This window comes from Marmota marmota, unplaced genomic scaffold (assembly GCF_001458135.2).
Source record: "Marmota marmota marmota unplaced genomic scaffold, marMar, whole genome shotgun sequence".
Taxonomy (NCBI): Eukaryota; Metazoa; Chordata; class Mammalia; order Rodentia; family Sciuridae; genus Marmota; species Marmota marmota.
In genome coordinates, this window is record NW_026000222.1 from 11,681,681 (window position 1) to 11,749,571 (window position 67,891).

Consider the following 67,891-nt stretch of genomic DNA (forward strand, 5'->3'; position numbering starts at 1 on the left):
GTGTGTGTGTGTGTGTGTGTGTTACCAGGGATTGAACCCAGGGGTGCTTAACCACTGAGTCACATCCACAGCCCTTTTTCATATTTTATTTAGAGACAGGATCTTGCTGAGTTGTTTAGGGCCTTGCTAAATTTCTGAGGCTTACTTTGAACTCAGGATCCTTTGCCTCAGCCGCCTGAGTTCTTGGGATTACAGACATGCCCCACCGCACCTGGCCCATCCTCAGCCTTTTACAATTTTTATTTACTATTATTAGTAGTAGTACCAGGGGTGCTTAACCACTGTGCCACATCTAACATCCTTTTTTATTTTTATTTATTTATTTGTTTGAGATAGGGTCAGGCTAAGTTGCTTAGGGCCTTGCTAAGGTACTGAGGCTAGCCTTGAACTTGCTGTCCTTCTGCCTGAGTCTCCTGAGTTGCTGGGATTGTAGGCACACCTGAAAAGCCATATATAACTTTTTAATGTTTAAATTGCATGTTTTTTCTCCAGCCACCTTTATTGTTGTGGGAGAATTATCAGTTTATCAGCAGGTATTTGAAATGGAGTAAGCCCAGTGGAGTATAGGAAGCATCTTCATCGTCTAGAATGAGGGAAATGATGTGAAAGTGCCAAGGATAATATGATAAATGAGCTCTGAGCAATAAGAGGGCATTATGAGTAGGAAAATCAGGTATGATTTGGTGAGCTAGATATTAGAAAATAAATCAGATTTGACGGAGGTGGAGGTAAAAGGCATTTTAGGCTGGGCATAGTATCGCACACCTATGATCCCAGTGACTCAGGAGGCTGAGGCAGGAGGATCGTGAGTTCAAAGCCAGCCTCAGCAATTTAGCGAGGCCCCAAGCAACTCAGTGAAAACCCTGTCTCTAATAAAACATAAAAAACGACTGGAGATGTGGCTTGGTGGTTAAGTGCCCCTGGTTTCAATCCCTGGTACCAAAAAAAGGGGGGGGGGCATTTTAGGAGGAGAAAATGCACCAAAGTGTTGGATTCCCTTACAGAACAAGAATCAGAACTCATTTTTGCTGTAGCTTAGGTTATTAGATAGGGGTAGGGGCTTGGACTTTAATGAAGAATTTGAAGAGGAAAAAAAGCTTTATTTGGTAGATTTGGGGATGTTTTACAAGGGATATTGACAAATTATATCTGAAGGTTGGCGAGATATATTGGATTGCAGGGAACAGAATGTGGTAGAAGGAATGATGTGTAAAGGAAAGGAGATCAGTGGGGAAGTTATTCTGTTATCTTACAAGTAGAGGGCATATGTTGAGCAATGGAAATGAAGATGAGGTGATGGAATCAAGAAATACCGTTGAGGTGAGTTAAGCAGGATATGCTAACATAATAGAAAAAAAAAGAGAGAGAGAGAGAGAAGGGAAATAATACCAAAGCTTACTATGTTCAAGCTGGATCTGATAGGCATTGTTAATAAAGTGCTAGTAACAGGAATGGGGAAGTAGGAGGAAGGATAATTTTGATATGGAGAGTGGTGAATTCATATTTGGATGTTCTGAATTTGAGAAAAGGCAACATCTTGGTAAACATCTCTTAAGACTTTCTTGAAGTTTACAGGTTTGATGATTTGTTAGGATGACTCATAGAGACTCAGTATATACTTGTGCTCACAGCTATGATTTATTATAGTGAAAAGATAGAAAGCAAAATTAGCAAAAGGAAAAGGTTCCAGAGGCAAAGTTCAGAGGAAATCAGGTACAACCTTCTAAGAGTGCTCTGCCAGTGAAGTCTGTAGGATGTGCCTAATTCCTCCAGCAACAAATAGTAACAACACAGATGAAGTGGTGTCATGCATGCCTGTTGTAGACTCAGTGCTTAAGGTTTTCTTTTTAATTTTTTTCTTTCCTTTTCCTTTCTATGTTTATTCTTTATCGCGGTCCTAGGGAATGGACCCAGATACTCACGCATACTAGGCAAGTGTTCTACCACTGACCTACATCACCAGCCCTTTTATTTTTTATTTTGAGCCAGGGTCTCACTAAGTTACCCAGGTTGGCCTTGAACTAATGATCCTCCTGCCTCAGCCTCTCAAGTTTCTAGGAATATTTGCATGCACCACCATGCCCAGCTATCATTCCTTTTCTTAGGTTGTTGAAGATACAGGAAACATTTTTGCTCATGCTTTTAGCACTTCTGCTTTGAGCAGAACAGACCAGCTCTCTGAATATAGTTCTGCAGTACTTCTTGTCAGACTTTCACTAGGGAGCTTCTGTTTTGCTCAGAGGCCTTCCTTTGCTTAGGTCATTTGCTTACACTGTTTCTTTTTATTCCTATTCAGATGAGCAGTTTGCAGATCAAGGAAGAGAAGGTCAAACCAGATACCAATGGTGAGTCACTAGAAACCACAGGCTAGGTACAAATGACACATGTGTGTCTGCTTTGCACTCACAGCTGCAGCAAGCCATGACTCTTTTCTTCAGTGTAATATTTGGCAAATGCCAGAGCTGGAATTGAGAGTCCTAAATTAGAATTCATTACTAAAGGGGAATATATCAGTTTTTAACTTTTTGAAAGTATGTCTAGGTTTAAAACTCAAAATATATAAAAATATACAAGGCTTCCTTCCCATGTTGCTCCAATGTTTACCCTGTTCCTACTGCCACGTGTGTTTATTTGCTGGGCCTGCTCTAACAAGGTATCACAGAGCTGGGTGGCTTAAACCACAGCAGTTTATTGTCTCACACTTTGGGAAGCTGGAATTCCAATATCAAGGTATCAGCAGGGTTGGTCTCTGCTGCGGATTATGAGGAAGACTCTATTCTGTTGCCTCTCCCCAGCATTCTTGTGGTGTGCTTGTAGTCTTTGATGTTCCAGCATCACCCCATCTCTCCTTTTATCTTTACCTGGCATTCTCTTTGTGTCTGATGTCCAAGTGCCATCCCCCCTCCTTTTTTTCCTCTTTTGGCAGTGCTGAAGATTGAATCCAGAACCACAAGCAGGCTCAGCAAGTGCTCTGTCACTGAGCTGTGTCCCTAAGTTTCTCTTTTATAAGGACTCATTCTTATTGGAGCAGGGCACACTCTGATCTTAGCTTAAATTTTTATATTCTCAGTGACCCCCATCTCCAAATAAAGTTACTTTATGAGGCACTAGGGGTTAGGACCTGAACATATGAATTTTGAGAGGACACGATTGTACCCATAACATATACCATCCCATAAGTAACCACTGTTCCTGGATTTTCAGTAGTCTTCACCGGTTTTTTGAGCAAAGCAAATACAAATATAAATTCTCCCTTTTTTCTCCTGTCACCATCATGGTGTTTAATCAAACTTAGAATTTTTTTTAGTTTATTTTTTAGTTTTAGGTGGACACAATATCTTTATTTTATTTTTATGTAGTACTGAGGATCAAACCCAGTGCCTCACACATGCCAGATGCGCATGCTACCACCTGAGCCACATCCTCAGCTCCAAACTTTTAGAATTTTGCCAGTCTAAAAGGTAAAAATTGTTGGATTGTGTTTGCTAACATAATGCTGTATTTTAATTTAGGATAATTCAGAAGTGATATACTCTGGTCACTAAGTTAGCTTGAATTTCTATACACAAAGAATTGCTAGATATAAAATCCATTAAACATAAAGAAATGCCAACTATTTATATTTGGGTCACTTAAATAAGTTTTAGTGTTTCTGTTGTTCTACTTTTTTTTTTTTTTGGCAGGGGATGGGGTACCGGGGATTAAACTCGGGCTCTCAAGCACTGAGCCACATCCCTATCCCTATTTTGTATTTTATTTTATTTAGAGACAGGTCTCACTGAGTTGTTTAGCGCCCAGCTGTTGCTGAGGCTGGCTTTGAACTTATGATCTTCCTGTCTTAGCCTCCCTAGCCACTGGGGATTATAGGTGTGTGCCACTTTGCCCAGCTATTGTCCCACCTTTTTTTTTTTTTTAAACAGCAACTCTTAATTTTTTTTTTTTTTTTTTGAGAGAGAGAATTTTAATATTTATTTTTTAGTTCTTGGCAGACACAACATCTTTGTTCGTATGTGGTGCTGAGGATCGAACCCGGGCCACATGCCAGGCGAGCGCACTACTGCTTGAGCCACATCCCCGGCCCATATTGTCCCACCTTTTAAGTTTAATATTTGCCTGTTTAGTGACATGTGTTTTCTTGTGTAGGTGTTATCAAAACCAGTACCACTGCAGAGAAGACAGATGAAGAAGAGAAAGGTAACTACTTTTTGAAGCCCCATGGCAAGAGATGGAATATGACCTGGCGCTTGCCTTCCTGGACCCAGAGGCTGAGTTATGAGATCAAGTTGAAGAGGAAGACTCAGCAAAGGAGATTGAGAAGTAGCAGTCAGTGAGATAGAGTGAAAATCAAGAGCATGATGTCCTAGAAGCCAGAGGAAGTATTACAAAAGTAGGGTGTCGGCTATGGGTAAAAAGTTGATTAAGAGAAGAACTGGAGCTGGCTGTGGTAGTACTTTTCTATAGTCCCAGCTACTAGGGAGGCTGAGACAGAAGGATCACTTGAGCCTGGGAGTTTGAGGACAGCCTGGGCCATATGGTGAGACCCTGTCTCAAAAAAGAGAAACTAGAAATTGACCATTAAACTGATTTTGTGGTGTGGAAATCATTGTTGAGCTTTCCAGGGACTATTGAGGTCAAATGGCGAGGTTTAAAAAAAAGAAAAAAGCTCATTCATTGTACAATAGAAAGGAGGGAAAGAAAGCAAAATGAATATAGACAGCTCTTTTATGGAATGTTCCAGAAACTGGAGTAGTGAACTCTAACAGTAGCGGAATGGGGATTGTGAGGTAAAGGAGGAAACACATTTATGAACACAGATGTTAAAACAGGCTCACATGCTCCTAGGAATGGTCCAGTAAAGGGGGAAAGTGAAATGCATGAGAAAATGAGGAGACATACCCTTGTGGGCAGGAAAGAATGAGAACTTTCAGATAAGCAGAGGCTTAGCCTTAAGAGCACAAGCTGTTTATCTAGGTACTAGATGGGAGGTGGAGGATAGTTATGCAGATGTGGGTAGATGTGTAGTTGTGGTCATGAATGGGAATGTGGAGAAGTTAAAAAGTTGAGAAAAGAGGAGTTATAGCTGGAGGTTTGAGAAGAAGGATAAACGAGTAGACTATGAAGACAAAGACTTGCTGGGCAACTCAGCCCATTTGAATCTAGTGGTGAAGAATTTAAAGGGAGAGCGGGGCATGGTGTTGCACACCTGTGATCCAGCAACTCAAGAGGCTGAGGCAGGAAGATCACAAGTTCAAAGCCAGGCTTAGCAATTTAACAAGACCCTAAACAACTTAGCGAGACCTTGTCTCAAAATAAAAAAGGACTGGGGATGTGGCTCAGTGATTAAGTGCCTTTGTGTTCAATCCCTAGTACTAAAAACAAAAAAAAAAGGAGGCTTGTCAGTGTGATCACGTTTTTCTCCAGCCATGCTTGGTTGCCCAGGTGCTGGTGCAGAGGTGCAGAGGGGAAGAGTGGGCTCTTACAAGGGTGGGGTTTGCCTGGTGAGTATGGAGAAAATCTGCTAGTTTCTTCCTGACAGAGGACAGAGCTGCCCAGTCTTTACTCAACAAGCTGATCCGAAGCAACCTTGTGGATAACACTAACCAAGTGGAAGTCCTGCAGCGGGATCCGAACTCCCCGCTCTACTCAGTGAAGTCTTTTGAAGAGCTTCGACTGTGAGTATCCATGGCTTTGAACAACTTTTTTCTTCCCAACTATGCCCCTATAAAACTAGTACCTAAGGAATTCTTGTGGGGATTTTACTTTTTAATTTGCTTTAAATTTTTTAATGTATTTACTTCTCTGAGTAGGTAATAATGCACAATTCAGAAGTCAAAACGAATGAACAAGTTTACAGTGATGGTCTCCTACCCCTTTCTTGGCTATCCAGTTCTCCTGGTTGAGATTTTTTTGAGACTCCTTCTCTCTTTGTGGCCCAGGCTGGCCTCTAACTCCTGGGCTCAAGGGAGCTTCCCATCTCAGCCTCCTGGGAAACTGGTATTAAAGGTGTGCACCTCTGGGCCTGACTTTCTTGGTAGAGATTTTTAATGCCACAGATTTATTCATCATAGCTGAAAGTCTCTTTTCTTTTATGCTCTTAGAACTTTCAATAAAATATTGGCTGACAGGTGATTTCTGGATATCAGGAACATTTCTTATTAGGTAAGCCCTTTTGTTAGATTGTAGGGTATACAGTCTTAAGAACAGTTTATCTGTGTATAGAAAGTCTGTGAAAAGAGCCTGGATTCTCAGTATTAGAGTGGAAAGCAAATTTTATTGTTTCTAAATTTTAAGAAAAACCCAGAATCAAGCCTTAGGTAGCCTCTTCCTGGTGTGCTAAGAAAGCCTTTTAATATTATTTTAAAAGGTAGAGAATTAGGGCTGGGGATGTGGCTCAAGCAGTAGCACGCTCGCCTGGCATGCGTGCTGCCTGAGTTCGATCCTCAGCACCACATACAAACAAAGATATTGTGTCCGCCAAAAACTGAAAAAAAAAAAAAATTAAAATTCTCTCTCTCTCCCTCTATCTTTAAAAAAAAAAAAAGGTAGAAAATTATGAGTCATTCCACATGCTTTGTTTTCTTCAGTAAATTAGTAGAATGGTATTTATGGATGATTGCTTCATGTATAAGCCGCTGTGCAGGTTTTTTCTAGGAGTACATCACATACCTACCATTCTTGCTGTCTGCCAGGATCCAAATCATAGACAGAAGATAGCTGGTGAATAAGAATGTGGTGGAATAAATGGATTATTTGCCTTTGTTTAGAAAAATCTAGTGTGCCCCTCTGGGCAAATAGAGGCTAAATTCCTGGTGCCTAATACCACTGAGTAAGACACATTGAAAATAAGAGCTAACTAGTTGTTAGTGAAATGTGTTTGTCTGTTTTTTGTCACTGTGACAAATATCTGAGAAAAATAACCTAGAGGAAGAAAATTTTTACTTTGGCTTACATTTTCAGAGATTTTAGTCCATGTTTGGCTGGCTTCATTGCTTTGGGCCTGCGTAAGACAGAGCCTCATGGTAAAAGGGTGTGGAGGAGGAAACCTGCTCAGCTCAGGGCAGCCAGGAAGCAGAGAGAAGGGGAGAATGGAAGGAATCACTGATAAAATATATTTCCCAAGGACATGCCCCTCAGTGAGTTACTCCTTCCCACCATGTCCCACCTGCCAACAGTTTCCATCACCTCCCAATAGTTCATTCACATAGTTAATCCATCAAATGTACTAATCCCCCAATGAGGTTAGAGCCCTCTTGATTCAACAGTTTCTTAAAATAGCCCTATCCCTGGATTTTGCTGCATTTGAGACCAAGCTTTCAAAATACAAGACTCAGGACATTTCAGATCTAGATCATAACACAAAGTAATTGTGAAGAACATGTTTTTTTTTAAAGTGTAACTTTTAAGGTTTTCAAGAAATAAACTTTTCCTAGCCTCAGCAAGTTCGTGAGACCTCGTCTCAAAATTTAAAAAAGGGCTGGATCAGCCACGCGACCAGCACGCTAGCTTCATAATAGAGGTTCGAAAGCATAAAAATTAACTAGTGAGTTTTAAAATTAAAGAGACATAACTTTCGTTACCTTATTTGCCCAGCTCAGAGATGGCTCCTCCTAGCTCCTGCCTCCAGCCACCTAATGTGGTAGTGAGGTTAACACAAGAGGCCAGCGAGAGAGGGAGCACGCCAGGGAGTGAGCTTTTATTGGGGAACAAAAAATTCAAGGGAAAATTCCATCCAATGAAGGTCGAGGGGGGCAGCATTCCAAGGTCAGGGTCAGTGATTGGTCTTCAGGTCAGTGGTCAGGCACACCCCCACACGGACAGCCCTCGAACCTGAGACAGGGTGGGGAAGGCTCTGACATGGTGTCTAAGCGCCTCTCACCCAGCCAGGGAGGTAACTCAAATCACGTGGGAGAATGGCTTCCCACAGCTGGAGATGTAGCTCAGTAGTAAAGCACTCCTGAATTCAATCCTCAGTACCAAAAAAGGCAAGTTCTTTCTAATTCAATTGTTGGAAGTCAGAAGAAGCAAAGAACAGGAAGTAGGTCACCTAATGTCCTTGGGTCAGTTGTTTTGTCTTGGTACTTGGGATTGAACGCATGGGGGCTTTACCACTGAGCTACATCCTTAGCCTTTTTAATTTTTTGAGACAGGGTCTCATTGATGATTTACTTAGGTCCCTGATAAGTTGCTGAGACTCGCCTCCAACTTGTGATCCTCCTGCCTCAGCCTCCTGAGTTCCTGGGATTACAGATGTGTGGCACCATTCCCAGCATTTGGGCTGTTTATTTAAAAGATTTGAAATAATCTGAAAAATAAAAGAAATATAATAATCCAGTGAAAGCTATCAGATTATATGAATCCCAATTAGGTATGACTTTGTTCCTTGATAACTAAATAAGAAGCTGCTTTATTTTCCCAAGAAAAAATACCAAGCATTGGGTTTTTTTTTTTTTTTTTTTTTAAGTTCTGCATATCTGAGAAACATGTGGCAGCATTTGCCTTTTAGAGAGCCTGTTAGCCTCCAGTGAAGGCTTCGAAAACAGAAGTCTTGATGCAGTTTGGCTTTTCTTCAGAAACAATCTGGTGTGGTTTTTGTCAAATGTCCTGTCAGTCTAGAGATAACAAAGAGCTCATTGTAAATGGAATATAAGGGTAGTTTAATTGATATTCTTTTATGCAGCTACTTATATAAGAATTTGGTGCTTTTTTATTTTTTACTTTGATTAAACATAATTAAAGTCATCTATTCTACATTAGCTATTAGAAACTGGCTTAATCAATATTCTTACCTCTTGGTTGTCTAGTGTATTTGCAGAGCTGGCTTTAGAAGGAGTGTGGAACACAAAAGGACTGTGATTCAATTTTAAATTTTTGTGTAGTGTTGGGGGTTGAACCCAGGGCCTCACACTTGCTGAGCAAGCACCCTACCAGTGAGCTATATCCCCAGCCTTTGAGGCTCAAGTTTTAACATGTGCACCAAGAAATAAAAACTGAAATCCATTCTCTAAGAAGATTTCTATGTCTTAGCAGTATTGCAAGAACTATTTATTTTTAGATATTTCTTTTATAATTTATTATGCTATGAATTAGTAAATACTGCTCTGCTGTACGCAGGGAACACTTGTCATCCAAGACCAGCCGATTTGTGGGTCTGCTAAAAGCATGAATTTCTCCAAAAAAGGAAACCAGTTTTTATTTTATGAATTGTATAATAGTTGCAGATTAAAATTTAGTAGGGTTAGAACAAATAAAAAAAATGTATTGGACTGGGGTTGTGGCTCAGTAGTAGAGTGCTTGCCTAGCATGTGTGAGGCCCTGGGTTCAATCCTCAGCACCACATATAAATAAACAAAGTAAAAAATCCATTGGCAACTAAAAAATATTTTTAAAAATACAGACACACACACGCACACACACACACACACACACACATACACACACATATATATATATATATATATATCTTAATCTTAGTAGGTAAAGATGGTGGTTTGAGTTGATTTTAAATAGTATTTTTTAAGGCATCATTCATCATTCCTTGCTAGATGTAGGAAAAGGTAAGATTAGAGGCCTTTAAACTAGTTTCAACTATTTGAAACCCATCTTGTCTTTGCTTTTCCTCCTAGGAAGCCACAGCTTCTCCAGGGAGTCTATGCCATGGGCTTCAATCGACCATCCAAGATACAAGAGAATGCGTTACCCATGATGCTTGCTGAACCGTGAGTGCAGACCCAAGACCCCTCTTCCCAATCTGATTTAACTGAAATTAAATTTAGCTTTTATTATCTGAGTACAAAATGGGTAGTTTGGGGCAACATATTTCTTCTGGAAAAGAGCTTGGGCAAGTACTGAGAACATGGATTTAGGCATAGTTACTGTCTTTCCCGTTTAGCACTAAAGACTAAGAGTGCATTATTTTACACAGTTTTAAAAGTTGGGGGAGTAGTGGTTGTTGTTACAGGGAATTGAACCCAGAGGTGCTCTACCTCTAAGCTATACCCCCAGCTCTTTTTTAAAATTTTTTATTTTGAGAAAGGATCTTTCTAATTTGCTGAGGCTGACCTTGAACTTGTGATCCTTTTGCCTCAGCCTCCTGAGTTGCTGGGATTACAGATATGTGCCACCATGCCCAGCTAAACTTGGGTTTTTAAAAATTGAATTAGCTAGAGTACGAAGAGCCTTATCCTACTAAATAGCCTTACCTTGCCAAGTAATAAAACAAGGCTCCAGGGCTGGGGTTGAAGCTCAGTGGCAGAGCGCTTGCCTTGCACGCGGGAGGCTCTGGGTTCGATCCTCAGCACCACATAAGAAAATAATAATTAAAAATAAAGATGTTTATTTAAAAAAAAAATAAGACTCCAGTTGATAGTCAGTGCTCCTGTCTTAACTGTCCCTTCATGTCCTCTCCCACCCCCTCCAAAGTGAGCTCCAGCCTGAAGTGCATCATTATCCCTCAGGTTTCTTTATACTTTCACTAGATATGTATATGTCGCTAAACTCTGAGGAATAGTTTGCACATTATTAAAGTTTAAGTGGTGTCATACTTTATGCAGTATAATGTTTTTTCAACATTATAGCTGAACATTTTAGTTTTCTTTTTTTCTTTCTTTGGTTGTTCTTGGGGTGGGTGGGTACTGGGGATTGAACCCAGGGATATTTTACACTGAGCCACATCTCCAGCTCTTTTATTTACTTAAAAATAATATTTTAGTTATAGATGAACACAATACCTTTATTTTATTTATTTACTTTTTGGGGGGCGGGGAGGTATCAGGGATTGAACTCAGGGGCACTGGACCACTGAGCCACATCCCCAGCCCTATTTTGTATTTTATTTAGAGACAGGGTCTCACTGAGTTGCTTAGCGCCTTGCCGTTGCTGAAGCTGGCTTTGAACTCAAAATTCTCCTGTCTCAGCCTCCTGAGCTGCTGGGATTACAGGCGTGCACCACTGCGCCCAGCTGTTTTATTTATGTACTTTTATGTGGTGCTGAGGATTGAACCTAGTGCCTCATCACGTGCTAGGAAAGTGCTCTACCACTGAGCTATAACCCCAGCCCCTTATTTTTTATTTTGAAACAAGGTTTTACTATGTTGTTTAAGACTTCATTAAGTTGCTTTCCCCCACCCCCATTAAGAAAGAATAGACAGGCATATTTATAATCCCAATGACTTGAAAGGCTGAGGCAGGAGGATTGAAAGTTTGAGGCCAGATAGGACAATTTAGTGAGGTTCTGTCTCAGTAAAATTTAAATGAAAGGACTGTGAATGAGCTCAAGTTAAGAGTGCTTGCCTAGGGGCTGGGGATGTGGCTCAAGTGGTAGCACGCTCGTCTGGCATGCGTGCGGCCCGGGTTCGATCCTCAGCACCACATACCAACAAAGATGTTGTGTCTGCCAATAACTAAATAAATAAATAAATAAATAAATAAATAAATATGTTTTTTAAAAAAAAAAAGAGTGCTTGCCTAGGGCTAGGGTTGTGGCTCAGCTGTAGAGGGCTCACCTACCATGCGTGAGGCACTGAGTCCGATCCTCAGCACCACGTAAAAATAAAATAAAGATATTGTGTCCGCCTATAACTAAAAAAAAGAATATTTAAAAAAAAAAGTGCTTGCCTAGTATGTGGAAGGCCCTGGTTTATCCTCAGTGCTGCATTACCCACCCAACCCCCGCCCCCCCCCCAAAAAAAATAACAAGATGTGAAAAGGGAAAGTGCAGAAGGAGCCAAGATCCAAGACACATTATGGCTCAGCAGAAAATGGGGACTTGTCTGGCACAGATCTGCTCTGTACTTTTGATTTCCCTGGAGCCCTTGGGATATAAAACTAGGGCACTTTAGTTATGCTAGAGTCAAGAATGAGGATTTGCGTGTGTTTGTGTGTGTGTGTGTGTCAACCCATCTAAAACAATCATTATTTCCTTGACTATTTAAATTTTTAAATAACATATAAAAATATATTAAAGTAATTTGCATTCAATGCAGAAGATCTAGATAATACAGAGAAGCATAAAGAGGGAAATATTCCTTCTACCCAGAAAGAACATTTTGATATTTTATTATGTTCAACCAATATTTATTTCTTTTTTGCTCTTTGTCGATCCAGCCCACAGAACCTGATTGCCCAGTCTCAGTCTGGCACTGGAAAAACAGCTGCCTTTGTCCTGGCCATGCTTAGCAGAGTAGAACCAGCAGACAGATACCCTCAGGTGAGGGCTTGGAAGCCTGGGGGTGGGGGCTTGCCTGCCCTGGGAAGGAGCCATTTGGTGGGAGGATTAATGAGAACCCTGACCTTTACTGACAGCCTAGGCCATGGCTCAGGCAGAACAGATTAACATACAAGGCCTCAACCTAGTAGAATTCATTTGAAAGCAGCATCTTACAAAGGCCTCCACCATGCCATGGATCCCATCAAGCTAGGGCTCCCTACTGAAAACTTCAGTCCACTATTGGAAAGTAGGAGGTTGTGACTCCCTGCATTGTTCAAGTCATAATAACTACATACTTGTGTTAGAACCTATTTTCTGTTACTAAACTCATCCTGTATGATTTTTCTGTCAGTGTCTGTGCCTCTCCCCTACATATGAATTGGCACTTCAAACAGGAAAAGTGATTGAGCAGATGGGCAAATTTCATCCAGAACTAAAGCTTGCTTATGCTGTTCGAGGCAATAAATGTGAGTATGGGGAATGAGATCCAAACAGTGAGCAGTGGGGGAAGATAGCTGCATATTTGGATTTTGAAGCTGAGAACATATTCAGCTTTTGAGGGTACAAAGAATTTTTTCTTTTTCTTTCTTTTCTTTTCTTTTTGCACCAGAGATCAAAACCAGGGCCTTGGGCTGGGGTTGTGGCTCAGCAGCAGCAGCAGCACACTCGCCTAGCACGTGTGAGGCCCTGGGTTCGATTCTCAGCACCACATAAAAATAAGTAAACAAAATAAAAGTATTGTTTCCAACTATAACTAAAAATAAATATTAAAACAACAACAACAAAAGAAAAAAAAAACAAAAACAAAAAACAGGGCCTTGCTCATGCCAGGCATGTGTTCTACCCCTGAGCCACATCTCCAGCTCATATTCAGCTTTTTAGATCAGTCTCACCCTAGTGCTTTTACTGTGTCTGTTTAAATACTTGCTGATGTGTAAGCTGTACTTTCCAATCCCCTGCCTCAGTCCTGGGGATCAAACCTAGGGCCTTGCACATGCTAGGCAAGTGCTGTACCATTGAGCTACATCCCTGTTCCTCCTCTCTAGTTTTAAAAAAAATTTCAGTTGTTAAACAAAAGCTCATGAAGTTCCTAGAGTCTTCAGTTCTTCATTGACAAGATGGAATTTTGAGTTTGGCATCCATAGTTCTGGAACTACCTAGTAAAGAGGTATTGAATTAGCAGGACTGGGGATGGTAGGTTGGGGTCAGATCCCTTCCATTAACTGTATGAATCAGCCCTAATAAGAGGAAACTGAGAGCATGTATAGTTAATACATTCATACTCAAATCAGAAATCCCTCCTTCAATTCTTCTATGTGTGCTGTAGAAAGTATGGGTTAAAGTGAAGAGGGGAGCATGGGAGGATTTGAAAGATTCCTTAGGAAATGGGTCATTAGAAAGTATCAGAATAGGGGATGGGGTTGTGGCTCAGTGGTAGAATGCTTGCCTAGCATGCACGAGGCACTGAAGAAAAGAAAGTATCAGAATATGTAGAACTTCTACAAATCAATAAGAAAACAATCAATCTACTAGGAAAATGGACAGAAGAGGCCCAATTGAACAGCCACTGCACAAAAAGGAATTCAGATGTCTAATAGACATGAAAAGATGATGAGCCTAATTGGGCTTCTGAGAAACAAAGAAATGGAAACCTTATGCCCCTCTAAGCTGAGAAAAAATTAAAGTATCTGATAATACTAAATATTTGTGAAGACAGAACTGAAGTGCACGCACACTCCTGGAAGGGAGTATACATTGGTATAGTCGTTTTAGGAAATAGTTTGGCATTACAAAATCCCCAGCAATTGGGGAGGCTGAGGCAGGAGGATCACAAGTTCAAAGCCAGCCTCAAAATATAAAATAAAAAGGGGCTGAGGATGTGGCTCATGGTTTAGCACCTCCAGATCAATCCCCAGTACCAAAAATAAAAAAACCTTGGGGCTGAGGTTGTGGCTCAGTGGTAGAGTGCTTGCCTAGCATGTGTGAGGCACTAGGTTCGATTCTCAGCACCACATGTAAATTAATAAATAAAGGCCCATCAACAACTAAAAATATGTATATATTAAAAAATAAAAATTAAAAAAACAGAAAACAAAAATTGAAAAGAGAGATATTCCCTTGTCCCCAGCAGTTTATAATTGCTTATATAGAGCAGCAGTTCTCAAGTTTTTTGGTTTAGTATTCTCTTACATTCAATATTATTGAGGAAAGCATTTTTTATTTTTGTAGGTTATATTTATTGCTATTAACCATAGTAGAAGCTAAAACTGAGAAATTTTAGAAGTACTTATTAATTTAAAAATAACAGCAACAAACTCACTACATATAATGTAAATAATTTTTTCTTAAATACTTTTTAGTTGTCAGTGGACCTTTATTTTATTTATTCATATGCAGTACTGAGCATCAAACCCAGTGCCCCACACATACTAGGCAAGTGCTCTACCACTGAGCCAAAACCCCAGCACTATAATAAGTATATTGCCAATACAAAATTAATAAGAATGACATTCTTTTTTTTTTTTTAATATTTACTTTTAGTTGTAGTTGATTGGACACAATATCTTTATTTTATTTATTTTTATATGGTGCTGAGGATCGAACCCTGGGCCTTGCACGTGCTAGGTGAGTGCTCTACCACTGAGCCACAACCCCAGCCCTGACATTCTTATTTTACATCTTTTAGCAAATCTTCTCATATTTGCTCATGTATTTGTTTTTAAATTTATTTATCTATCTGTTTATTTTTGCAGTGCTAGGAAATTAAGCCCAGGGCTGCTCTACCACTGAGCTACACGCCCAGCCCTTTTTTTTCTTTTTTTTGGTACTGGGGCTTGAACTCAGGGGTATTTTATTTAGAGATCGGCTCTCACTGAGTTGCTAATAAGCACCTCACTATTGTTGAGGCTGGCTTTGAACTTGCTATCCTGGCTCTTCTTTTTCTTTTTAAGACAGTCTCACTCTGTTGCCCAGGCTGGCTTCAAACATATGATTCTCCTTCTCAGAGACCTGGGTAGCTGGGATTACAGGCATGTGCCACCATACCCAGCTAATTTAAAATTTTTTTTTTTTTTTTTTTTTTGTGTGTGTGTGGTATTGGGGATTGAACCCATGGGTGTTCTACTACTGAACTACATCCCCCTTCCCTTTTATTTTATTTTGGGACAGGGTCTTGCTAACTTGCTAAGGCTGGCTTTGATCCTCCTGCCTCAGCCTTCCAAGTAGCTGGGACCAAAGGCAAGTGCTTCAAACCTGGCTTTTTTCACTTTTAATAATATGTTTTGGAGATTATTTCATCTCAGTTCCTAAGTATCATTGGTGTCATACATTGGGTGTATGTTATCTTACTCATCATGTTTTGTGTGTATTCTGTTTATTTATTTATTTTTTAGTTTTAGTTGGACACAATACCTTTATTTATTTTTATGTAGTTCTGAGGATCAAACCCATGGCCTTGCATGTGCTAGACGAGTGCTCTACTGCTGAGCCACAACCCCAGCCCCTGTGTGTATTCTTGCACATGTTACTTCACACATAAACTGTACTTGCAGGATTAATTTCTAATAGTGGAAGTGTTGGTCAGTGGGCACATAAATTAGAAAATAAGATAAATGATTGTAACAGTTTCAATTCCAACCAGCTATAGTTTAGGATAATGTAGTATTTTGTTAATTTAAGAGCTCCATATTTTAGGAAAATAAGCTACACAAATAGAATGTCCAGAGACCAGAGAATAGAGCAATAAATGTTGCCAGTTGACAAATAAATTTTGTCACAACTACCAATAAAGGAGGAACTAAGTGAGTTATGGGTGAATGGATGATAGAAAAGGAAGAAGAGTAATCATAAAGAGAATTGTATGATGTTAAGTTATAGGAGAATGTACAACATTTATTGAGGGTCCATGGCATGGAATTTAATCATGATCACAATGCCATTCTACTCGTTTCACAGTAGAAGAAACTAAGATTTGAGACAACACTCAGGTGTGTTTTGAAATCTGAAATTAATTTTTTCTACTAGTCCTGGAAGGATAGGCAAGACTTTGATTTCCAGAGCTGGCTTTGCCTATGAAATACCCACAGAAAGGACTGGGGATATGGCTCAAGTGGTAGCGCGCTCGCCTCGCACGCATGGGGTGCTGGGTTCTATCCTCAGCACCACATAAAAATAAAATAAAGATATTGTGTCCGCCTAAAGCTAAAAAATAAATATTAAAAAAAAGAAAAGAAATACCCACAGAAAACATTTCATCTCCACAGTGGAAAGGGGTCAGAAGATCAGTGAGCAGATTGTCATTGGTACCCCTGGGACTGTCCTGGACTGGTGCTCCAAGCTCAGGTTCATTGACCCTAAGAGGATCAAGGTATTTGTTCTGGATGAGGCCGACGTGATGATAGCCACTCAAGGCCACCAAGATCAGAGCATCCGCATCCAGAGGTAAGAACTAGAGTGAGGAGGAAATTCAGATGCCCCTCTTGCTTCTGTTGCATTCTTTCTTTCTTTCTTTATCTTTTTCTTTTTTTTTTTTTAATATTTTTTAAGTTGTATTGTGTACAATTTTATTTATTTATTTTTAAATTATTTATTGTTTTATTTATTTATTTTTATGTGGTGCTGAGGATTGAACCCAGGGCCTCACACACGTTAGGCAGGTGCTCTACTACTAAGCCATTAACTCCAGCCCGCTGTTGAATTTTTTACTCTGATATTTGAAAAAGCAATTGTTTGGTGGGCCATTTTCACGTCAGCACTGACCATCCTCCCAGCCTGGGTTGGGAAAGGAGATCTGGGACCCTAACCCACCCCTATGCCACCCTGGACCTGCTTCTTCTCTCTATCCCAGGGATGCTGTATAAAGTGCCTGGGTCTAACCTTGCAGGATGCTGCCCAGGAACTGCCAGATGTTGCTTTTCTCTGCCACCTTTGAAGACTCTGTGTGGAAGTTTGCCCAGAAAGTGGTCCCAGACCCCAACATTATCAAACTGAAGCGTGAGGAGGAGACATTGGACACCATTAAGCAGTATTATGTCCTGTGCAATAACAGAGACGAGAAGTTCCAGGCCTTGTGCAACCTGTATGGGGCCATCACCATCGCACAAGCCATGATCTTCTGCCATGTGAGTAGCACTTGCAGGGCTGCCCCGCCCCCTTCCCCTTTAGGAAAATAAGCTACACAAATAGAATGCACAGCTGCACCTCTATGCTGAGGAGGAGCAGGTTCCAGTGTGTGCCAAGAAAGGAAGTAGTTTTTGAAAAAATAAGGAGACAGTTTCTGAGATACATAGGGTAAACAGAGCTCCCTGTACTGTATATCTTATTTGTACGTGATATGTTATTGGAAAACGTGAGAATAAGCTGATATTTGTGGAAAAATAAGAAATTTAACAAGATGGGTGGTTATAAAATTAATATACACAGTTTCCCAACTGCAAACAAGAAACATTTGAAAAATGGAAGAATAAATCACACACATAAAGCAAAATGAACAAATTAGGAGTAAATATTTAAGATCTCTGGGGGCTGGGGCTGGGGCTCAGAGGTAGAGCACTCGCCTACCATGCGAGAGGCACTGGGTTCGATTCTCAGCACCACATAAAAATAAAATGAAGATATTATATCCACCTATAACTAAAAATAAATATTTAAAAAAATATTTAAGATCTCTGAAGAACACTTCAAGATGATACTAGAGGCTGGGTGCAGTGGCATACACCTGTAATCCCAGTGACTTGGGAGGTAAAGACAGGAGGATTGCAAGTTCGAGACCAGCCGTAGCAATTTAGTGAGGCCCTGAACATTGTAGCAGGACCCTATCTCAAAAAATAAAGAGCTGGAAATATGACTCAGTGGTTAAGTACCACTGGGTTTAATCCCTGTTACCTTGAAAAAAGAAAATGGTACAAATGCCATGGATATGAGAATATAAGACTAAGACAAGTCATTCTCTTATTGAAAGATCTGTAACTCTGATTAGCTTTGCTTTTTTTTTTTTTTAAGCAGTAAAACCTCTCCCCATCTCCACTTCAGATTAAAACATTTTGAAAAAAAAAAAAGTGGAAAAAATTAAAAAAGTACTTTCATACCCCACACTGGTCAACATCTACTTTTCTCTGTCTTTATGTCCCTTTTTTTTTTTTTGATGGTGCCGGGGATTGAACCCAGGGCCTTGTGCACGCGAGGCAAGCACTCCACCAACTGAACTATATACCCAGCCCCCTGTTTATTTTTATTTTAATTTTGAGACAGGCTCTTCTAAGTCACTGGCCTTCAGCTTGGTATGTTTCTGCCTCAGCCTCCAAAATTGCTGGGATTACAAATGTTAGCCACTGAACCTGGGGTGTTTTTTCTTTTTTGCTGAATCATTTTAAAGTTAGTTGTAGACATCATATATTCAAAATGTTTACTAAGAATGAGATATTCTCCCACTTGACCACGGTACCACCTTCATACCCTTAACAATGATACAATAACATTTTCTCAAATACAGTTCATATTCTACCTTCTTCAGAAATGTTCTTCATTGCTTTTTGTTGTATTAAACCTATAAGTCAACCCAGGATTGCTTACATTTAATTGTCATATCTCTTGAGACTCCCTTAATCCAGAACCATCCCCTGACCTTTCTGAATGCCTTTCATCACATGGACATCTTAAGAGTCTAGGCTCATAATCATAATTTGTTTGATTTTCCCTCTTGTTTTTGTTGTTTTGGTGGGTTGGCTTCTGTTTTCTGTGGGGGGGTTTTATTTGCAGTGCTGGGGATTGAATCCAAGGTCTAGCCAGCTACTCTGCCATTGAGCTATATCCCCAGCCCTTTTACTTTTTGTGATAGCCTCTTGCTACATTGCTGAGGCTGGCCTTGAACTTATGATCCTCCTGCCTTAGCCTCCTAAATAGCTGGGATTATAGACATGGGCTTCTGTGTCTGACTTTCTCCCTTGTGATCTATATAAGTTAAATACTTTTATAGTAGTATGGAGCTGAGATTGTAGCTCAGTGGTAGAGTGCTTGCCTTGCATGTGTGAGGCACTAGGTTCGATTCTCAGCCCACAAAAAAAAAAAAAATGATGTGTCAATCTGAAAATCTATATAAAAATATTTTTGTAGTATGAACGTTTTTGTAAAATTACTACTCAGGTGACATAGTTACTTCCTATTGTACCACATCAGATTGGCAGTTTTAGGAAATTTAACCCTTCAGGTAGAGTCTTCCAGATCAAAAACAGTCTCTTTAGGTACCTTCATTTCTCAAATAATTTTCCTTCCAGACCCGCAAAACAGCTAGTTGGTTGGCAGCAGAGCTCTCAAAAGAAGGCCACCAGGTGGCTCTGCTGAGTGGAGAAATGATGGTGGAGCAGAGGGCTGCTGTGATTGAGCGCTTCCGAGAGGGCAAAGAGAAGGTTCTGGTGACCACCAATGTGTGTGCTCGTGGTAAGCAGAGACTATCCTGGAATCCTAGGCTCAGGCATCCAGCCCTGTTAGCAAGAGGAAGTCCTTATATCCAGGAGACTTGGATGGTCTCTAGGAGCCCTCTGGGGTTGGCGGGGATAATCCTTTTCAGGAGAGATGGGATTTCCCTCGAGTGATGGGAATTTATAGAAGCCAGCAGTCATGCCTAGGTACAAGGAGACACTCAAAACAGAGTCAGCTCTTTCCAGGGCATCTCTAGGTGTTTGGCTGTGGCTGTGTCTTCAGACTCTTGCGTGTGTAGCAAAGACTTGCTTTGTGATTTCATGGTTTTAGTACCTGCAAGGTTCTGGTACGTACGCCAATATGTGTCCTCTCTTGTGCCTGCACCCCAGAGGTGACCTGCTGCAGACTCTCCCTCCACCAGAGTGGGTGCATGGCTGACCATGTCTTTGGCCCTGACTCCTCTGTGTCCCTCCTTTGTGCAGGCATCGATGTTGAACAAGTGTCTGTCGTCATCAACTTCGATCTTCCTGTGGACAAGGACGGGAACCCAGACAACGAGACCTACCTGCACCGGATTGGGCGCACTGGCCGCTTTGGCAAGAGAGGCCTGGCCGTGAACATGGTTGACAGCAAGCACAGCATGAACATCCTGAACAGAATCCAGGAACATTTTAGTGAGTCCCCAGAGGGTCTCCTGCAGGCACCCTGTTTGTGGTGGATGTGGGGAAAGGGGAAGTTTTCCTGTGGCCCTGAGAGAGGCCTTTGTTCCTACACATGCTCCCTCCCTTCCCTTCTACCATTGGCTGGATGGGTGTTCTCAAGGAACAAACATAACGCTGGGGGCTTAGGGGCTCTAATGACGATTCCCCTGTGGCCAGGCTGAAGGGCCTGGGCTTTTGGATGTTGGTCAGAGCTCCCTGCTCAGGCTCTGGAAGCCTTTGGGGTTAAGAGGAAGGAGCATTGTAGTGGCCCAAAGAGCGGCCCATTCTTGGGCAGGGTCTTGTATCTTCCCTTTTCCTACTACACTGTCCTTGTGGGTGACTTCAGCTGTGTCTCCATGGCAGCCCCATTTTGATCTCTCTTCACATCTTTCTTTTCCCCCCAGATAAGAAGATAGAAAGATTGGACACAGATGATTTGGACGAGATTGAGAAAATAGCCAACTGAGAAGCTCTACCAGCCGCTGGTGCCCGCCCTCGGGGCTGCCCCTGCCCAGGAGACGAGTGCTTTCATGGCACAAGCCTCAACTGTCACCACAAAGACAAAGGCATGAGGAGAGAAGCTACCTACCTCATTTTAAATTATGTTTGGACTTGACAAAAATGTGTGCAAATAATGGGAGACAATTGAAATTTTGCATTTTGGAAATAGTCCTAAATTCCCCCCTTTTAAAATATGATTTTCCTTATCTTTATAGTAATCTGGTTGCTGATGGTAATCACTTATCCAGGGCCTCCCTACCTACTGTCTTTCTGGCAGGGGGGCTTAGGACCAGCCTACAGCCCTGAAGAAATGACAGGTAGATGTCCTCAGGAGAGGCAGGGCAAGACATGAGTATTGTCCCACACCATGGGTGGAGTGAAGCCGGAGGCTTCTGCACTGCCCCTCTCCTGTACTTGTTGTGAATGTTTCTCCTACCCTCAAATATCATCCTGCTGGTTGCTTTACCTTTGCTGTCTGTCTGCATTGGAAGCTTCCCTCTTTCTCCCTGATGAACACCATGGCTCCTTTTATGAACTTGAGATTTGGGAAGAAGCATGGAAGTCAGTGAGATTGTTTTGGCACGAGTGGTCAAATTCTTTGAGGATCTGGGCCTGCTTTCCCCTTTCTATTTCTCCAAATACTGTGGGTCCTGGTTGTGGCCACCAGGAGACTTGGCCCAGTTAGCTAGTTCTTATCCATGGGGTGTCATGCGGTGCCTGGAGCTGAGCAGAGTTTGGAAAGGAAGTTGTGACCAAGTGAAACTCTAATTATGCTGTTATCCATAATAGTGGACTTTTTTGGGTACTTAATTCATACATTATATGTATGAATAAGGACAGATAAATTATATGCATCATTCATTATAAGAAATTTTAAAGTAATTATGAGAAAGGCTTTACTAATCATGATTTGTTATTTGTATTTTTCTGCTTATTAGACTAATATATGCTCATTAAAAATATGTGCATCTATATATAATGTGAAAATGCTCCCTGCCCTTCAGTAGGGGGTCATATGCCTTCTATGCAAAAGCAACCCAACTTTCTTTTGCAGAAGTATGATTGTGCTCTTTGTGCAATTATGCAGTCTGCTTTTTTACTGGTCACCATGTCTTAGACATGTTGACCCATGTAGCATACATCTACTTCACTCTGGAAAATGGCATCACTCCAGCGTGTAAGCAGTCCTGGCATTTATATCCTGGTGGCTCCAATGATAGGCACTGGAAGTTTCCAGCGTGCAGGGTTACCCACAGTGCCACAGTGAATACTTTGTCCTTGTCTTGAAGCACTGGTAAGAATTGCTCTAGGATATATTCCTGGAAGAAGAACTGCTGGGTCAAAGAATGGAAATATTTAAATTCCTAATACATTGCCAGTTATTCCTGCCAAAAAGCTTTTTCCTATTTGTTATTACAGTAATACAAAAATACTTATTTACTCTTACCTACTTGCCAACTTTATTTTTAAAATGCCAGTCTGAGTAGCAAAATGTCATTGCTATTTTTTTTTTTTAATTTACTGAGCCTTGGCAAATTTATAGTTTATTGGATAATTTTATTTTCTCTTTTTGAAGCTGCCCATTCTTGCTTTACTATTGGGGTATAAGTCCTTAGTGGGTTTTAGCTCCCTGTTCATGCTGGGGCAATTAGACTTTGTTTAAGTGATGGATGTTTTCTTAGTGTTGTTTTGTTTTGTTAATTTTTTTTTAGTTGTTGATGAACCTTTATTTTATTTATTTTTATGTGTTGCTGAGAATGGAACCCAGTGCCTCACACATGATAAGCAAGTGCTCTATCACTGAGTTACAATCCCATCCCCTTCTTCATGTTTCTTTACAAGTTCATTTTTTTAAACATGCCACACAAAAGTTTATTTTTAAGTGGGTAGGGATGGAACCCACTGTACATGCTAGGCAAGTGCTCTACCACTGAGCTATCCCCAGTCCAAAAGTAAAATTTCAATGTTAAGATTCCATATTTTTGAGAAATTTGGATTTTATGTTATGACTAGAAAAATTTTCTTCATACTATAAAAAATTTACTCATATTTCCTGTATAGATAATTGTTGAGCAATACATTTTTTTTAGTTCTGTTGACCTTAAAATGTCATTAGCTGGACCAGGCACAGTGGCCACAAGCTTGTAATCCCAGCTATTCAGGAAGCTGAGGCAGGAAGATTACAAGTTAAGGCCAAGCTGGGCAATTTAGCAAGACCCTGTCTCAAAAAAGTTTAAAAAGTAGCTTAGTGGTAGAGTGCTTGCTTAGCATATGCAAAGCCCACAGTTCCATCCCCAGGATGCAAAAAATAAATTTAGGCAGACATGTGGTGTGAGTTGCAGTCTCAGCTATTCTGAAGGCTAAGGCAGGAGGATTGATCCCCTTCCAGGGATCAGCCTGAGCAACATAGTGAGAACTCAACTTAGAAACAAGTCATTGTAGGACTGGGGATGTGACTCAGTGCTCCTGTGCTCAATTCCTGGTACCAAAAAAAAAAAAAAAAAAGTCATTGTTTTGTCCACTGTTTGGCTGTGGGAGATTTTTGTTCCATAGAGGGTGAGTGTGTGGCAAAGCTGTTGCTGTTGGTGCATGGCCAGAGCTTCATGGCCCCTGCATGAATGGACAAGAACAGAAAAGGTATCCATGGGAATGGATGTGTGTGAGGTTGTGAAAGACTGAGGGCCTTATGGGAATGTAGTGCAGGAGAGAGGATGCAAGTGCACAGCACAGCTGGGCATCTGGGAGAACTTCAAGAAGGGGTGAGGGAGGAGCAAGGTTACAGCAACAGGCAAGGGGAAGTGGTGTGGTGATGGGGGCCAGGCCTGCATGGGAAGAAGTGGGGGGCGGTGGAGAAGACAGGAAGCCAGACAGTGGAGCAACAGGTCTGCTCTGAGCCACAGAGCAGTGGTATACAGAGTGCGAAAACAAAACTACCATCTGACTCAAAAACAAGTTGAGTGTTTCTGTGGATGAGCAATGGAGCAGAAATGCCAAGTGGTGGGCAGGTCTGAAGCTGAACACTTGCTGGGCCCAGTAGAGAAGTGGACTAGGCTGTCAGATAACTGCTCTGAAGGCCAAATCCGAGCAGCCCCCCTGTTTGGAGTCAACTCAGTACACAGTACTTTCCTGCCCCTGTTCAGGAGTCCACCCATGCCTTATTTACTTTATGTATTTATTTGAGTCATTTTTGTAATGAAGATGCATTACAATTTTAATGTATAAAAAGAAAAGGTAGGGCTGGGGTTGTGGCTCAGTAGTAGAGTGTTCACCCAGTTCACATGAGGCACTCACTGGGTTCAATCCTCAGCACCACATAAAAATAAAATAAAGTAAAAAATAAATATATATTTAAAAAAAAAAAAGCAAAATCAGCAAAGGATGACACTCAGACCCTTCCAAGTGCAGTTACCAAATGATTTTTCTACTTCACAAGCTCTTTCCTGTAGAGAAACCATCCTGCCAGAAACTGCCTGCATTATTCTCAGGAGCAGAAACAGGAAAGGTATTCATTCTGTATCCTGAGGGCCATGCTGGTCTTGATACCAATGGTTCAGCAAGCTTCAGGGGCAGAGAGGGATCCTCTTGCATTTTTGTGTGTTGGTTGTTACCCAGGCATAGACTCACTGCAGAAGCTGTTTTTTTTTTTTTTTTTTCTGAAAGAATGAGAAGGAACATTGCTTTTTAATTCACATTCAAAAAAGAATAATTTGATTTTTGAAAATATAGTTTTAGGACTTTATCCTTCCCCTCAGTTAATAGAATGATGCTTTCTTATTTCACTGAACAAATCACAGGAGATAGCTCCTTGCCTGCTGAATGGTAGTCTGCTACTGTTCCTGCGGCAGGTAAAATACTTAATTACTTCCCTTTGGGATATAGCCATCGTACCTGCAGGTGTGTATTACCCACCCCACCCCAGGCCATAAAGCTAACACCTGCTCTCCAAAGACCTACCTACTGTTTTAGATTGTATATTGCTTACCCAAATATGGCACCTCTTCCAGATGAACAGCACATACCCCTGAGAAACTGAGGTATAGCCATGGGACTTATTTGGCACCAAGGAAATGTGAACTTGGCAGAAGCTGTAAAGAGGCAAGTGTGGTTCTGGAGGTTCCCTTTTTCTTGCTCTTGAGATCCATTCTAGATGGTGCCACAGCACACCCATAACCCTCAACCCCAGGAAATGCCTGATCCTCTGGCCACCCTAATACTAGTCCCCACAATTGACAGGCCCCATTGTATGCAAAATTCCCAAGGAGCTCCTCCCATTGATCCACTATTTCAGAAGAGTGAACAGTGACAGTCTTTCATTTCCAAATTTTAAAAGTCTTAATCATGACAGAGGGGGGGTTAAATAAACTAGATGGAGAAATACAAAACCAAAACTTTTAGAAACCAGGGAATTGAGGAAGAAAATGGCATCTGCTATGTAGATGATGAAATATCACACTTCTCACAACCTAAGGTAACAGGATAAAAAACTCAAAATAGGAATAATTACAGCCTTAGATGAGGTATTTAACAAAAATGTTGGGAACACACACATATACAAATAGGTGAAAAAAATATCTTTAACAATAAGGAGAGCTAGAAATTATGAAAAAAAAATCATCTAAAAACAAACTACAAAGTTATAGAAAATATAAAATCTGTTTGAATACATCAAAAAGCTACTACTATTAGGAATTTTTACATTTAGTCCTATGATCCACTTAACATTTATTTTGATGAATGGTTTAAAGTATAGATCTAATTTTGTCTTTTCCCAATGGTTACCCAGTTATTACGTGGAAATTTATCTAAGCATTTATCTTTTCCTTAGCAACCTTCTAGGCTGGGGGAGGTACTCTGCCTCCTGATGCTCTCCCAATGGCAGGTAGGCTGTGTGTGCCCTGTGTAGAACCTGCAGTGAAATGCAGGCCCCTGTGGTATGGTGGGAAGAGCAGGCTACAGATTGATGAGCCATGCCAGAGCAAGGAGGAAAACCCCCAAGAGATGAATTCATCCCAGAGAGATGGAGATGGCCCAGTTTTGGTATGTCCAGATGCACTGAGCCTCTCATGGATACTCTGCATTTATGAAAGTTCCTGCCAGGAATTCTAACAGATTTCTCTTTTGGAGAAAACTGAAGAGGTGGCAATGGGTTCATTTTTAACCAAAACACTCAGATTTAAGTGTCTTGGGGACTTGAAAGAGTGTGGTTCATGAAACCAGGCTCACATGTAAGAGGTGGATATCTGGGAGCCATTTTGCTTTCCCTTCATATCTTCAACATCCTTAGTCATTATTTGGTCACAGCTCCTCACTCCCAGATAAACCTATGATCATACACAGAACAGATGACTACAGATTTTTTGTTTTTGTTTTTGTTTTTTTGGTTCTTTTTAATTCAGAAAGAGAAAGGGAAGGAAATAAAAAAAAAAGTTTAAATAACTATTGCAGAAAAGGAGATCTGGGCTGGGTGCTGGGACCTACCTCTTCCAAATGAGGATTAATGATTTAAACAAAAGAAAAACAACAAAAAAAATAAATTATTCTGCTCAATACTGTTTGGCATAATTGCATTGTTTTTCCTCTTCTCAACACTCAAAACAGCCTCTTGAGGAAGCACTAAAATGAGACTTGCAAGAACAGCTGGTACCTTGACTCTCCCAAATGGTGAGGGCACCCTGACAGGCATTCTACCACAGCCCTCGCCCCAGTTCACCCCACCACACCCACTCTCTATGCCTCCTGCTTTTGGAACTGCAAAGGAACTGACTCAATGAAAGTTCTTAATATATTAATTTTTAGGTTCAATGCCCATTACCCTGTCCCAACCTCCATTCTTTCCAATGGATGACTGTTCCCCAGTCAACTAAAGCAACTGTACCAATGGCCAAAGGCTGCTAGTTTGTGTCCACTCACTAAGAAAAGGGTGGTATTCCTGACGTTACTTTTGGGAAGAGGGATCCTTTCTATGCTGTGAGGGCTTCACAGAAGCCCTTTCTCCCTGCTAAACATCCCCAACCCTGAAGGTGAGAAAACCATCAATAGCTTCAACTACTAGGGACTTGAGATGGGGCCAGTCATGTAAGTAGATTTCTAGTTGTAACCCCTGGTTGTTGGCTTCCTAGCCCTTCTAGAGCTGGAAAGGAAAGTGGGTTAGAGAGAGGAGGCCGGAGGCAGCAGGCCAGGAGTGTGGGCAGTGGGGAGGCATGAGGACAGCAGCAGGTCCACCCCTCCCCAGGGACGCTCTGGGATGTCTGCAAGGTCTGCTTAGAATTGTGAAGGAATCTTGGTTGGGTGGCCATATCCGGCAGCTTTAGGTTAACTAAAGTATGAGCCCAAAGCAAATTCCACCCCCAAGCAAGAGGCTTGCTTCCTGCTCCTCTTTGGGGTGATAGGTGAAAGAAGGCGCATGCACAGGCAGCTAGGCTCTCCAGCCTCCTTCCCCACGGGCTGTTCTCTCTCCCAAGGCCAAAGACCTGGGCATGTTGGGGGTGCGGGGAGGGAAAGGGAGAGAGGAAGTGGACCCAGAGAGAGAAGCAGGGCCCCAATACTAGGGCAAGTTTTCTGGTATTTTTCCAGAGCAACAGGTTGGCTGGTGAGGAGGCCAGGGGCTTAAGGAGAGCCACTAAAAAGGTTGTTGGTGAACAGTAGAAGCGAGGGCACGCGTGAGAAAAAAGCACCTTACATGTGACCTGACAGGGCTTCCTGGTTCCCTATCCAGTCCCTGACATCTCTGTTACGGAGTTAAGCCCTAGGCAAGGTCCACCCCGACAAGAGGCGAATACAATTTCCTAGTTTCTGGTGAGACACAAAATGCCCTGGTCAGAGGACATAGCAAAGGGCGGCCAGAGGCAGGGAGGGAGGAGGTGGAGGAGGGCCCCACGCGCCCGCTGGGTTTTCACCATGACCGAATTTTCTTTGGTGGGTTTGCACTCACCCATCTGGGCCTGATGGAGAAAGGACATGTGCAGTCTAAAATGCTCTCGGATTTGGGGACATAGCTTTTTTCCAGGGGTGAGGCACACTCTCTCCTGACCACCAGCCAGCCTCGGCTGACGCCCCACGTCCCCGGACACGCCCAGGCCTGCGGCCCCTTCCCGCCATTTCCTCCTCGGCGCCCCAGGGGTAGCTAGGCCCGTCAGCGACAGGCCTTTCTCTGGTCGCGCCTGAGAACAGTACTCCATCGAGGCTCCAAGGAGCCTCTACTTAAAAAGCGGAAAATAAAACCTTATCCAAAAGCAGAAGGGATGGGAGATTGAGCGGCCGCCCGCCCGCCTCCGAAGGCCATTGATTGGAGGAGACGGGTCCCAGCGACGGAAATTCTCCTTGAGTCGCATGATTGGCTGGGAGAAACAGAAATTCCGCCCAGTTGCAGAGCTGATTGGTGCCAGGCCTTAGCCGGCCCTCCAGTCTCATGATTGGCGGAGGACAGCAGGCACTCGCTGGGCTGCAGTATGATTGGTCCACACTTGGCCGGCGTTGTTCCCGATTGCCTGGTTGACGCCCAAAGAAGGAGCGCGCCTCGGCACCCAGCGGCGGGGCAGGCAGGGTTGCGGCAAGGCCCGGCTCAATTGCCTCGGTAGACCTCGATCTTGCTGGCTTTGGCCAGCATGTCGATGATGTGGGCTTCGAAGTCCGCGTCGTGTACGCCCGTCTTCCGGAATTCGCCCGCGTACCGGTTATTCTCCCAGTAGTGGTGCCAGTTGCCCCGGCTGTCGGCCCCGAACCCGTACACGTTCACCTGCGGGGAAGGGCGGCGCAGGGTCACAGTAGGTCAGGGACCACGGTAAGGAAGGAGAAGGGGGCACCGCGACAAGACAGCTCCTTGAGGCTGACAGCTTATCTTTTCCCAGTGAGAAGGCACCCAGACGTAGGAAACACCCAGGAGGGACATTATGGACAGACTTGGGGTTGCAGGGGATGGCTCTTCCCTTTTCAGTTCTGCCTCCCCTCCAACCCTTGCCAACTTCCTCTTTTTTACCTTCCTCTTTTTTAAGATTTTTTTTTGTGTGTGTGTGAGTGTGTGTGTGTGTGTGTGTGTGGTGGTGGTGGTGGTAGTGGTTGTGTGCTGGGGTTTGAACCTGAGCTACAGCCCCAGCCTTACATTTTTTGAAACACTACTTTTCTTTGAAAGCTCGTCAGATACTCAATACCATACATTGAACTTACTGGCAAAAGTGGGTGTGCCAGGCATGAGCACTGCCCTTGATGGCATAGTGAAATGTGGTTCTTTTGAGTAATTTTGTGTGTGTGTGTGTATGTGTGTGTGTGTTACTTGAAATCCAATCCAGTGCCTCAAGCATGCCAGGCAAGAGCTCTACAACTGAATTACATCCCCAGCCCTTTTAAAAAATGTTTTTATTTTGAAACAGCGTTTTGCTAAATTGCCCAGGCTGGCCCTAAACTCGAAATTTTTCTGCCTCTACCTCCATTTTAGATTACCACATCCAGCCTAACCTGCATTTTTAACAGAATAGGCCTAGGCTCAGGGCTGTGAGACACAGCCATCCCAGGTTTAAACTTGGGCTTTTCCCAAGTCAGACTGCAAGTCACTGGGAACTTTTTGCTTTTTAAGAAACAAGTCTTAAAAATTATCCAGGCTGGCCTCAAACCCCTGGACTCAAGGGATCCTCCTCTCCCAACCTCACCAGTAGCTGGGATTACAGAGGCCACCATGCTCAGCTCTATGATTGTGTGTGTGTGTGTGTGTGCATGTGTGTGTGCACATACACTGTACTGAGAGTTGAACCTAGGGCCCGTGGGCAACACTACCACTGAGCTATATCCTTAGCCCTTTCAATTTAGAGACAGAGTCTTATTAAAAGTTGCCCAGGCTGCCCTCAAACTTTGTGATTCTCCTGCCTCAGTCTCCTGAATATCTGGAATTATAAGTATGTTCTTGGCTAACTCACATGGTTTCTGCTACAAAAATGCTTTCCTTGGGCTGGGACTGTGGCTCAGCGGCAGAGGGCTTGCCTTGCACATATGAAGCACTGGGTTCGATCCTTAGCAACACATAAAAATAAATAAAATAAAATAAAGGTATTGTGTCCACCTCAACTAAAAAAAAACATATTTTTAAAAAAGTGATTCCCTGTGGAGGCACTGTTAAGACCTGAGAAGGTCTGATTCCCTGTTTGTGAGTCCTGCTGTCCCTTCTACCTCCCTAGACTGGGACCTACCCACCTCATCACACACATGCAGGGCAAAGAAGAGCACCAGCATCCCTGTGGAAGGGTACCGCCCATGATGCTCTGTCCACCTGTCATGGATGTACTTGAAGAAGGCTGGGTTGTAGATCTGGACCTGGGAAAAAGTAACAGGCATATGAGAGGTTGTAGGGACCAGCCTCTGAGCAGCTACTACCAGTTCTACTGTGCTTGTCAGGAGACCTGAGCCTGAGTGCTCCTTGGTCCCTGTGGCCTCTTAAGAGGTCAGCAGATGGGAATTCTGAAGGTTCTGTAAGAGCACTGGGGCAAACCTGAACCACAGTAAGGTCAGCACTGTTTCCACAAAAAAGGGAAGAGAGGGAGAAATTACCTTTTCTTTGTCCACTCGAAGGAAAGACTTCACTGGGGCATAAGTGCTGCATGAGGACAGAAAGGTAACATTTCAGATGGCTTGTGGGACCCAGAGATCCCTCTTTTCCCCCTCAGGAGTGATGACAGCCTCACAACCTCCAGGCTGCTTCCAAAGTGCTCTTCTGTGGCATGTTCATCTGTGACAGTAACTTGATCAGAAACCTTCAGGGGCTCCCATGCCATTCGAGATAGAGTAGAGATGTTTTAGAGAAGCCCTGATGCCTTCGATAACCCAGCCACAACCCTTCTCCCTCAGCTGTCTTCTGGGAACCCTCCACTTCAGTTTAGCTGATCATTTCACACCTACCGTGTTTGTGTACTTCCTTCGGCCCAGAATGACCTTCTCTCTGCTTCCCTCAGGCTTGGCACAAACACCTCTTAGCCAGCATGGCTCCTGTAATCCACACTTCATTCTCTGAGTTCTTATAGCTCCTCAACTCTATAGCACTGATTTTAGCCCTCAGGTTTCCAAAACATTACATGTTGAACATCTTAAGTCAGGAAAGTATAATTTATACCAATTTTTTTTTATATATATATACTGGGGATTGGACTCGGGCACCTTGCCACTGAGCTACATCCTAACCCCCTTTTTTTTTATTTCTCAAAACAGGATCTTACTAAGTTGCTTAGGGCCTCATTAAGTTGCTCAGGCTGGCCATCTTTGAATTTGCAATTCTGCCTCAGCCTCTCTAGTCACTGGTATTACAGGCATGTGCCACTGTGCCCAACTCAACTAATTTTTTTTGTTGTTGTTGTTTAAAAAATACATGATTGTGTCTCAAAAAAAAAAAAAAAAGGAGATAGGAATGTAGCTCAGTGGTAGAGCACCCCTGGGTTCAATCCAAAGAATTGCAAAAAAAAAAAAGATGCATAAAAAAATACATGATAACCACAGTCAAAAGGTAGAAACAACTCAAATGTCCATTGAGGGATAAATGGATAAACAGAATGTGGCATATGCATACAGCCTTAAGAGAATGAAATTCTGACAAATGCTACAACATGGACGAACCCGAAGAATATCATGCTGAATGAAATAAGTCAGACACGAAAGGACAAATAGGATATGATTCCACTTACTTGATGCACTAGAATAATCAAGCCATAGAGATGGAGAGTAAAACAGAGGTTACCAGGGATCAGGGTTATTGTTTAATGGGTACATGATTTCCATTCAGGATGATGGAAGAGTTCTGAAGGTGGACAGTAGTGACCGGAGCATAACAATGTGAAAATGTTACTGAACTTACAAATAGTTAAAATGGTAATTTCATACTATGTATATTTAGTCACAACAAAATACAAGATAAGAGACTAGATTGGTGGTTGCCTAAGGTGGGGGTGGGTGGAGTGGGGGTGATGGCTAAGGAGTATTCGTTAGATCTTTAAATAAAGATCTTTAAAATATGAAAATATTCTAAAATTGTGGAAATGGATATACTGCCCTTTTAATATACCAAAAATCACTGGATTGTATACTTTAAATGGGCAAGTCGTGATAATGCTCTTTTAAAAAAATACTGGTGGATTGAATCTCCCTTGGTTCCCAGCTGTGATGGGACAATTGCCCCGAAGAAAGTTCTCAGAAGGCAGAGCTCCCAGAGTCAGGAGCCACCACCTGGAAAGGAGACCAAAACCAGACTGCTTTTCCTCACCTCTTTACCAACTAGAATGCTAATCAGCAGCATGAAAGAAGTGACATAGAACATGTGGTACTCTCAGCTAACCCACGGTTTTGGGCCTTCCATCCTTAGTAGCCCCTCTTTGGTTTTGGTGCCAGGAATTAAACCCAGGGGTGTTTAACCACTGAGCCATATCCACAGCCCTTTTTAATATTTATTTAGAAATAGTCTCACTGAGTTGCTCAGGACCTTTGAACTTGTGATCCTCCTGCCTCAGCTTCCCGAGCTGCTAGGATTATAGGCATGCGCCAAAGCACCCAGCTCACTAGCCCTTCTTGACCAAAATGTTAACTTCAAGGGATTCTATCATCCACTCCTGGGGGAGACTCTTCCCATGGTGGTCCTGTCACCCATATTTCATTCCTAGCCAGCAAAGAAGCTCACAATCGGATCTGCCCTGTGGACAGGGCGCTGGCAATCCACAGCAGGTCCAGGGCCTTGAAGGGCACCAACACAAAGCTGACGTTGGCAGGCAGGTTCTTGGCACTCTCAGGGTACATGAAATGGTGGGTGGTTCGGCTGCCAACATCCTGCTCAAAGCCCACAGTTGGTGCTTGATTCATCCTGCAGGGAAAAGAGGGTGACATTAGAAAAAAACTGCCATGGAAACTGGTAGGCGATTTTTAGAGGACGATTTGGTGCTAACCATCAAAAACATAAATGGATGTACACTTTGACCCAGCAATTCTATTTCCATAAATCTATAAAAATGGTTACATATGTGTGCAAAGACATGCACATGGCTATTTAATCAATCAAACAATAAACTGGTATATGCATTTTTCACCTTCAGATAATGAAATACAGCCATCAGAGGAAATGAAGGAAATTTATATGTACTGGTAAGAAATAAATCCAAGACAGCTAATCAGTGAAGGAATCAAGTGGTAAGAAGTATCCCACTTTTTCTAATATATGTATTTTAGTATCTACTATATGCAGCAGGAGGGAATTACAACTCAGAAAGGAAAGAGGAAAAAAGCCTTCCTTCTGGAGCTGAGATGTAGCTCAGTGGTATAGCACTTGCTGAGAATGCATTTAAAAAAATAAGTAAATGAATACACAAATAAACAAATCCAAATGCTAGACAGGGTGGTGCACATCTTTAATTCTAGCAATTTGAGAGGCTAAGGCAGGATTGCAAATTTGAGGTCAGCCTGGACAATTTAGCAAGACTCAATCTCAAAGTTTAAAAAAGAGCTGAGGGGCTGGGGATGTGGCTCAAGCGGTAGTGCGCTTGCCAGGCATGCGTGCGGCCCGGGTTCGATCCTCAGCACCACATACAAACAAAGATGTTGTGTCTGCCGAAAACTAAAAAAAATAAATAAATATTAAAATTTAAAAAATAAAAAAATAAAAATAAAAAATAAAAAAAAATAAAAAAGAGCTGAGGATGTATAGCTCAGTGATAGAGTGCCCTTGGGTTCAATCCTCAGTACTGAAAGGAAAAAAAAGAAAAGAAAATGAAGGTCATGAAGGTAGACTTCCCATGGCCCTGAGTGTAATAAACCAAGAAGGCATCCTATCCTTTCAATTTCTGCAAAATACAGGATAATTACAATCAATGCTCCCTTTTCTCGTGATCAACTTACATCCCATGTGAACCAGCTCTAAACACAAATCTGTTGGTCTTGTCTTTTGCTGACGACACTACTGTCTCCTGAGGACCACCTTGCAGAATCATGACTACCAAGGTCGGATGACCATAACCTGGTCTTCTATTGGCCACAGGGATCCAATAAGGATGGAGCAGAGTCATCACGTGCCTCTAGCTTTTTATACCAGTTCTGTAAAATCAGTACAAATATTCCCTGCCCTCACAGTGGCTGACACCATTAGCCAAGCTGGGTGCGGATTTTCTGGGCTGTAGGGGTGTCCACACTGTCTTCCTCCTGCCCCTCACCTGGTAGAGCTGAGACAAGGGTTGTGCTGTCCAGAATGCTCCACCCCTGCCAATCATCTCTACCTTCTGTTTCTCTTTTCCTTCCCTTCAGGGACCAGAAGGTGCCTTGAAATGGGAGGCCATAAAGTCTGGATAATGAGTCTCTCTTTTTGTTTTTCTTCCATTACTGATCATTGTACCCCAAAGTGCTCTACCATTGAGCTACATCCTCAGCCCTTGTTTTTTTTTTTTTTTTAAATTTTTGAGTCAGGGTCTTGCTAAATTACAAGACTGACCTTGAATTTGAATCCTCCTGCATCAGCCTGAGATTACAGGAGTGCACTACCACTTCTAGCAGTCTTTGTTCTGAACCATCCTAATTCTAGTCTGGGTTCAAGCAGACTTCTGGAATCTTCTCTATAGAACCTATTGTGCCCTATGCCCAGAACAGAGATCTAGATCCTGCCCCCATGCCCCAGACCCATGTCTTCAGAGAAACTCCCTCTGTCTCCTGGCTGTCTCCCTCTGGTCTCCTAGTCTTTAGGGTTCAGAGCCACTGTCTCCTAGAGAAGCCCAGAATTATCTTTTCCCTCTCATGAGTAATGCTTAACAGGTTTGGGGCTGCTACAGTTATACACACAGGCACTGATGTCCTGTGGTCACCATAGCTAGTCTGTGTCTGCTGTCTGCCTTCTGCCAAGTCATCCTGGACCCTGTGGAGAACAAAGTAGGTTGGAGAGAAGCCTTAACAGGGGATGGTATCAAAGTAGGTAACGAACCATCTCTCGGTTGCCTGAAGGATGCAAAGGGGCAAGCAGGAAGTGGAAAAATGTGGGTTGGGGACACTGGCTGAGCAGGAGCAAGGGGTCTCATACTTGTGAGAACCTAAGAAGCAAACTTCATTTCACAAGAGGCCAAGCAGACCCTGCTGATCAAGGGGCTGAGGTTGCCTCAGGCCTGGCTTCTGAAGACCTGCTTTTGCCTTCTCCATGTGCTGGCAGCTAGAGCTTTTGAGAAGTCCCTCCTAGACCTGGCAGTGAGGCCACCCACCTCCCACCCCTGCAGGCAGGCCTGCTGCAGAGCCTGCTCTCGCCCTACTCTCCTCTATGCTCTGTCCAAGCACCAGCCCACAAAGCTGGGAACAAATGAAGCAAGAAGCCCCAAAGATATTTCTAGCCTCTGAGGGAAAAGGAAAGAACGTGGCAGTCTTCTGGAGTCAAGATGTTGTTTTGAGGTTCTGATTCATTTTGGAGAAGCCAACCCCTGGAAAGGGGCCATAGGATGAGCTGGCTCTCTGGGATTTGGGGGCAAAGCATTCCAGAAACTTTTATCTGTCCGTGGCTATCTCCAGCAGCCAAAAATGCCTTGGGATGGAACACAGGCAGGGTGGATGGACACTCTTATTTACGGTCCGGTGTCTGGTTGCCTACTCCTTTTCCTTCATATATTCACAGCATGCCTTCTATCTACCGGGAGCTGCACTAGGAGTTGTGGATGTAGCTGCTGGCCATCCGAAATGGGAATAGCTCAATTCTATTTTGAGTTGTCAACAGGGCTTGGAGGACTTATCCTCCTGGAGGAGGCAGCTGGTAGGGAGACAGGAGAGTAGAGCCATCATGTCAATGTAACTCAGTTTGGCTCTCCCAGTAGAGTCTCACACTGGTTCTAAGATGAGGGGCCTCCCTGTTGGTTCTAAATCAAGATAGGCCTCCACTGCTATCTGGTTCCTCATACAGATCAGCAGATAGTCAATTACCATCTGATCATCCCTTCCAGAAGGAAAGTCTGGGGTTTGATCCAAAACATATCTTGAGCATGCCTCCTGAGAAGGAGTACTGGTGGATTTGTCTCAGCCTGGCCTGACTAGGTGTCACCTACATGTCATAAGTGGCCAAGACTTTTGGTTTTGCAGGATTTCAACCCTGGAGCTCATCAATTATCCTGAGGTGTCTCATCAAAGCTCCCACTTGTTACAGGTGGCTGGGATGGCAGGTGCTCAGGCATCTGAGAGCATTTCACTGGGCTTCCCAAGTGCTTGATGGCCGCACTGCAACAGCACCTCATTTTCTAATTTCAACCCATTGTTTCTGGGTGAAGAGAGAGAGGTCCCTCCCTGGCTTCCATCTCACCTCCCTCCTATTTGAGGTGCCGGTAATTAGGGGATGAGGTAAACTGAGGTGGTTCTGGGGTGCTGGGTGGGGTAAAGCACCCTTCTCTCTCCCCGGCCCATCACCATTTCTCAATAGGAGGAAGGTCTTGCAAAGAATGTGGAAAGTCTCAGAGACATATTGCTGCCTGGTGTTGCTATGGAGACAGCAACAGTGTCGAAGACAAAGCCCTTCCTTCTGCCTCCTGGGAAATCTGGCCTTTTTGTAATGCTCATCCTGAGATATTTGGTAAAAACCAGGCAATACCAAGGACAGGGGTGGAAGGATCCCGGTGTGGCATATCCTATCCCTAGCCAAGCCAAGGGAGGAAGGCAGAAGAGATGGGTTAAGAGCTGAGGGCAGCCCATGCTGGAACCTGAGTCCACCCTGTGTTCCCTGACACACCCTTCATCACGCTGTGTCTGTCTTCACTGAACACTCTCTCTACTCTTCTCCCTTCCTCAGGGCTAGGCAGAGATGTCTCTGGAAGTCTTATGAGGATGAAGAGAACAGGCAGTCATCGAGACAGCTTTTTCTGCCTACGACATCTGTCTTCAGTTAGTCTGCTAGAAAGAATCACCTGTTGCTATAAAGCAAGATGCAAGTTTGCCTTGGGGAGCTCACTTCTGGCTTACGCTGAGGGGACCAGGTGAGTAATAAGGGCTTCTGATGAGTTTCCACCAAACACCAGCCAGGGGTCTAGCTTCAGCCCTTTTCAGAGGAATTGGAAAGTGAATGTGGTCCTCTAGCAAAGTGAGATTTGGAATGCAACCTCCCACCCACCCTAAACAGACAAGGGACACAACCCAAGCCTGTCCTGGAAGCCTATAGGTGTCAGCATCCCTTAGCACCCAGGCAACTCATCCCCTGCCAGATAAGGCCAAGGAGGCAGGGACCCCTTCCTGGAGGCTTGTCCTCACCCACCCTCGGTTCCACGGGGGCTCACCTCATGATGAAATTGTGCCCATCCACGTCCTGCCCGTAGCCAGAGCCCCTCAAGTTGCCAGAGTTCCCCACCACAGCACAGCGCCTGCACTGGTGGGGGTCCCGGAAGCGGTAGGGGTTCTCGCCTGGCACAATCTGGAACAGCTTCTCCAGTACCTCATTGGTGTTGTGCGACTTGAACTGGGGCTGCAACATCTGTGGGTGGGGAGGGAGGGCTAAATGGAGGGAGGGCCTCTGGCCACCCCTCTGAGCCCTCCCTTTGAGTTGGAGCCACATAGACCTCCTTGCCTGGGAGGACCCCTCCATTTCTCAAAAGCAGCAAAGTCCTGGTTCCAGTGGGCCTCCTGTTCAGAAACCAGTGCCCTGACAATCATTGGGTTTCTCTGACATGCCATAGAGGACTGGAGGATCAAGCTGCTATTCACCGTGCTCCTGGGGGACCTGCAGTCACAAGGCAGAGCAACTTCCTTCAGGAGTCCTTCCCAATCGGCCCACCTTGGGAACTCCTGAGACTCAGCCTGATGGTTGGGGTTATAGATGCCCCATCCAGGGTCACATTCATGGGATACCTGAAGCCATTCCCTCACCTCACCCTCAGTCGCCCCCAACTACAAGCTGGAATCCAAGCTATTGATAGATAAAGATTGTAAAATAAGGCAGGACAGCAGTCTAGTGCTTTCTGGGCCAGAAAGGTGTCACATGAGAGTGAAGCAACAGGTGGGGTCCACAGACCATATGCCCCATCAGAAAGAGCAAATTCAGTCCAGCACAGTGGTACATGTCTGTAATCTCAGTGACTGGGAAGATCACAAGTTCAAGACCAGCCTCTGTAACTTAGAAAGACCATGTTTCAAAGTAAAAATTTTAAGGGCTGGGATTGTGGCTTAGTGGTAGAGCGCTTGCCTAGCATGTGTGAGGCACTAGGTTCGATTCTCAGCACCACATACAAATAAATAAAATTTAAAAATTCATCAACAATTTATAAAAAATATTTTAAAAAATTAAAATTTTTTAAAAGGGTTGGAGATGTAGCTTAGTGGTAGAGTGCCTCTGAGTTCAATCCCAGTACCTCAAAAAAAAAAAATTTCAACCAATTCTTTTTTTTTTTTTTTTAAGAGAGAGAGGAGAAAGAGATTTTTTTTTAATATTTATTTTTCAGTTTTTGGTGGACACAACATCTTTATTTTATTTTTATGTGGTGCTGAGGATCGAAACCAGCGCCCCCGCGCATGCCAGGCGAGCGCGTTACCACTTGAGCACATCCCCAGCCCCAAACCAATTCTTAACACATGGATTTATAAGCCCAATGGGGCCAAATTCCCCAATTTTTCAAGAGAAGCAAAAAATATAGGTTTCATGTGAAATAATCTGATTTCTAAATATTGGTAACTATGTAAATGTAAATACTGGAATAATACTTAGTGGGCTAGACCTGGCCCATGGCATGGCCACCAACTGATAATGCTAAAACTGGGGCTTTAAAATGCTGTGGACTGAGGGTACAAGGCAGAGTAAATTCCTTCAGGAATCCTTCCCAATCAGCCCATTGAGACTCAGGTCAGTGAAAGAGCACTTGCCTAGCATTTGTGAGCCCCTGGGTTCCATCCCTGGCACTGCAGGAGGGGTTGGGGGTGGGGGAGACCGTGGAATGGACCATAACCTATGGGGTTTGTGGATAAGCAGGAGCTGCTCAGAAAACCAGAGATCTTTCTGGAAAGGTATCCTGGTCCTCAGACAAGAATTCCCAACTCTGTGGCAAAAGAGGGGATCAGAGAAGCCTCTCGACTGAGGAACACACTTGCTGTTTAAACAGTCACTGAATTCTATCCCTGTGGGCAGGAGGCCTGTGCTGTCCCCTGGCATTCCACCCTTGTCTAGAATACTGATTTGGCTCTATATGACCACTACTGAGAGAGTATGGTCTTGGGCACCATGCATTCCCTGAATCTTTATTTTCCATTAAATGAAGGCTGTGAGTATGACTAATAGACAGGAAGGGCTCCAGGATGCCATGGAAGGGCCTACGGGGTTCCTAGGCACCCTTGCTCTCAGACCCCAATCCTGGGGCACTCTGAGAGTCTGGGCCAGAAGTCTGGGGAGTTGCTCTGATAAGCTGGTCACACAAGCTCATCCTCACATCTTCCCTGAATGTGAGAGAAAGGGTGGGCATCTGCTACCATTTGCCAACTGGGGAAACCGGGGGCTCTTGAGGCCTCCTGTTGGGTGTGCAGGAAGCCTGTGAGCCCAAAGATACCATTCCACCCTTGGCACAGGCAGCACCCAGATGGCCCCGCGAAGCCTGGGAGGCATTGCTCCAGAGATAACGGGAGCAAGGCAGAAGGCGGTGAGAGAAGCAGAAAGGGGGCAGGATCTAAAAGGGCAGGAGGGTCCTGCTGCACAGGTCCCTCATCCCTCCTCTTGACTTTCCTCAGCCCCTGAGGGTAATTTACAATGCTTTCTAGGTGAGCCCAGAGAAAAGTCTTTTTCCAGCAATTGTAAAGAACCAAGAGTAGCCGATAAGGGGGACACAGGCCTATAATCCCAGCTACTCTGGAGGCTGAAGCAGGAGGATTCCAAGTTCCAGCCTGGTCAACTGAGTGAGACCCTGTCTCAAAATAAAAGAATATTTTTAAAGGGCTAGGGATGTAGGTCAATGATAGAGTGACTTTCTAGCATGCCTGAGGCCCAGTGCTTAAAAAAAAAATTCTGGATGTGTGGGTCTCATAAGAGTTCTGGAAGATGCAGCAGCACAAGCCACACCCTGGCTAGGCAACACTCACTGGGGCTGAGGGGTGGCTGCCTCTTGCACAATGGACAGACTCCCCTATCTTCACGTCTTCCATTTGTCCCCACCATCTCACATGAGCTGATCCTCCTGTCTGTGCAACTTTCCTGGACCAATAACCATTTCTAGTCTATGCTGGGCTTCAACAGGCATCAAAAATACTAGCTCTCTCTGCTTCCAGGTGAAATCTTGATCTGCCCTTCAGTTATCTGCCATCCTCGTATATGGCTCCGGTCAAATGGGCCTCCCACTTTGTCAAGGCACGGGAGGCCAGAAGAAGCCCCAAACCAAGAGGGGGATCCTAAGGGTGACTCCAAAACAGGGAGGATGAGCCCTGGGCGAGAGGGCAGCAAAGGGGAGGCAGAAGGGGCCAGAGCTCTCACCATCCACCACCTTTGGACATCCGGGGGAAGATCCATGTTCTCTCTGGTCCAGACAGGTGAGATGTTGCTGTCAAAGTGGCTGTCGAACCAATCGGAGGCGCCTGTATCACCCATGCAGCGGCGGCAGGCACAGCTCTTGCCTGAGAGCCCCTCCTTGCCGAGGCGCTGCAGGCCAGCGTAGCCGGGCACCAGCTTCACCCGGTGTGTCCCACCCAGGGCCCCCGAATCCAGGTAGGGCAAGGTGGCCATGCTATGGTGCGAGTAGGTGAAGAGCAGGGACATGATGAACACCAGCAGGAAGGCCACAGAGAGGAACCACACCCGCAGAGAGCACTTCATGGTGCTAGCAGGCAGGCAGCTGTCACCGTGGCCACTTCTTTCCCAGCCCACTGAGGGGCCAGCCACGGCGCAGCCTGTCTATTCCGGCAGCAAGTGCAAAGGGCATAGGGGCATGTGATATGGCAGGGGATCCTCGCCACACCCTCCCTCAATGTAAGGAGTGGCTCCCCTGTCCCTGAGCCACTTGGGTCCCAGCTTAGGGCTTCATTGGTTATCTCTGTCACTAGCTGGGCCACAAAGGCTCTGCCTCTCCTGCTGCCCCAGAGAGGAGGAGGTCAGTCCATCCCAGCCCTCTAGTCCCTTGGGATTGCTGGCTGCCAGCTCTGGGGGCCCCCCTCTTTGGCGGCTTGAAAAGGTCCAGTTTGGAGCAGTCGGGGTCTTTGTGGCTCATGAGCAGACACCGAGGCAGCCCCTCGTCCCCTGCAGCGGGGAAGCCCTGGAACTCTGATTAAAACAGAGAGGACACAAGCTTCAGGGGGCCTGCATTCCATGCAAGAGTCCTCCCCACCTTGGCTGGCACTCCCGTTTAACCCTTCTGCCAGGGGCAGGGCCCGGATCCCAGCCCTGAAAGAAGAAAAGCAGGAAGCTCCCTGGGTGGTGTCAGGAAATTGCTGCAAAGACCAAGATTCTCCTCGAATTAGTCCCCAACTGCTTCCCATCCGAGGTGCTGGTCCCTTTTCTTAGTAGTCACAGCTCCAACTGCAGTTGCACAGGGGTCACCAAGCACCTATTCTTGCTATGGAGTCCCCTGGGGCTGGTAACAGTTGCTGCTCAGTGGGGTGCTGCATCCAAGCCGTCCAGGTCAGCAGAGTGTGCGCAGAGCTCCCCACCAGGGTCCAGGCCTCCTTCCTGGAGCTGCTGGCCTGGGCTCAGTGGCTGCTCTGTCCATCCCTGCTCTCCTGAGGCCAGGCTGTCCTGCTGTTAGTTCACAGTAGCAGTAATCCCCGGGCAGGTTCACCCCCACACTTGTCAGGCGCCAGGCTGCCGCAGCATGACCCTGAAATTGCAGAGAGGAAAAAGAATGTGCAGATAAATTGCACACACACAGGCTCTTCCCCAACTCCACCCCCAAGTTCCAGAGGGGACAAAGCTAGCAGCAGAGGAGACACCCACTTAACCAAAGGGTAGACAAAAGAAAGGGCTCTCCTCCCTAACCATCCACAGATAGCATAGCTCTGCATATCTCCCCCTCAGGGGACTAGATTAGCCAGAAACTTCACTTATTAGCCAGAAGGTAAACAAGGAGCAGTTAACTTGATTTCCCTAGAGTCACATGGCAAGTTACTGGAATTAGTAGGTTTAGAAAGCCTTTAGTCTAGCTTCATTTAGTTTTTTCCCCTTGTACTGGGGCTCAGACTCAGGCACTCTGCCACATCCCTAGCCCATACCATATATATATTATTTTGAAACAGGGTCTCACTAAATTGCCCAGACTGGCCTTGAATTTGTGATCCTCCTGCCAGAGCCTCCCCAGTCACTGGGATTACAGGCGTGCACCATAGTGCCCAGCCCCTAGTCCAGCTTTGTATAGTTACTTTCAGGTAAAACTTAGAGAAAACAATCCAGAGAAGATCCCAGGGTCTTCGAATGCTAACTCTCGGACACAGATCACCCAGGGCCCTCTCAATGCCCAGGGAAAGCCCTCCAGCAAGAAGGAAGGACTGGGCCCAGACCATTCAACTTGCCCCTCTCCTCTCTTGGTGTGGTTAATGGAACAATCCTTCCTGCTCTGGTATGAGGGGAGAATGTGACTGCATCAGGAAATGGAGTTGCTGGGCACAAGACCCCCACTGACCAGCCTCCCTCTGGACACCTGCCTTTAGCTGTATATTATAGGTGAAAAGAGCGCCAGGGTCTCTGGTAGAGCTGAAAGTCTGAGGCCCATGCTGTCCTGGCACACAAAAATGGGCAGAGGCCAAGTGTAGAGTAGTGTGGATTCTGGCCCTCAGGAAAGGAGCTTGAGTCCGTGGCATGGGAATCTCTTAAACCATCTCCTCTCCAAATCTGGCCAGTGCTAGTTCTGACAGCCCTACCCTTGTTGAAAGCTCCAGCCTGCCCTTCCAGGGTCCTCTGGCTGCCCTGGCCGCTGTAGAGAAGATGTCTTAGGTTCCATGTTTAAGAGAAATCTAGCTGCCCTCATGGTAGCTCAAATTTCTGGGTCCAAGCCAAACCACAAAGCCATCAGGGAACGGAACCAGCCTATTGCAATAGAGAGGGAGGATATCACTCTGGGTGGGAAAATAATGCTCACAGAAGTAAAGGAGAATGCTTAATGTCGTGACCTCATGAATGGGAGTGAGCTTTGAGCCCCTGTCTGATTCCAAAGCCTAGGCTGAAACCAGGGCACAGAAAGGAGCTCATGGAGGGCCAGGGTTGTGGCTCAGCGGTAGAGCTCATGCAAGGCGCTGGGTTCGATCCTCAGCACCACATAAAAATGAATAAAATAAAGGTATTGTGTCCAACTACAACTAAAAAAATATTTTAAAAAAAAGAAGAAGAAAGAAAGAAAGGAGCTCATGAGTTTCTTGAGCTCCACAGGGACAAGAGGGAAGGAGAGACACAGAGACTGGCTTCCCAGGGTTAAGAGTGAAGCTTTACCCATATGCCTCACCCAGGCCTCCTGGCTTGAATCCACAGAGACACTCAATAGTGTAACCGTGGTCCACTTTATAAATGTAGCCCTTGCTGCTCTGCCACTGCAACTTTTTATTTATTTATTTATTTAGTACGTACCGGGGATTGAACTCAGGGGCACTCGACCACTGAGCTATATCCCCAGCTCTATTTTGTATTTTATTTAGACACAGGGTCTCACTGAGTTGCTTAGTGCCTTGCTTTTGCTGAGGTTGGCTTTGAACTCGAGATCCTCCTGCCTTAGCCTCCCGAGCCGCTGGTATTACAGGCGTGTGCCACCTCGCCCGGCTTGCAACTTATTTTTTAAATGGACATTTTTTTTTCTCTTCCTCTCTCTCTCTGCTCCTCCTTAATCTCTCTCCCTCTTAATCTCAGGGAAAACAGAATTACCTTTCTTTCCCACTTCAGGCAGATTTATCTGCCCCTGAGTATACACCCACCATAGGAATGAAATAATCCAGACTTTGGAGTTGGTACTAGAAGATCTCAGAAATGACCAACTCCCAAATTTACAAGTAATTACAACTCCAACAGAGAACACAGGAATGTACCCTTTGAGTCTCCTCTTTAAAAGGCCCCTGTTCCTGCTGATGGGCAGAATCACAGCCTCTGGGTCAAAAGGCCCCAGTTTCTCCTTTGCTAACAAAGCAATAAACCTTCTTTTTCCTTTTTCTCAAAACCATGTCCTTGTTATTAGATTGGCATCAGGGACAAGGACCAAGCTTTTGGCAACAGCAGTACTGGTTCAAATGTGCCTTTTCCAAAGTTCCTCCACTGAACTCATTTAGCAGATTATGTGGAGAACAGGTTGGGCCCTGCTCTGAATTTTCAAACTGCCTAACACTGAGTTAGTCCATGTTGTAAAGTAGTAGTTTGCCATGAGCTACTCCATTTTGAGAGTAAGTGCCAAGGTAGACTGAATCTACACCTTGTTTGTAGAGGTAAACAACCACTACCTGCGTGGCACAACTATAAAGCACAAACTGATAACTTGTATGCACCAAAACTAAGTAATTGCTGGGCACAGTGGTATATGCCTGTAATCCCAGCAGTTTGGGAGGCTGAGGGAGGAGGGCCGTAAGTTCAAAGCCAGCCTCAGCAACAGCAAGGTGCTAAGCAACCCAGTGAGACCCTGTCTCTAATAAAATATAAAATAGGGCTGGGGAGGCTGGGGATATGGCTCAAGTAGTAGCGCGCTTGCCTGGCATGCGTGAGGCACTGGGTTCGATTCTCAGCACCACATAAAAATAAAATAAAGATATTGTGTCCACCTAAAACTAAAAAAATAAATATTTAAATAAATAAATAAACAAATAAAATAGGGCTGCGAATGTGGCTCAGTGGTCAAGTGCCCCTGAGTTCAATCCCAGGAACCACCCCTCCAAAAAAAAAAAATACCTAAGTACTTGGATATGGCAGCACCCTGACCTCTCACCTGGTCACTCATCACAAGCCTTGCCAGGGAAGAATGCCACAGTGATGCACCTCTAATTTCCTGTCCCTTTATGTTTTGGCACAGCATGGTTTCTCCTGCCCATGGTCACTACACAGGGCCCACTCCAAGCTAACACCTTGAGCTGACACTTCAAGCTGATACTCTGAAACTGAAACTGCCATCTGTCCAGCTCTGCCTTGATAACTGCAGAAAACCCTTATCTGACCATCTACAATGGTTCTTTGACTCTGCATTCTTATCACTCTCACCTGTGCTTTTGGCATAGCATCCTGTAACCCTGTGGCCACCTCAACCCTTTCTCATTCTTTGTGTGTGTGTGTGTGTGTGTGTGTGAGAGAGAGAGAGAGAGAGAGAGAAAGAGAGAGAGAGAAAGTATGATGTGTTATAGATACTAGAAATTAAGACTGGAATGGAATAAAAGAACTTGTGATTGCCTGACTTATCTCTATCAGATGACCTACAAATATTCCACGAATCACCACTGCTGCAAGTGGTGTAGCTTGTGAATTTATTGTTATTCAATAAATTCTGACATTGTGGGAAGGCACGAACATGTTGGTCTATGTTAATGGCATAGCTAGCTCACAACACAGCCTGTGGCTAGACATCCTGTAAACAGGAAACCGGGTCACTGTCTCTTTCAGTTCTCCGTTTTCCCATTTCCATGCCCAATATCTAAGAAAAAGAACTTGGCTTTAGCGGGTCCCCCTCCTAGCTCCCTGTGACCTGAGAAGAGTCATTCATGGAGCAGGTGGTCATGGAGGCAGTGAGTTTGCAGACTGGACAAGTGACAGATAGGGAGACCCATTTGTGGATGGGTAGCCCCACTGTGACACCGAAGGCGGGGGCTGGGCAAAAACCTGCACAGGAGGCTTCCCAAGGAAAGAGCTCAGATAGGGCCATGCCCCAACTCCCGGGGATTCTAAATCAACCCAGGGGGCACCTGAAGTAACCTGCTCTGTTGGGAAAAGGAAAATCCCTAGTTCAACGACATACCTGGGAAGAGCAAAGGAATGAATGGAGCCGCTGGCAAAAGCCCTTGTTTTGAGAACTTCACATTCAGACGGTTACCAGGAGCTTAAACTGCTCAACTTATGTTGAGGGTAAAAGGAGGCACTGGGAGGAGCAAAAAACATCATAGGACTCTGGATGGGCACTAACAACCCCAGAAATCACTCATGCTGGCCCTCACCAGTCTCATTTCCACCTGTGAACTCTGACGTCCCTTAGGTGGCCCAGGGCCTAATTGTGATCTCTCCCCTTCTCAGCTTCTCTGATCATTCATAAGCCCATGAACACCCCAGTATAAAGAAATTGGGGGGAGGATGTACACTTTGGCATCAGTCCCTGGTCTCCATCTCTGCTGCCAGTGGAGAGAGGCAGTACTCTTGGGCCACCTGGTTGCTGGAAGGCTCACTCATATGTTCTTATTTTTGTTTTTTCAGTACTGGGGATTGAACTCAGGGGTACCCAGCCACTGAGCCATATCCCCAGCCCTGTTTTGTATTTTATTTAGAGACAGGATCTCACTGAGTTGCTGAGCCTGGCTTTGAACACACGATCCTCCTGCCTCAGCCTCCCAAACCACTGGGATTACCAATATTCGACACTGCACCTGTTTTTTGTTTTTGTTTTTTTTTAAGAGATTGTGTGAGAGAGATTTTTTTTTAATATTTATTTTTTAGTTTTCGGCGGACACAACATCTTTGTTTGTATGTGATGCTGAGGATCGAACCCGGGCTGCATGCATGCCAGGCGAGCGCGCTACTGCTTGAGCCACATCCCCAGCCCCTACGCCTGTTTTTTTAATTGTCTTTTTGAGGACTAATTCATATATACTAAAACACAGAAGCTGTCCAATGTAAAGCTTCATGAACTTTTACCTATGTGAGCTGCACTGTGCTAGGGGTGCAGCTCAGTTACGGGAGCACTTGATTAGCATTCTGGAGGCTCTGGGTTTAATCCCCAGCATGGAGACAAAAAAAAAAAAAGTGTTAGAATATAGAACATTTCCAGCATCCCAGAAGTTCTCTTTGTCCCTTTACCAGTCAACAGCTGAAGCTCTACTACTTTTCTGAATTCTGTCACCAGAGGTGAACTGTACCTGTTCTTGAACTTCACATAAACATACATTCATTATATATTCATTTGCACTTGTCCTTCTGCTCAGTGTAATGTTCCAGAGATTCATTCATGCTGTTGTATGTACCAGTAGTTTCTTCTTTTCCATGTTTGGACATTGAGTTATTTCTAGTTTTTGGCTATTATTAACAAAACTGAACTTCTTGTACAAGTTTTTCTCTTTTTTTTTTATGGACATACTCATTTCTCTTGGATAAATATCTGGGAGTGGAATTGCTGAGTCATAGGGTGGGTGTATGTTTAACTTTACTAGAAATTATCAAGTAGTTTTCCAAAGTGGTTGTAGCATTTTACATTCCCACCAGTTATGCATGACAGTTCCATTTGTTCCATAGCCTTGATAGTTTCAATCTTTAATTAAGAACAGGTCCTCCAAGAGACATGCATCAGAATGCTTTCAACAGTACTGTGTATCAGAAAACTACAAACAACCCAAATGCCCTCAAAATAGAAGGGATAAACTGTGATATGTTCCTGCTGTACCATAAAAAAAATGACTGAAATCCAGTTGCAAACATCAACAGGGAGGAATAACTACTGTGCTGAGCAAAAAGAGTAAATCGTGGATGACTGCCCACTGCATGAGTCCACGAAAAGTTCAAAACAGGCAAAGCCAAGCAAGACACCATTTACACCTCTCTCTCTCTCAACATTGGATTCCTACTATAATCAGCAACTTGGGAGGCTGAGGCAGGAAGACTGAAGTTTGAAGCCAACTTCAGCAATTCTGCCAGACCCTCTCTCAAATAAACTTTAAAAAGGCTAGAGCAGGGTGTTGTGGCACATACCTGTAATCCCAGTGGCTCCAGAAGCTGAGGCAAGAGGAGTGTGAGTTCAAAGCCAGCCTCAGCAGTTAGGGAGGACTTAAGCACCTCAGCAAACCCTGTCTCCAAATAAAATATAAAAAAGGGCTGGGGATATGGCTCAGTGGTTAAGTGTCCCTTGGTTCAATCCCTGGTACCAAAAAAATAAATAAATAAAATAAAAGAGAGAGAGAGAGAGAGAGAGAGAGAGAGAGAGAAACTTCAAGAAGCACAAAATTCAGTACGTTTTCTTTTTCTTTTTCTTTTTTTTTTCCTGATGCTGGAGTTCAGCCCCAGGGCCCCTACCCCTGAGCTACACCCCAGCCCCTAATTTGTTGTTGTGGTTAAAACATGCTTTATTAAAGGACAACTCCGCTGCTGTGTGAGACTAGTAAGGAGACCAGACAAGAACTGTGCTAAACTGCAGGCTGTGGAGGTGGTGAGAAGAGGCTGAGTATTTCCTGAAGGACTTAACCTGATATGGGTGAGAAAGGGGTTTGGAAGGTCGGGGGGTGGGAGAGAAAGAAGGAACCAGGGAGATATGGTGGCTGTGGCCTGAGCAACATGGTGGATGGAGTGCCATTCACAAAGAAGATAGGAAGTTGATGGGTTTGGGTGGTTAAAAAATAAGAATTCTATCTGTGACAGGTTACATTTAAGATGCTTTTTAGATGCCCATGCATAACAAGTAGTTGAACACATACATCTGAAGCTCCTGGGTGAGATCAGAGCTGGAGGAATACATTTGAGAAGTTTTCTTTTCTTTTCTTTTTTTGCTACTAAGGATTGAACCCAGGGATACTTCACCACTAAGCTACATCCCCAGACCTTTTTATTTATTTATTTATTTTTAAATTTTGAGATAGGTTTCTTAGGATCTAAAGTTGCTGAAGGTCTCACGATGTCACTGAGGCTAGCCTTGAATTTGTGATCCTCCTGCCACAGCCTCCTGAGTCCCCTGGGACTACAGGTTTGTACCATGCCCAGGGAGAGGTCATTATATGTGTGTGTGTGTGTGTGTGTATATATATCTAAAATTTTTTTAGTTGTAGATGGACACAATATTTTTATGTTATTTATTTATTTTTAATGTGGTGCTGAAGATGGAATCCAGTGCCTCATGCATTCGAGGCAAGTGCTCAACCACTGAGCTACAACCCAGAGTTGTAAAAAATAGTTCATTTTTTTCAGGGGGAGATACTGGGCATTGAACTCAGGGGCACTCGACCACTGAGTCCTATTTTGTATTTTATTAGAGACAGAGTCACTGAGTTGCTTAGTGCCCTCGCTGAATTGCTGAGCTGGCTTTGAACTCATGATCCTCCTGCCTCTGCCTCTCAAACCACTGGGATTATGGGTATGCCATTGCACCTGGCCCTCAGAGTTCATTTTTTTAAGCTACACAACTGGAATAAATAATGTCTGGAGAGCCTGAGGTAGATGAGAGGAGGCAGCCCAGGATAGCACCTGGTGGCCCATGAGAGTGGCTGGGGGAGAGTGGGGATGAAATGTCTTTAAGAACATGAAAAGATGCTCTAGGTCATTCATTAGTCCTCAAAAATCAAATCAAAACCTCAATCAGATAGTACTTCCCACCTACCAGGATGTACTAAAAAAAGACAGATAATAACAAATATTAGTGAGGATGTGGAGAAATCATAACCCTTATATGTTGCTGGTGGGAATGCTGAAATGGTGTGGTTGCTTTGAAAAACAGACTGGCAGTTCCTCAAAACGTTAACTGCAGAGTTATCATATGACTCAGTGATTCCACTCCGAGGTATACACTCATATGAAATGAAAGCATGTGTCCACATAAAAACCTAGACAAGTGATTTAGAGCCTTATCCATAATAGCTCCAGAGCAGGAACAATCAAAGGTTCTATTAACTGATAAATGAAGCAACAAAATGTGGTCTGTCCCTACAATGGAATTCATCTCAAAAAAAGGAATGTATTCTTTTTTTAAGTTGTTGATAGACCTTTATTTTATTTATTTATATGTGGTGCTGAGAATCGAACCCATTACCTCACACACGCCAAGTGTGAGATAGGCAAGTGCACTACCACTGAGCCCCAGCCCCAGCCCTCTGATACATTCCACATCATAGATGAACCTTGAAAACATTGTGCTAAGTGAAAGAAGTCAGTCAGAGAAGACCCTATATTGAATGATTTCTATGAAATGTCCAGAATAGACTATCCATAGAGTCAGAAAGTAGATTATTGGTTTCCAAGGGCTAGGACTGGGAGGGAGGGTAGGAAATGACTGCTAGTGAGTTAGAGTTTCCTTTTGAGGTGATAAAATATCTAAACTTGTGATGATGGTATATACTCAAGTGAACAGACTTGGACACTTCATTTGTGCACGTGTGTGTGTGTGTGTGTGTGTGTTACTGTGGACTGAACCCAGGGCCTTGCACATGCTACACAAGCATCCTACCACTGAGCTACATTCCCAGCTGACTAGTACACACTTCAAATGAGTAAACTGTATGGGATATGAATTATATACCAATAAAGGTGTTATAAAAAAAATAAAAGGAGGGACTGGGGTTGTGGCTCAACGGTAGAGCACTTGCCAGCACATATGAGGTGCTGGGTTCAGTCCTCAGCACCACATAAAAATAAATAAAATAAAGATATTGTGTCCAACTACAACTAAATTTTTTTTTTCAAATTAAAAAATAAAAATAAAAGGAGGGCTGGGGTTGTAGCTCAGTGGTAAAGAACTTGACTTGTATGTGTGAGATACTGGGTCTGATTCTCAGCACCACATATAAATAAATTAAATAAAGGTTCATCAACAGATAAAATAAATAAATAAATATATATATGTGTGTGTATATATATATGTATGTATATATATGATATAAGCACTTAGAATCAGAGTTTGAGATGGGAGGAATTACTGAATGTATGAGAATGAATTAGCAAAAAAGTTCATGATGCAGGAAGAAGGCTAATTGAGGAGTAAAGTCTTTGCGAAGCAAGAGGGGACTAGGATGGACTTATCTGTGGAGGGACTACCCTAGGAATGGGAAGCAAAGTAGATCAGAGAAGCTTAGATAACAAGGAAGGTTTATTTTTATTGTTGGAGTTGAAGATTTACAGAGATCAGATGTGAAATAGTCCCCTAAGAGAGAAAGGAGAAAACCAGGGAAATTTAGTAGGTGGCAATTTAGGAGAGAGAGAGAGAGAGAGAGAGATCGATCGATCTTCTAAGCTGGGCATGGTGGTACACACCTTCAGTCTCAGCTACTGGGAGGCTGAGGCAGGGGGATCCCTTGAGCCCAGGGATTCAAAGCCAATTTTGGGCTGAACATTGTTAAGACCCCGTCTCAAAACAAACATAAAAAGGTTTCTCTTCCCCTTTCTATTTTTATTATTATTATTATTATTATTATTATTATTATTATTATTAGTGGTGCTAGGGATGGACCCAGGACCTCATAAGAAGTTTATGCTCACGGATTTGGCAAATTTGGGGAGCTCACATAACAATATTCCCCTGAAGAGCTGGTTAATCTGGAGCTGCTGAGGCTGATCAGAGGAAATGGCAGCCAGGGTAAAGGTCAGGGGCAGCTGGGGCCTTGAGGAGTGGATGGGGCTCTCTCTCCTCCTCCCCCAGACTTCCACCAATCAGCGATGCCTGTCTGGGTGGCTCCCGCTCTTCAAGGAAACAATGGAAGCTCTAAGGAGACTTCACAAGCTGGCAGGTGATGGGAAGGAAAAACAGAAGCACTGGATTGAGGAAAAAAGGGTGCCCAAAAGGAGAGCCGCAGGAGCTGTTTCGGAAGCTGTGGTGGCTTTAGAGTCAGTCTCTGTCAGATCCCAGGAGACCAGCTTTCGAATTAACCTAATGAAGCCCTGGACAGCAGGGCCTCAGAGCAGCACAGCTGAACACAACCTTCCTGGCAGGCAGAGAAAAGAAACATCAAAATAAGGCGCTGAGGGTGGGGGGTGGGGCAGCTTGCCTCTTGGAGGGTTGGGGGGAAGGAAAAAAGCCGAACCCAAGCTGATGAAGCACTTCTTCCCATCCACTCACACACGGCCTGAGGTAAGTCCCAAAGCCTCATTCTAAAGTCAGCAAACCACAGATTATTACTCAAGTGCCACGATGCTTTATGAGTCTCCAGGCATTTTCGGGGATAGCCTCTCATTTAATATTCTCCGGAGTTCCAGGACCAGCTGGACAAGGTCAGCCAGGCAGAAGGGAAGACTCCAAGACAAGGACTTCTTCCCTGTTGCCTTCTATCCAGGATTTTCCCACCAACTAGGGTTCAAACACCAAAAGGTTCCCCATACCCTCATCTCTGACCACCTAGCAAACTCCCGGACTGACTCCTAGATGAGGCAATCACCAGTCCTGGCAGAAGGTGCCCTAGGAGGTAAGCCATTATTTTGAGGAAGAGACAGAATGCCCATCCCTTACTTGCCACTCAAACCCAGCAAGGCCCGTCCTTGACCGGGGTGTACTGGTTGCTTCACTTGGAATGCTTGGTTAACTGAAGTCACTGCGTTGCAACATCCTGGCACCAGCCTCTGGCACAGAGTCCTCCCTCCTAGCTAGCCTAGTGACTCAGGCACTTTCTAGTCCCTTGTTACAACTCCTCGGACAGCCTGTGCCTTCCCCAGCCCTGTCTTCTTGCAGGACCCCTAACCTTGATATCCAGTCTGAATGCTCAGCTCTCGTACCTCAGATGCTATCTAGAGTTAGCAGCCAGAAAACTGCCTTCTGGTTTTCTGAAGGTAAGAGCTAACACATCTCTTCAAATCAAAGATTGGACCTTGCCTAACCATCAGTTAAATCCTGGAGAAATAAACCATCAGTCTGCGCTGTAAGAAGACTAATGTTGCCCCTAAACAAGTATCCTCTAAAGGGAGGACCACCAGGCGCTGAGGCAGAGGGAGGTGGGATGGGGAGAGTTGGGATGCAGGGTCCCTTTAGATCAGCTACCTGCTGTGTCCCAGGCCTGCTTCCTCAGGAGAGAGCCCCAATGTGGTTGTGGGGGGGTGGAAGTATATATATAATATATATATATATATATATATAAAGTCAGAAGTGAAATCTAAAAGAACAAAGTTATCTCAATAGCTGGCAGGCAAGCCAGATATAAAGAATTAGGGAGATCCAGGCATGGTGGTGCATCCCTGTAATCCCAGATACTCAGGAGGCTGAGGTAGGAGGATGACAAATTTGAGTCCAGCCCAGACAATTTAGCAAGACCCTGTCTCAAAATTTAAAAAAAGCCAAAAGGGCTGGGGATGTAGTTCAGTGATAGACTGACTGCTCCTGGTTCTCATCCCCAGTACCACAGGGTTCATTTCCTGCTGACTATGTCTCTCCTCCCCATTTCATGATAGATCACTTCTTATTTACTGGTTTTTTGTTTGTTTGGTTTTTGTTTTGGTGGCACTGAAGCCTTGCACAGGCTAGGTAAGCACTCTACACTGAACCACATCCCCAGCCATTTTTTAAGACAGATTCTTAAATTGCTGAGGTTGGTCTCCAACTTTCAATTCTCTTGCCTCAGCCACCAGAGTAGTTGGGATTACAGGAATGCACCACTGCATCATCTTTTTTTGAATCCAACAGATTTCTGGCTTTGCACTTATGTTACTATCTTACTTTCTCTATTATTTCTTTAGCTTCTTTTCTTTTCCTGACTTTCAGTGGATTGACACATTATCCCCAATCCTACCACTTTTTTTTTCTCCCTGGTTTAGAAATGATATTGCTCTTCTTTTAGTGATTATCTTAAATTGTTAGCACACATATATTTTTGCCAATGAAGTCTAGTTTTCCAATAGTGTCATTCCCTTGAACAAGGCAAAATTCTGATATGATTTAACAATGGAGTTCCCTACTTTATTTTACCCTATTCTTCCTTGATAATGTAGTTAACAATTTTAGTTTTCCTTTTTTAAATTAAAAACCCAATTAGATGCTGGCTCTTCACTTGTGTTTTGCCATCTGTAGCAGACAATGTTGGTTGCCCACCAGCAGTCACTCTCTTTTTGTGCCAACAAAATCCTGACTTGTTCAGGCAGCTAAAGACCCAGTCCCAGGAGATGAGGCAAGACCAGTCAAAGCCAACCACAGCCAGCCTGTTTGTTTGCTTTTGCCAGGAACTGGTTTGAAGATGATCCAACTTAAGGCAAGCAGACCTAAGAAGGTATCAACTAGAGCTGTCTTGGAAAAATTCTTCCTGAAAAAGAGACACACGAAAGGAAGCCTCCTTTCTCTTAGCATCTCCCTGTCATCCTGCTTGAGGTGTTAAAGGGTGATGTCCAGGGTCATCTTATAACCACAAGGAGAGACATCTTACAAACAAAGGATGGCAGAGAAGATCCAGAGTCCTTCATGTCAATTCTGGACTGTGTCCCAGCCCTGGAACTCTGCTACCTCTACACGGGTCAGTTAATCTATTTAATCTTTTTTTTTTTTTTTTTTTTTAATTTTTGGCTCTGGGATTGAACCTTGGACTTCAAGCATGCTGAGAAGTTTATCAGTGTAGTTACACCCCCATTCTCAACATTTTTTTTTTGAGGAGGGTACCGGGGATTTAACTCAGGGGCACTTGACCACTGAGTCACATCCACAGCCCTACTTTTTGTATTTTATTTAGAGTCAGGGTCTCACTGAGTTGCTTAGCACCTTACTTTTTGCTGAGGCTGGCTTTGAACTCGGGATCCTCTTGCCTCAGCCTCCTGAGCGGCTGGGATTACAGGCGTGTGCCACCACGAGCCTGGCAACATTTTTTATAGTTTAAGTCATTATGGGTTATTCTGTCCTTGTAGCAGAAAGTATCCTGCTATGCCTCAAAAGGTAATTAAATGTATAACATAAAGTGTCAATTTCTTTTCCTTTCTCCCTCCCTCCCTCCCTGCCTGCTTCTATCCCTTTCTTGCTTAACAGTCTTTCATACTCCTGGGCTCCAGTGATCCTCCTGCCTCAGCCTCCCAAGTAGCTAAAACTACAGGGCATGTACCCGGCTCAATGTGACAATTTCTGTGGTCACCATTGGCACCAACAACCTGCTTCTTCCCGGATGGATTTACTTTTCTTTCAGCAAGGATTTTTTGGCAATAAAATTGTCTTAAGATATCTAGAAATTCTTTCTTGCTCTCTTGCTCTCTCTTTTTTTTTTTTTTGGTACTGGGGATTGAACCCAGTAGTGCTTTACCACTGAGCTACATCCCCAAGCTTTCTTTATCTTTTGCTCTTTTTTTTTTTNTGTTTATGTGAAGTTCAAGAACAGGTACAGTTCACCTCTGGTGACAGAATTCAGAAAAGTAGTAGAGCTTCAGCTGTTGACTGGTAAAGGGACAAAGAGAACTTCTGGGATGCTGGAAATGTTCTATATTCTAACACTTTTTTTTTTTTTGTGGGCTGGAGATTAAACCCAAGGCAAGCACTCTACCAACTGAGCTAGATCCCCAGCCTTCCAGGCTTTTTGAGATGGGGGTTTCACTAAATTGCCAAGGCTGGCCTTGAACTTGTGATCCTCCTACATCAGCTTCCCAAATCACTGGGATTACAGGCATGTACCATTGTGTCCGACTTCTTTTGCGGGGGCAAGCGCCATACAACTGAGCCTGTCCTCTGGAAGTTTTTACCATCCTCTCTTTACTCTGCAGTTTTACTATGTCTAGTAACATGACTTTTTCTGTTTGATTTCCATACTGTTTCTACTGCTCCTTACTCCAAGCTATTCAGAAGGCTGAAGGGGGGGGGGATCCCAAATTCAAGGCCAGCTTGAGCAACATAGATACCGTAGCAATATTCTATCTGAAAAGAAAAAAAAATAAAGGAAGAAAAAAAAGTGGTGTTAGAATTTGAAACGGTAGATTACTTCAGATTGGACATGAAGAAATCATGGAATTGGGGCTGGGGTTGTGGCTCAGCAGCAGAGCACTTGCCTAGCACATGTGAAGCCCTGGGTTCGATCTTCAGCACCACATAAAAATAAATAAAATAAACATATTGTGTCCAACTGCAACTAAAAAAAAATAATAATAATAATAAAAAAAAAGAAATCATGGAATTGGGAGACAATACTAAGAAATTCATCTAGGATGGAGCACACACATGGAAGACAGATGGTGAGCCTTTAGCATATATCTAATAGGAATTTCAAATATGAATAAAGGAAATGACAAAAGAAATAATAATAGCTGAAGGAATAATGGCTAAGAATTCCAGATTTGAAGAAACAGTATGAAAATAAAAAAATAAATCACAGCCCAAGGGAAGGGTCAGTAGCATTTTTTTTTTCAACTCGTTTACTTAGCCCTTGGATTCTAGCAGTGTGCTAGCACCAATTCAATGCTCCATATGAAATCACTTTATTGCTGTAGCCCAAATTTCTGCTTCAAGACTCAGAGACCAGCAGGCCTGTGGCTTCAGCCCTGCTTTCTTGTGTGTTCCTGTTCCAGTTCTCATCCACAGGGATGTCTGTCCAATGCTGTTTGTGGCAGGGATTGGGAAGAGGGGAAGAGAATGACGTTTTTAGAATTTTATCTTTTTATGCGTAACTGTTGTGTTTAAGAGTATAAATTTACAGTGCCATCTCGATGGGATGGATTGAACTAAACTATTTGTACCAGGGAAGTAGGGATCCCTGCCAATGTCTGTCTCTGGGGAAGGAATATCAAACCATCTCTAACAAGATTGATAGAACTCTGGCCAGCACACTGACGGACTCAGACTGATATGATACTCTGGGGTAAAGCTGATCAAAAGTCCTGATGCGCTCCCATTCCCACCCCCACCCTCATTCCAGTTCACACAGGGATGGGAGCCAAGTATGCTACTGACCACTGGATCTTTCAGATGTGGACAGAGCAGGCCTTCACTGAAGAGGGCAAATTCCATAGTAGCTGACCATTTAAATCTTTCTTCTGGCTAATGAAAAATGCATATTGGCCATATGGAAACCCTTAATGCAAAGTCCCCTCTGGCTCTTTTAGTCCCCATCCCACCTGCAGCGGGTCCAGCCTGACGTTTTACTGTTCATCAGAAGAGCAGTAGATTCAGGAGCCAAATTCTAGTCCAGGCTGCTACCAAGCAATAATTCACTTTTATTTATTTATTTATTTTGTTTGTTTTCAGTACTGGAGATTGAACCCAGGATGCTTTACCACTCAGCTTCATCCCCAGCGCTTTCTATTTTGAGACAGTGTCTTCCTACACTGCCAGGCTAAATTGCTGAGGCTGGCCTTGAACTTGTGATCCTCCTGTCTCAGTAGCCAGGATTATAGGAGCATGTCATTGCATGCAGCAGCTCCTGTAATCCTGGATACTGAGGATTAGCCAGGATTCTTTATTTTGAGATGGGATCTATGTTGCCCAGTTTTGGGTCAAACTCCTGCATTGAACTGATCCTCTTGTTCCTACCTTCCAAGTAGCTGAGATTACAGATGTGTGCCACTTTGGCCAGCAGAGTTTAGTAAACAATCTAAGTACTAAGGATTGTGTGTGTGTGTGTGTGTGTGTGTGTGTGTGTGAGAGAGAGAGAGAGAGAGAGAGAGAGAGACAGAGACAGAGACAGAGACCAGGGATTGAACCAGGGATTGCTAGATGTGCACTCTACCACTCAGCAACATTCCCAGTTCCCTCAGCCCTTTCTGGTCTTTGCTGCTGTACTGTACATCATCTCCCAAATCTAAGAGCCTGCTGCTCTTCTCCCTTGAGTTCTAAACCTGTCTTCTGCCAGGCACTGTAGCACATGCCTGTAATCTAGTGACTCAGGAGGCTGAGGCAGGAGGATCACAAGTTCAACAGTAGCACTCAGCAACTTGGGGGAAACTTTCAGCAATTAACTAGACCCTTCCTTCAAACAAACAACAGAAATGGGGATGTAGCTCAGTGGCAAAATGCCTCTGGGTTCAATACCCAGCATTCCCATCCCTCCAAAAAAAGCTAAATAAAATAAACCTGCCTTCTGTGCAAGTGTATCACAGACTGATCATCTTCCTGCATTAAAACACTCATGAGCTGGGCACGGTAGGTGGTGCATGCCTGTGATCCCAGCTACTACTGAGGTAGGAGGATTCAAGGCCAACCTTGGCAACTTAGTGAGCTCATTTCTCAAGAATTTTTTTAAAAATGTGCTCATGGATGTGCCCTCATTCATGAGGTCAAGGTAAAGTCCTTAACATAAATAGCATTTGGAGATCCACAACCCAGGCTCTCCTCCCAGCCTCTTCTCTCATAATGTCCTATCCTCTGGGGCTTACAAACTAATTTGGATCAAAAGCAAAATATGGCCCATATTTATTAAGATCCTACACTGAAACTAAGATGATTTGAATGTGTCTACCTCCCTCACTTAAAATATAAACTCTAGGAGTACCGAGACCCTAATATTTAATTCATTATCTGTCCCACTATAGAATCTAGCACCATCCTACATATAGTTGACACCAATAAATGTTTATTCAGCTGAGTATCATCATATAACCTCAGGGTTATAAGGATCAAAACAAATACTGGTTATGAAAAAAATGCCTTGAAACCATTTTTATAATTATATAAGGAAGCAGATGAAGTGTTAATTATATTCTGTCCCTACTCTTCCATCACTGACATCTAGAAGTGAGCATTTTCTCTGACTTCTCTTGAACCACCGAGAAACTTGAAGCCTCAGGTACAAATGAGATGGGAAATAGTGGGTGTGTCCAAGCTGAAGAAGTTGCTTGAACAGTGGGACCAGTGGCAGTGCCTGTCTTAAGTTTCTGTCTGCAGACACACATCAGGTTCCTATGATGCAACTCTGTTCACTACCCTAAGAACTGCGGGCCACTGGCTGTAGACCATCCTAGCGAGGGCTTTTGGATTGCTCATACGTTCACACTCAGCTCAAAGCCTCCCAAATGAAAGTATCTAGAAAAACTTGGATTCACATTCTGGCTTTGCCCCTGTCAGCTATTAACAATTTACCCTCTCCGATCTGTGTCCTTCTCTGCAAAATGGGAATGTCACCCTCCCGAAGGGGTTCTGAATGAATCAGAGGCCAAAAGCTCCTTGCTCAGTGGATGTCATCTTGGGTTGGACATGTTGAGGCCCCAGTTCTGGTGATTCCCACTCCACCCTGGGTAATTTCTGGGCTGGAGACCCATAGCCCTGGATTGGCATCCAGAGGCATAGCCCCTTCTATACAGAGTTGGCTCTGGCCTGTCAACACCTCCAGCCACCCCAGGCCCATCCTTGTCTTGCTTCAGCCTTTCCTTTCTGGCTAACCACAGGCACTGCCCGCCCCACCCACAGAGGCAGACACCAGCTTTCAGGAAGGATGAGGTCTCACAGATGGCTCTGCTTGGTTGACCCTTGCTTCCAGGCTGAGCAGAGAAGGGTGCTGTGTCAGAATTTGTGGGTCATGGAGCCTGTCACCTCTTCCCCAGCTGCCACTTCATCAAACCACACAGAACAGAGGCCTGACCTGAGCTGGTTCTAAATAGCTCTGTGAGGCCCATCCACAGTGGCCATGCCTGGGGTTCTCGAGTCCCAGGTCAGCACCAAGATTCTAGGGAAAACAAGGGGTTTCTCCACAGGGCTGAAAGCCTGAGACAGAAAAACCTAAAGAATAGGGGATAGATAGATAGATATTGATCTAAGGTCCTTTGGAGACTTCTGAAGGGAGCAGACTGGGATGGATAATTAGTGACCTAGGGGAAGCCAGAGCAGAGTCTGCACAGCTAGGAGTCTGGACTCCATTTCTGCCCTCTGACATCTCCAATGGGATCTGAATGCACCCATGCCCAGGGTGAAGGGACTTGGGTGCTGATTGATTTCCTTTGAAGACAGGGTTCAAAGTGGCACGTGCTATGGCTGTTCATCACTGCTTATGACTGACTTGTCATATCACAAATGTTTAATAAAGATCCACCAAGAAACTTCAAGATCTTTCTTTCCTTCTGTGCTTGTCTACTGTCTAGATAATACTTTGAATGGCAAAAGAAAAGCAGATGTTTTCATTCAACAAATATTTAATGATCCACATGGGGGGAGTGGTAACAAGCATGGGAAGAGTCCTGGCCCTTCCTTTCTTGTTGGGCCACATCACCAAAGGATGTGGCTCCTCTCTGGTAACAATCAGGACAGCTTCCTGTTGTCCAGGAGCAGAGCAGTGGGGTTTCAGGGCTCCTTGCAACCCTTCCAACTTCCTCACCACACAGTGTTCCTTAGCTATGAGAACAGCCTTCCCCCAGGAGAGCTGGCCTTCTATGAAGGATGCCAAGGAGGAACCAACCTCCAAGACTGGTACCCCAGGTCTCACTCTCCTTAAAGAAAAAGAGCAGCTAGGGAGGCCGAGGCAGGAGAATCAAGTGCAAGGCCAGTGTCAGTAACTTAGCAAGACCCTGTTTCAAAATAAAAAATAAAAAGGGCTGGGACAATTCATAATAGCCAAACTATGGAACCAGCCTAGGTGTCCATCAACGAATGAATGGATTTTAAAAACTGGTATATACATAGAATGGAGTTTTATTCAACCAAAAAGAAAAATGAAATTATGGCCATTTGCAGGAAAATAGATGGAACTAGAGACTATCACTGCTAAGTGAAATAAGTCAAGCTCAGAAGATCAAGGGTCATACATTTTCTTTTGTATTTGGAAGGTTGAGAGGAAAAAGGAAAAGAAAGGTGGGGTGGAGCTCTTAAAAATCAAAGGGAAATCAGTAGAAGAAAGGGACCAAAGGGTGGGAGGTGGGAATGGAGGGGAAGTGCTGGTGACCAATTATATTGTTATATTGTGTGCACAGACAAATATGTAATAACAAATTCCATCATTATGTACAACTATAATGCATCAATTAAAAATGTGGTGAAAAAAAGGGGTAGGGATGTAGCTCAATGGTAAAGCACCCCTGGGTTCAATTCCCAGTACCAACCAAATAAAAATACTGGTCTGTCCCATCCTCCCCAACCACTCCCTCCCACTTCCCCAAACAAATAACACTCTCTTGGCCTGGTGTCAGAGGACTAAGAGAAATTTCAGAGTCCCATCTGTTCCATCAAGATCCACTCCAGAAGAGGGGTGAAAAGGAAGTAGAGCAAGAGCTTTCTCCAGATAAATTTCAACCTCTCAATGAGATGGATATCATTACCCTAGGTACATGTATGAAGATACGAATGGTGTGACTCTACTTTGGGTACAACCAGAGAAATGAAAAATTGTGCTCTATATGTTTACTATGAATTTAAATGCATTCTGCTGTCATGTATAACAAATTTAGAACAAACAAACAAAATAAATAAATAAATAAATTTCAACCTCTCTTCCCCAACTCAGGCACCCACAGGGCTGGAAATCAGTGAAGGATAACAGAGCCCACGACGCCAGATAGGTTCCCTGGAACAATCCTGGGCAAGAACATACAGCCTGGGAAGGAAGCTCCAGGGGCTCGGGACAAAGAAAAATTGCTTTCCCAAAGGAACTGAGCCAGGGTGATTCACACAACATGGTGGAAAGGGGGCATGTTCCTTCCCTAGTTTCCAGCCCGTGGCTGTCAACACTAAGTTTCTGAACTTGGGAGAAAGGAGTGGGATTGGTGCCTTTGCTTTCTGCTCACTTGGCTCTTCCCAAGCTTGGGACATGGCCAGGGGCTCTAGCCTGGATTCTGCCCCTCCCTCTACCTGGGAGCACTGGAAGGCTGGCCACCCTGGAGAAGACTCAGGCCTGCTTGATCCCAGCAGAGGCTGATGGAAAAGGGCTGAGCTTGGATAATTCAAGTCCTAAAACATACATACAGGAAGGAAAAGCTATGCCTCTGGAAGCCTCTAGAACAGTCTCTACAGAAAGATTTGGCCTGGAGTTGAAGGACCCAACTGAAAATCCAGCATCTAACCAGATTTGGTGATATAAGTCTGTAATCCCAGTGACTCAAGAGGCTGAGGCAGGAGGGTCACAAATTCAAGGCCAGCCTGGGCAACTTAGTGAGACCCTATCTCAAAATAAAAAATAAAAATAAAAAAATCTCAGTGATAGAGTGCCCCTGGGTACAATCCCCAACACAAAAGTCAATCAATTAATTAATTAAAATACGGATCCCCACATCCTCTGTGGAATGGGGAGAATAGGGAAGAGAATCAACCCGACAGCCAGTGCTAAGCCTGAAAAGACAGGCACAGGAAGACAGGCAACAGACTGCTTCATTGGAAGTTTTTTTATTTTTTTGTTTTTTGTTTTTTTAGTACTGGGTATTGAACCACTGGGTATTGAATTACCACTGAGCTACATCTCTAGCCCTTTTTATTTTATTTTTTTATTTTTTGATATAAGGGCTTGCTAACTTACTGAGGTTGGCCTCAAACTTAGGATCTTCCTGCCTATTTCAGCCTCCGGATGCTGGGATTACAGGAATGCGCCACTGTGACTGACCAGACTGCTTTGTCACAAAGGAAAGCTCTGGGCAGGGTCCATGAAGTCTCTGCAATAGGATTCCAGGTCCTCAGCAAGCCAGAGTGCGGTGGCAGAATATTGTGACTGGCACATTGGGGCAGACCTGGCCCAAAGCTCTAACAGAATAAGATACAGCCCCTGAAAATGCTGGGAAAGCTTCTGGGACACAAGGGCCCAAGTGAAATGTTCCTCCAATCCAGGACCAGCTTACTCATCTAGTGCTAAAGTCACACTCGAAGGAGCAGGTGAGAAAAAGGTTCCCCTTTATCAGGCCCAGATATGTGCCACACTTCCATCACTGGGCTGGTAACGGCCTCTGGCTATTACTTTTCAATTCCCTTGGCCAGGCCATGCTGCCCTGGGGAATGCTGGCCAGGTGGAATGTACTGCCTCTAAGACCAGGCAATATCATGAAGGTGACAGTCTAGGCTGCAGGCATGGAGGTAGATTGCACAGGGCAAGTTTCTCTAAAGGGCCACAATGTTGGCAAGAAGGTGAGGAGAGCCAGCTATAACTGACAAGTTAACCTCCCTTTTTAATCATTCCTGCTCCCACATTCCCCTGAGGTGGTGGTTCTCTGGATTTCTGTGACTTCATCTGAACATCTGGCATGCAGTGGGAGTACTGTGCGCACTGGCAAGCAGTAGCCTGAAAGTCTAGAGACCTGTCTGGCTCCTGGGCCCCACCCAGTGCCAGGCAGGACACAGAGCTGTTGCTGCAGTCTGGAAACTCAGCTTTGTGGCCAGGATTTTATCTATTTCCTTCATTAAGACCACATAGTTTCAGTGGTGCTTTTTGTTCCAAACCCAGAACAATCTTTCCCCTAATTTACCCAATAAACTTCTTTCAGCCAAAGGCCAACGCCTTATCAGTTTCTATTCTTGTGCCCCAGTGGAAAGAAGGAACCAGGTGGGCAGACTTCTATAGTTCCTGCCAAGATCAGAGGTTGGAGAACCACCAGTCCTTTAGCACCTTATGGGCTAAACTGGGCCTGAGCACTTTGTCTAGAATAGAAATATTACAGCTGGTTGCAATGGCATGCATGTATAATCTCAGCAACTCAGGAAGCTGAGGCAGGAGGATTTCAAATTCAAGGCCAGACTGGGCAACTTAGTGAGACCCTGTCTCAAAATAAAACAAAAAGGGCTGGGGATGTAGCTCAGTGGTAAAAAGCATCCTTGGGGTTCAATCTCCAATAACAAAACAGAGAGAGAGGGAGAGAAAGAGATAGGTATATTACAAGGTGTACTTAGAATCAGACCACACTCTTAAGAGGCATATAGATGTCAACCCCCTGGGGGAGATAAAGGAAGGAGGCATTCCTCACACACAGTCAATGAACTCTGAGGGGAAAGAAAGATAGGGCAAAGGTGAGGCCTCATAGTGACATGGGTCCTAAAGGGTTCCTGGACAGGGAGACAGGCCAGCATAGGAAGTCAAAGAGTATGGCAAAAGGTCATGTGAAGGTTTGCTGATCCCAGATTTGATGATGTCTAGGAAATGGCAGAGAACAGCAGGGTCCAAAAGCCCAGGAAACAAACAAGTAGCCTGTACTTTTTGAGCCAGACTGTTTTTATTCTTCACACACCCTCTCTTTAGCTTTATTTTGCACTCCTTTTATACTTAGCAATGTCTTTTGGAAAGGTCAGCCTGTGGCAGCTATGCGAATAGAAACCTAAAGATGTTTTCATCTATACCTGGACCAGAAGATTAAAGGGAAGCAATGAACCAGGCATGATGGCAAAGCCTGGAATCCTTGTGACTCGGGAGGCTGAGGCAGGAGGATCATGAATTCAAAGCCAGCCTCAGCAACTTAGCAAGGCCACAAGCAACTCAGTGTTACCCTGTCTCTAAATAAAAGACAAATATAGGACTGTGGCTCATTGGTTAAGTGCCCCTGATTTCAATCCTTGGTACCCAAAACAACCAAACAAACTTCATGAGATCTTGTCCCCAAATTAAAAAAAAAAATAAACAAATAAAATCAAGTGATAAAGTGCCCCAGGTTCAATCCCCAGTACCATCCATCAATCAGGGTCCCCCACTCCTCCAGGAGTGGAGGTAGAGAAAGGTAGAAAAAAAGAATAGAGGAAACCAGAGCTGGATCCCTGCACTGGTCACTATATCTTTCTGAATTTCTTTCTGACTGAGACCTTGAAAGTTCCAATTAGGAAGAGAGTAGTAATGAGCCCAAGGCCAGCCTGGTACCATTTGGTAACCTCTGGCCTCAATACTGCTGGTAGGTTTGGGAAGCACCCCTGCCCTGCATCCCCACTTTTCCATCACAAAGTTCATCCCCAGGAAACAGCGGTGGGAGATGGATGGTGAAGTGGGGAGCCCAGTAGTACACACCTGCTTTCCCTTCTCTCTGCTTCTACTTGAGCAATCTTCCTCTTCAGTGAGGAGCTGATGATACGCTGTGCCCTACGCAGAAAGGGCCCTGGTTGCTAGGTGATCACTTTACCACCTCTGGAAAGTGGCAACATGAGCTGCTATGAGTAGGTGCAAAGGGGGCCCTCTCCTTGCACTGCCTCTGGCCCTCCCTCTAGGAGAGGAGGGACAGCCAGGACAGCCAGGGGCCCTCCCTGACCCTGCTGCCCATCTTCAAGGATGACTCATCCTCTTGGGTCTGGCCTGAGTTCTAAGCCCCCTGCCAACATGATACCCAACACAACATGCATCAATGTTGCCAACTTGGGGGGATGTGGAGGGAAGGAGTACACAGACCTTGGTCTATTACAATGGCCCCCCGGGGAGCAGGCTTAGTTTTCTGGCTTGTTATCTACCTCAGAGTTACACAGGATTTCCAGATTCCCAACATGACGGTGCTTTCAGAGACTATGCAGGGGTGACCTGGGGGCCATAAGGAGTGGGCCTGCTTTCAAATCCTTTGCATTCCTTTGTGAGGCTGGGGTGTCCCCACCCCATCATGTACCCAGAAGCTGACAGTTTTCAATGATGATGATGAAATAAGCCTGAGGACCTTGATTCCAGAACTGGCTCTGCTAGTCAACAGTTACGTGTCTTTGAGCAAATCATACCTCTCTGGGCCTCAGGTCGTCTATCCGTAAAATAAACATGATAATGTCTGCCCTGCTGACCTCATGTACTCCCTGCAAAGATGAAATATGTTATGACTGTAGGCTGGGAAGTGCTTGCTGGCTATCATCAAGTTTGTCTCACAGAGAGGAAGAGCCAGGGATGACAGGAGATGCTACAGCTAATCCAAAGGAGGATAGGGGGCTCTGAGCCAGGCTGGAAGACCACTTAGAAGCTAGCTCAGGCAGGAAACAGGCAGATGAGGGGCCTCTGGATGCCAAGCAGGAGGGGCAGGCAGAGCACACCTGTCAGTCCAGGCTGGTAGACAGTTCAGGAGGGAAGAACTGACTGTCAGCAAATATCTAAAGGAGGAAAGGGGATGAGCAGAATAAAAGGGGGCTTTATTCCCAAACTCAGAAAAGCCACCTCATGCCTGAGAATTTAGGAGTGCATGAGAATTGCCCAGAGCTCCCTAGACCTCCAGCAGCACTATATTGGTATAAAACTTCACACTCTTCAACAGCCCCCAACCCCTCATATGCATCCTTCCCTTTCTGAACCAGAGGCCCCAGTGAAGTGAGCCACACAAGGCAAGACGCCTGTGCATGACTGAATCTGAGGTCTCCTCCTGCTAATCTGAGGCTCAAAGCCCAGAGCACACTGCTAAGATCTTACTACCACACCCATTCCTTGGTTTGGCCACCCTGGGTGAAATATCTATACCCTCCCAAATTAGAGGCTATGGGGAACAGAGGTCTAAGAGAGCTGGTTTTGTCTGTCTGGAACTGAAACCAGAACCACTGTCCTGTGCATTCACTTCTGAAGAAGTCAGAGAAGCCCAAAGCTTCCCAAGCAGGAAATTCCCAGTATAATCCAGAAAGCTTAGCAGCCCTAGAGATAGCCCCAAAGGAAGGAAAAACCACAGCAGCAGAGTTAGCATCCTGAAAGCCAGGGCAGAATTCACAGACTTAGGCCAAGTCATTGTTTACAGGGACCTCACTGAAGCCACTGCAAGGGGCTCTCATCTCAGACAGACCCCTTCATAACACCAGCCACATACAGATAGCCCTGGGCCACAGGAAGAAGGAGCCATTTGCTACAACCTGCCTATGTCCACTCTTTATCCTGCAGTCCAGGGAGTAAATCACTCCTGTTCTGGGCAGCCAGACCCCTGGCCGGTGAGGCAGACCATCTAGGTACTTGTCTCAATTCTTGTGCCTTCTAGTTTGGGGATCTCAGGCACACTCCTCAACCTCCACTTCGAGACATGTAAACGGAATGACTCAATGATTCTAAGTTCATCCTACATTCTAGCATTTAGTTTTTAACAGGCGAAATTAATAAACTGCAGTAAACCCTTATTAGTTTGTTCACAATGGTGCTTCTGACATGTAAGGCAGGCCATGGAGCCTCCGCAAGGTCTCCATGGGCCCAAATTCTTGCCCCGACTTCAACATATCATGTCTTCAAAGCAAACAACAAGTTTATTTTCCTTTAGGGAACTGTCTCTCCCCAGACTGCCATCTCTGTACCAGGTACCCTTGGCCTGGCCAAGGCTCCAGTTCAGGATTCCCTGCAGGAATCCCAGGAGAGGGCTGGGAGGATGGAGGGCAGGGGCCTCCTACCAGGTGAAAACTGGGGGTGGTAGCATTTTCCCTGCAGCCAGCCAGCCACACCCACAGACACATGAGGCCATAGATCCCCCTTTATCAAAGGGCACTCTGAGTTGGATTTTTGACCTTTATAATTGAAGAAGTTCAACTGACAGAATCTTGCACATACATACTACCATTTTCCATTCCACTTAAAAAGAGTTTTTAAAAGTCCCTGATTGAATCACTTTGCCATCTGACACAAAAGGGCTGACCTAGACTTGTACTTGAAACTCCCATCCTTGACAGGTCAACCCAGCTCAGAGGGCCACAAGAGCAGAAGGGGCCTGGGAAACAATACTCTGGAATTCCCAGCAGTAGCTCATTCTGGGCAAGACTAAAATCCTTCATTGGCCAGGGACACTACCCCTATGTACAATCAATAAAGGAGCCTTTGATATGCATGGATTTCCAGGGTGGCCTATGGTCAGCACTGCCCACTGCCAGAGTCCCCCAACCACAGGAAAGACTCATTTGTACCTTTTGTTGCCTAGCCATGCCCTAAACCAGCTGAAAACAGAATACAATCCTGGACATGGAGGGCTGTCTCTCCAATACTGCTGCTCAACCTCTAAGTATCATCTCTGACTTTTCAAATGATGCCAGTCACACTCCCTGAACACGACTCCTTAGATGAGGTTTCTTTTTGTTTTGGTTTTTGGTACCAGCGATTGAATGATTAAATTCAGGAGCACTTAGCCATATCCTCAGCTTGTCTTATTTTGAGACAGGGTCTTGCTAAATTGCTCAGGACCTTGCTAAGTTACTGAGGCAGGCTTTGAACTTGTGATCTTCCTGCCTCAGTCTCTTGAGCCACTGGGATTACAGGCATGCTCCTTGCCTGGATGATGTATCTTAGAATCCCCAAACTTGAAAAAACTGCCCCAACCAAACTCACACATATTAAGAATTTCAAACCCAGTCCTACTTCTATATTCCCAATTTCTGGGAAAGGAACCACACCATCCATTTAGCCCTGAAACATAATAGTCATCTGGGACCCTCCCTTTCCGTGACTTCCCACAGCCAATCTATTATAAAACCCAGGTTTTTTTTTTTTTTTAACCATCTGAATCTCTAATCTTCCAATTTCTCTCCACAACTACAACCACCCATTCTATCCAAGAAATTGTCATCCTTCATCTGCAGTAGCCCCCCCCCCCTCCGCCTTAACCCAGCAATACCTACAAACG

At 44.4% G+C, this 67,891-nt stretch overlaps 2 protein-coding genes across 3 annotated transcripts in view; one reads left to right on the forward strand and one right to left on the reverse strand.

Annotated features, from left to right (window-relative positions):
- Ddx19b (DEAD-box helicase 19B) overlaps positions 1–22,269 on the forward strand; it is a 61,517-nt gene extending 39,248 nt beyond the window's left edge. Inside the window, exons 2-12 of one of the 2 annotated variants that reach the window (XM_015496086.2) lie at positions 2,297–2,345; positions 4,144–4,194; positions 5,537–5,672; positions 9,624–9,716; positions 12,103–12,205; positions 12,558–12,672; positions 16,468–16,645; positions 17,088–17,325; positions 19,477–19,639; positions 20,104–20,295; positions 20,727–22,269. In XM_015496086.2, the coding sequence (XP_015351572.2) occupies positions 2,297–2,345; positions 4,144–4,194; positions 5,537–5,672; positions 9,624–9,716; positions 12,103–12,205; positions 12,558–12,672; positions 16,468–16,645; positions 17,088–17,325; positions 19,477–19,639; positions 20,104–20,295; positions 20,727–20,788 (1,380 nt within the window). In that variant the 3' untranslated portion in view covers positions 20,789–22,269. Of the gene's footprint in view, positions 1–2,296; positions 2,346–4,143; positions 4,195–5,534; positions 5,673–6,098; positions 6,160–9,623; positions 9,717–12,102; positions 12,206–12,557; positions 12,673–16,467; positions 16,646–17,087; positions 17,326–19,476; positions 19,640–20,103; positions 20,296–20,726 lie in introns of those variants that run through there. The other variant, XM_015496087.2, reaches the window with a different exon arrangement.
- Positions 22,270–24,805: 2,536 nt separating this feature from the next.
- On the reverse strand, positions 24,806–41,561 carry St3gal2 (ST3 beta-galactoside alpha-2,3-sialyltransferase 2). The gene is made up of 6 exons (XM_015496089.2): positions 40,226–41,561; positions 37,059–37,252; positions 32,468–32,647; positions 30,358–30,403; positions 30,004–30,123; positions 24,806–28,558 (listed from the first exon to the last, which is right to left on the reverse strand). The coding sequence occupies exons 1-6, from the start codon at positions 40,562–40,564 to the stop codon at positions 28,385–28,387; spliced, it is 1,053 nt and encodes a 350-aa protein (XP_015351575.1). The 5' UTR covers positions 40,565–41,561; the 3' UTR covers positions 24,806–28,384.
- Between the last annotated feature and the right edge of the window lie 26,330 nt (positions 41,562–67,891).

Excerpts from the sequence above, each read along its gene's own strand:
- St3gal2 (XM_015496089.2), bottom strand. The coding sequence starts at position 40,564 with ATGAAGTGCTCTCTGCGGGTGTGGTTCCTCTCTGTGGCCTTCCTGCTG. Across the intron at positions 30,404-32,467 it reads TCCACAGGGCAGATCCGATT|CACTTATGCCCCAGTGAAGT; the intron begins GTGAGCTTCTTT and ends GTCCTCATGCAG. Across the intron at positions 28,559-30,003 it reads CCCTGCATGTGTGTGATGAG|GTGAACGTGTACGGGTTCGG; the intron begins GTGGGTAGGTCC and ends CCTTCCCCGCAG.